This window comes from Rhinoraja longicauda, chromosome 22 (genome assembly GCF_053455715.1).
Source record: "Rhinoraja longicauda isolate Sanriku21f chromosome 22, sRhiLon1.1, whole genome shotgun sequence".
Lineage (NCBI taxonomy): Eukaryota > Metazoa > Chordata > Chondrichthyes > Rajiformes > Arhynchobatidae > Rhinoraja > Rhinoraja longicauda.
In genome coordinates, this window is record NC_135974.1 from 34,643,522 (window position 1) to 34,707,776 (window position 64,255).

At 45.1% G+C, this 64,255-nt stretch overlaps 1 protein-coding gene across 9 annotated transcripts; it reads left to right on the forward strand.

Moving 5' to 3' along the window:
- Nucleotides 1-9,491: 9,491 nt before the first annotated feature.
- On the forward strand, nucleotides 9,492-58,127 carry tpd52l2b (tpd52 like 2b). Of its 9 annotated transcripts, XM_078419118.1 has the most exons (10): nucleotides 9,510-9,610; nucleotides 14,424-14,560; nucleotides 23,954-24,102; nucleotides 31,219-31,278; nucleotides 37,402-37,503; nucleotides 44,064-44,090; nucleotides 46,924-46,965; nucleotides 47,276-47,324; nucleotides 49,890-49,944; nucleotides 57,840-58,127. In XM_078419118.1, exons 1-9 carry the CDS (start codon nucleotides 9,592-9,594, stop codon nucleotides 49,908-49,910), a joined length of 606 nt encoding a protein of 201 aa, XP_078275244.1. In that variant the 5' UTR covers nucleotides 9,510-9,591; the 3' UTR covers nucleotides 49,911-49,944; nucleotides 57,840-58,127. The 9 variants fall into 9 exon arrangements, with proteins under 9 accessions (XP_078275239.1, XP_078275244.1, XP_078275237.1 ...); XM_078419113.1 differs by lacking the exon at nucleotides 49,890-49,944 and having other exon boundaries at nucleotides 9,492-9,610; nucleotides 14,451-14,560; XM_078419111.1 differs by lacking the exon at nucleotides 49,890-49,944.
- Nucleotides 58,128-64,255: the final 6,128 nt, after the last annotated feature.

Sequence of the window (64,255 nt, forward strand, 5' to 3'; positions counted from 1 at the left end):
CCAGAGACCCGGGTTCGATCCTGACTACGGGTGCTGTCTGTGTGGAGTTTTTGTATGGAGTTTGTACGTTCTCCCCGTGACCTGCGTGGGTTTTCTCCTGGTGCTCCGCTTTCCTCCCACACTCCAAACATGTACAGGTTTATAGGTTAATTGGCTTGGGAAAAAATGCAAAACAATTGTCCCCAGTGTGTGTCGGGCAGTGTTAATGTTTGGGGATTGCGGGTCGGCGTGGACTCGGTTATTCTCTAAATTAATCTAAATCATACTCGGAGAAGTGGGTCTCTGCTTGACTCTCTGAATTAGATCATCCACTTCCTGAACGGTTGACCACAATCAGAATGAATTGACAATAACATTTCCTCCTTGATAACCATCATGGCAGGAGCACCTCACGGCTGTGTGCTCAGTCCCCTGCTCTACACTCTCCCTACGCCCGAGTCTCTTGCCCAGAGTAAGTGAATCGAGGACCAGAGGACACAGGTTTAAGGTGAAGGGGGAAAGAATTAATTGGAATCTGAGGGGTAACCTTTTCTCACAAAGGCTGTGGTGGGTGTATGGAACAAGTTGCCAGAGGAGGTAGTTGAGGCTGGGACAATCCCAACGTTTAAGAAACAGTTGGACAGGTACATGGATAGGACAGGTTTGAAAGGATATGGACCAAATGCGGGCATATGGGACTAGTGTAGCTGGGACATGTTGGCTGGTGTGGGCAAGTTGGGCCGAAGGGCCTGTTTCCACACTGTATCACTCTATGACGCTATGATTGTGTAGCCAAACACAGTGCCAACACAATCCTTCAATTCGGGTGATACTACCGTTGTTGGACGAATACGGGGTGGTTAGTCAGAGGACGGAGGGGGATCGATAATTGGAATGAATGGTGCCAGAACAACATTCTTACTCTCATTAGCAAGGGCCAAAGTCTGAAGTAGGGTCCCGACACGAAACGTCACCCATCCTTTTTCTCCAGAGATGCTGCCTGACACGCGGAGTTACTCCGTCACACTTTGTGTCTATCCACAATGTTGTGTCTATCCAGGGAGCTGCTTGTTGACTTCAGAAGGAGAAGGCCAGTGATCCATCGATGGGATGGCGGTGGAGAAGGTCAACAGCTTCAAGTTCCTGGGCTCAGCACATTGATGGAATCGCATTGAAAGCTCACCAACGCCTCTCATTCCTTGGGAAGACTGAGGAGATTGTCTCTGAATACTCTATAGAACCTCTAGAGAGAGGCAGCATAATGACTAGGGTCGCCAACTGTGCCGTATTAGCCGGGACATTCCGTATATTGGGTTAAATTGGTTTGTCCCGTACGGGACCACCTTTGTCCAGTATTAGGCCCGGGGGGGGGGGGGCGCTGTAGGCCTGGACACTGTAGGCCCGGACATTGTAGGCCTGGACACTGTAGGCCCGGAGGCTGCTGTAGGCCCGGACAGTGTAGGCCTGGAGTCTCAGGCGCCACCTAATGGAGGTTGCGTAGCAACCCGCCTCCTGGCCCAGGCGGCAGCCATTGGTGGAGCGGGACCACGTGGCCGCTGGCTGGGTGAGGTCACATGGGGTGCGGGTGGTGACATCACCTTGTCCCTTATTTAGGAGTGAGGAAGTTGGCAATCCGAATAATGACTGGGTGCATCACCGTCTAACCTACGATACGATACGATAGAACTTTATTTATCCCAGGAGGGAAATTGGGCTGCCAACAGTGATAAAACACAAGATACAAGAGGCTAGTCAAGAAGCACATCTGTGCCCTCCTTCCTCGCAACATGGACCCACTACAGTTCGCATACCGTCCGAACAGGTCCACGGATGATGCGGTCTCCCAGGTTCTGCACACCGCTCTCTCTCATCTGGACAGCCAGGGGGGCTATGTGAGGATGCTGTTCATTGACTTTAGTTCAGCATTCAACACAATAGTCCCCAGCAGACTGGTTGAGAAGCTGCTGGAACTGGGGCTTAGCACCCCTCTGTGTGCCTGGGTCCTGGACTTTCTCACTGCCAGGCCCCAAGTGGTCAGGATGGGGGAACACACATCATGCTCCCTCACCCTGAACATAGGATCCCCCCAGGGCTGCGTCTTTAGCCCCCTACTGTACTCCCTGTACACACATGACTGTAGGGCCAGGTTCAGCTCAAACTCCATCATCAAGTTTGCTGATGACACTGTGGTGGTGGGCCGGATCTCCAACAACGATGAGAAGGCCTACCGGGAGGAGGTGGCTGATCTGGCACTCTGGTGTCAGGACAATAGCCTCCTCTTGAATGTCACTAAAACAAAGGAGCTGATTGTGGACTTCAGAAGGGCTAAACATCCAAGGACGTACACGCCACTGGGGATAAATGGGTCTATTGTGGATAGGGTGAGCAGTTTCAAATACTTGGGAGTCCGCATCGCAGAGGATCTGACGTGGGCAACGCACATTGCCGCACTGGTGGGTAAGGCTAAGCAGCGCCTTTACCACCTTAGACAACTGAGGAAATTCAGAGTGTCGCTGAGGATCCTTCATTGCTTCTACTCTGGGGCTGTAGAGAGCATCCTGTCCGGCAACATTACAGTCTGGTTTGGGAACAGCTCTGCCCAGGACAGGATGGCCCTGCAGAGAGTAGTGCGTTCGGCAGAACGCACCATGGGAACTACACTCGTCCCCCTGCAGGACCTATACATCAGGAGGTGCAGATCCAGAGCAAGCAAGATCATGAGGGACCCCTGCCACCCCAGTAACGGACTGTTCCAGATGCTACGGTCAGGCAAACGCCTCCGCTGTCACGCTGTGAAAACGGAGAGGATGAGACGGAGCTTCTTCCCACAGGCCATCAGGACTGTCAACTTTGATAACCCCAGAGACTAAATTTTTGTCGACACTTTTTGTGCTATGTTTAGTAACTTATTAACTTTATTTATATGCTGTAACTGTAATTATTTTTGTGCACAACCCGCAGGCATTGCCACTTTCATTTCACTGCACATCGAGTATGTGTATGTGACAAATAAATTTGACTTGACTTGACTTGACATGAAACATGAAATTAAAGTGATGAGTGGAAAGTCCAGGATTGGGAATGTGCAAAGTTTTGGGGAGTTGGGCAGCGGTGGGGGGGGGGGGGGGGGGGTGGGGGTTGGGGAGGGGAGTCAGTCTACCCCTTTGACTTTGTTGAGCTGCAGGTGATTCAGCCCACACCGCTCAACAAAGTCATTGACTACATCTCTATATTCAGCTTCCCTAACTGGGAGTTGCACAGAACCCAGGTGTTGCATGCACTCCAGTCTTTGGTTTCAGTTTAGTTTATTGTTACGTGTACCGAGGTACATTGAAAAGCTTTCTGCAAGGATTTGCAGGGAGACTGAGATTTGCACATAATCCAGGCGTTGCATGCGTTCTATATTTTAAAAGAAGCTAGCTGCTATTTTGCTGCAAATATTTGCAGGGGGACAGGGGAATTGCACCTCACCGAGGTGTTACATGCACTAAATGCACAATTGTTCATCCCAGTTTGGCAAAAGAATAAATCAGAGAAGGTAGTGCATTCGTGGCTAACAAGGGAGATTAGGGATAGTATCAAAACAAAAGATGAAGCATACAGATTAGCAAGAAAAAGCAGCCTACCAGAGGACTGGGAGAAATTCAGAGACCAGCAGTGGAGGACAAAGGGCTTAATTAGGAAAGGGAAAATAGATTATGAAAGAAAACTGGCGGGGAACATAAAAACTGACTGCAAAAGCTTTTATAGATATGTGAAGAGAAAAAGATTAGTTAAAACAAATGTAGGTCCCTTGCAGTCAGAAACAGGTGAATTGATCATAGGGAACAAGGACATGGCAGACCAATTGAATAAGTACTTTGGTTCTGTCTTCACTAAGGAAGACATTGTAGCGACCATAGAGAATGGTCCAGGTCGTCGAACCCTCGGATTGGCCAGCGAGGTCACGTGGGAACGCGACCATGAGGATTGGTCCAGGAAACGACATCGCTGATTGGCCAGCGATGTCAGGTGCGCGTTTGGCGCCCGATTTAGCCAGTTCGGCGAAGTCTTCAAGGAAGACAGTAAGTTTATATTGGTTGTCCTGTAACTTGTTGTTTTGATTCTGTATTCGTGTATTGCGGCTGCAATAAACTTCGTCTACAACTAGCAAGTTTCGGACTCGCCATATTGGTGACCCCGAACGTGATCTGGACGATCACCAACTGAGCAGGAACCCGACGCCTCGTTGACGATGACCGAGCAGGGCACACCGGAGTCAAGCGCGGCAGGCGTTCATCTTCCGTTATTTTGGACGTACGCACCGCAAGCTTGGTTTATCCACGCCGAGGCTCAATTCCACATAAAGAAGGTGTCGGACGATTCCACGAAGTACTTCTACCTCGTCAGCGCTCTATCGCCGGACACAACCAAGCGCATGATGCGGTTTATCATAAATTCACCTGCGGAAGACAAATACGAAACCATGAAGAAGGCATTACTGCGAACCTTCGGGTTAAATAAGCATGGTGGTGCGGCAAAACTTCTGCACCTACCGGAGCATGGAGACCAACTGCCTTCCGTCCGCATGGCTGAAATGATGGTGCTAGCCGGTGAGCATACGGATTGCCCGATGTTTGAACAGGCATTCCGCGAGAAACTTCCCGAGGATGTCCGACTGCTGCTTACGGATTGTTCTTTTAAGGACCCCGAAGCATATGCAGCGAAAGCGGACGCGCTCATAGCGGGAAAAAACAAGGCAAGTGATTCCATCAACAAAGTCTCGACATCGGTGACCACGCCACAGCGACGGCAAGATGGCGCCACGTCTCCCGCCAATTCTCCGAAAGCCCGCCAAAAAGATCCGCACAAGCGCGGCTGGTGCTATTATCACCTACGATGGGGTAACGAATCCCGCAACTGTCGTTTGCCTTGTACCTTCGCGGGAAATGCCTCGGCCGATCGTACATAGGGGCAGTTACGATTGGCCAGAACCGGCGCCTCTATGTCCATGATCGATTCACGGACACAGAATTTTTGGTAGACACCGGAGCCATCGTCAGCATAGTGCCGCCGACCGACCTCGAAACCAGATCGGGTAAGACAGGTCCCACCCTCATCGCGGTTAATGGCAGCCCAATTCGCACTTTCGGCACACGGAAGATGTCCCTTGCGTTAGGCCTCCGCACGTATGAATGGCCATTCATCATAGCCGACGTCAAACAAGCGATCCTGGGCGCAGATTTTCTCTGGGCTTTTTCACTGGTTCCTGATGTCCGCGGTAACGACCTCCGACCCGCTGCTGAAGACGAGCACGTCGCTCCGGCAATCGCCTCCTCGCCCAGCCCTACTGTCCAGGCCGTCGTCGCGGCCCCCGACTCGTATGCTGCGATTCTGGCAGAGTTCCCAGAGCTGCTCGTCCAACGTTTTGACGCACCTTCAGCTAAGCACGGTGTGGTCCATCACATCCGCACCGAAGGCCCTCCCGTTTTCGCTCGGGCCAGGAGACTACCGCCAGACAAACTGGTGGTGGCACGGGCGGAGTTCAGGAAGATGGAGGAAATGGGAATTGTTCGTCAGTCTGACAGCCCGTGGGCCTCGCCGTTACACATGGTCTCCAAGGCATCTGGGGGGTGGAGGCCATGTGGCGATTATCGGCGTCTCAATGCTGTCACCACGGCTGATCGCTACCCCATACCGCACCTACAGGACTTTTCATCTGGACTGGAAGGAGCGGTGGTGTTTTCCAAAATCGATTTGGTGCGAGGATACCATCAGATTCCGGTGCGACCGGAGGACATACAAAAAACTGCAACTATTACTCCGTTCGGGTTGTTTGAATGGTTGCGTATGCCTTTCGGTTTAAAGAACGTGGCACAGGCTTTCCAGCGACTGATGGACCGCGTGGGCAGGGGTTTACCCTTTGTGTTTATTTATTTAGACGACATCCTGGTAGCCAGCCTCTCAGTGCAAGAACACCAGGCCCATTTGCGGACCGTGTTCCAGCGGCTCCAAGACCACGGGCTCATTATTCAACCCTCCAAATGTCAATTCGGCCTGCCTGCTCTCGATTTTCTAGGACACAGAATTACCCCTGCCGGCGCTGTCCCTTTGCCAGAGAAGGTGGAGGCTATCCGGGCTTTCCCCAGGCCTACCACTGTAAAAGGGCTGCAGGAGTTCGTAGGCATGGTTAATTTCTACCATAGATTCGTTCCGGCAGCGGCGCGAGTCCTGCGCCCACTTTTCCAATGCCTTGCAGGTAATCCGGTAGAGTTGTTGTGGTCCCCGACCGCAGAGTCGGCTTTTACGGCAGCTAAGGCAGCCTTGGCAGACGCCACCATGTTGGTCCATCCGAGCCCCTCCGCCCCCACGGCCCTGACGGTTGACGCCTCTGACGTGGCGGTGGGCGGGGTTCTGGAGCAGCAGGTTGGTGGCCGTTGGCAGCCTTTAGCGTTTTTCAGCCGGCAACTAAATTCGGCCGAGCTGAAATATAGCGCATTTGACCGAGAGCTTCTAGCTCTCCATTTAGCTGTCCGTCATTTCAGGTATTTCCTCGAGGGCCGCCCATTTGTGGCATTTACGGACCACAAGCCATTAACATTTGCTTTTTTGAAATTGTCTGACCCATGGTCGGCCCGCCAGCAGCGGCACCTGACTGCTATCTCAGAATTTACCACAGATGTCCGTCATATCGCGGGTAAGCTGAATGCCGTTGCTGACGCCCTGTCTAGACCTGCTTTTCCCCCTATTTCGGCGGTGGACTGCGAAGTGGATCCCCAGGAGCTCGCGGAGGCACAGCTCCTGGCGGATACCGTTTCGACGTACCAGTCCACCACTTCGGGATTGAAGTTGGCCCAGGTAGCTTGTGGGTCGGAGGGCACAAAAGTCTGGTGCGATGTTTCTCTTCCTCGCCCCAGGCCGGTAGTACCGCCCTCCCTTCAGCGCCGGGTTTTCGATGCCATTCATGGGCTGGCACACCCGTCCATCCGCTCCACCTCTGCCTTGGTGGCAGCGAGGTTTGTCTGGCATGGCCTGCGGAAACAGGTAGCGGGATGGGCACGTTCCTGCGTGCCCTGTCAGACCGCTAAGGTCCAGCGCCACGTCCAGCCCCCCGTACAGGATTTCGAAGTCCCGGCTTTTCGTTTTTTCCACATCCACGTGGATTTGGTCGGGCCTTTGCCTTCCTCCCGGGGCTACACCCACCTCCTCACAGTGGTGGATCGGTTCACCCGGTGGCCAGAGGCTTTCCCATTGTGTGATATCTCGTCAGCGTCTTGTGCTAGGACTTTGGCCCTTCATTGGGTAGCTCGTTTCGGGGTCCCGGCAGTTATTACAACTGACAGAGGACCACAGTTCACTTCGTCCCTCTGGGCCGCGCTGGCGGAACTGTACGGGTCCAAATTACAACCCACAACTGCATATCACCCCCAGGCAAATGGACTCGTAGAAAGGTTCCACCGCCAACTTAAGGCGTCCCTCTGTGCAAGGCTTGAAGGCCCAGACTGGGTAGACCAACTCCCTTGGGTTCTGTTGGGCATCCGGACGGCTCCTAAGCCAGATCTCGGTGCGTCGTCCGCAGAGCTGGTATATGGCTCGACCCTTCGAGTACCTGGAGATCTGTTTCCGGACACTTCAGCCCTGCTCCCTACAGTCCCATCAGCGTTAGCAGCTCTCCGGGAACGGGTGGGCTCCCTGGCTCCAGTGCCGACTTCACGTCATGGGTGTCCCATGGTACATGAACCGTCTTCCCTGAAGGACTGTGAGTTCGTTTTTTTGCGTAAAGATGCCCATCGCGCCCCGTTGCAGAGGGTCTATCAAGGGCCGTTTCGGGTTTTACGTAAGGGAACGGCTACTTTCACCTTAGACATGGGCGGCAAGAGTGAACTCGTCTCGGTGTCCCGGCTCAAACCTGCCCATTTGGACCCGGATCAACCAGTCCTGGTCGGTCAAACCCCTAGAAGAGGCCGACCTCCGTTAGTTCCGCCCAGTCCACAAACCCCCATTCCGACAGTTCCTCCGGGACCCCCAGTTTCGGCTGTTCCCTTAGGACCCCCCGTTTCGGCAGTTCCTCCAGGACCCCCCGTTCCGGTAGTTCCTCCAGAACCTCCCGTTCCGGCTGTTCCACCAAGTCCGGAACCTCCGGCTCCTGTGGTTCAGGCTGTCCCTTTCCGTACTCGTTATGGTCGCGAAATCCGGCTCCCTGCTAGGTTCCGCACCTCGGGTTCTGGGGGGGGTCATGTAGCGACCATAGAGAATGGTCCAGGTCGTCGAACCCTCGGATTGGCCAGCGAGGTCACGTGGGAACGCGACCATGAGGATTGGTCCAGGAAACGACATCGCTGATTGGCCAGCGATGTCAGGTGCGCGTTTGGCGCCCGATTTAGCCAGTTCGGCGAAGTCTTCAAGGAAGACAGTAAGTTTATATTGGTTGTCCTGTAACTTGTTGTTTTGATTCTGTATTCGTGTATTGCGGCTGCAATAAACTTCGTCTACAACTAGCAAGTTTCGGACTCGCCATAACATAAATAATCTGCCGTAAATAGCAGGGGACCGGGGGTCAAATGAGATGGAGGAACTGAGTTGGAGAATCTGAGGTTCACCAGATTAATTCCTGGGATGGTAGGACTTTCATATGAAGAAAGACTGGATAGACCCGGCTTGTACTCGCTGGAATTTAGAAGATTGAGGGAGGATCTTATAGAAACTTACAAAATTCGTAAGGGGTTGGACAGGCTAGATGCAGGAAGATTGTTCCCGATGTTGGGCAAGTCCAGAACAAGGGGTCACAGTTTAAGGATAAGGGGGAAGTCTTTTAGGACCGAGATGAGAAAGTTTTTTTTCACACCGACAGTGGTGAATCTGTGGAATTCTCTGCCACAGAAGGTAGTTGAGGCCAGTTCATTGGCTATATTTAAGAGGGAGTTAGATGTGGCCCTTGTGGCTAAAGGGATAGGGGGTATGGAGAGAAGGCAGGTACAGGATACTGAGTTGGATGATCAGCCATGATCATATTGAATGGCGGTGCAGGCTCGAAGGGCCGAATGGCCTGCTCCTACTCCTGCACCTATTTTCTATGTTTCTATGTTTCTAAATGCAGCAGCCCTAAAAAGGAACTCTGTTGTATTGCCACAGTTTTGTTGCAAGGATTTACAGGGAGACTGGAATTAGCAGAGCACCTAAATGTTGCATCGCTAAAAAGAAACTGTTTTGCTGCAAGTATTTTGCACCCAGGGATTGTACGTCAGTGCGGGGCAAGGCGGTGACGTAGCGGCGGGGTGATGTCAGTGCGGGGTAAGGCGGGCAGCGAGCTGACGTCAGTGCGGGGCAAGGCGGGCGGCGAGGTGACGTTAGTGCGGGGCAAGGCGGGCGGCGAGGGTGACGTGACGGCGGGGTGACGTCAGTGCGGGGCAAGGCGGGGTTGGCGATGGTGACGTCCCGGCGGGTGACGTCAGTGCGGGGCAAGGCGGGTTGGTGAGGGTGGCGTGGCGGCGGGCTGACGTCAGTGCGGGGCAAGGCGGGCGATGACGTGGCGGTGGGGTGACGTCAGTGCGGGGCAAGGCGGGCGTTGACGGTCAGTGTGTGTGAGTGAGTGAGCGAGGAGAGAGCGGGGCTGCTGCCGTCCTCCCTCCTGTCATGGACGCTCCCAGCCAAGGTACCGGCCCTTCCACCCCACCCCCCTTCCTTCTCCCACTCTGGCCTCCTGGTGCTACTTCTCGTGTTCTGGAGAGCGGGGCCAGCGCATCGGGGGGGGCCTGGGCGTGGGCGTGGGCGGGGGGCGAGGCTGCAGCCCGCAGCGCAGCGGCTCTTCAGCGGCTCAGGCCCCAGATCTAGGCCCCAGGCTCGGGTTGAGACCCCAGGCCAGGCAGGGCCAGCTCAGCCTCAGGCAACCAGTAAACGGGCTGCAACACACGCTCTGGAAGTTTACAAAGTTGGAATGTTCTTTAAAATCCTACCTGTGGTCGCTGGCGTTAGATAGATTGTGCACAGATTTATTCTGTCAGTGTACCTGACTGTCAGACTTGTTAGCGTGCATGATAGACGTATCTGCTCCTGGTAGATGTATTAGTGTACATCATAGACTTTATTAATGTGAATCTATGGAATTCTCTGCCACAGAAGGCAGTGGAGGACAATTCACTGGATGTTTTCAAGAGAGAGTTAGATTTAGCTCTTCGGGCTAAAGGAGTCAAGAGATACGGGGATACTGATTGTGGATGATCAGACATGAATGGCGGTGCTGGCTCGAAGGGCCGAATGGCCTACTCCTGCACGTTTCTATGTTACATGACAAACTTATTTTATTTGTAGATATACATGACATTTAATTAATTTGTTAGTGTGCAGGACACTTATTTTTGTTAGTGTACTTGGCACTTATTTGATTTGCTTGTGTACCTATTAGACTTATTTTGTACATGTACATGGCACTTATTTTATTAGTACATGTCACACTTTATTTGCCAGTGTACATGGTAGACTTATTTTTGTTAATTTACATGATAGAGTTATTTTATTTGTTTGTGTACATGAGACTTGGTGTACAGTACATATAATGTATGTAAACAACATGTGTGGAGATGGAATGTTTTTTAAAGCTGCTTGGGATTGCAGGTATTTATATGTTTGGCAGCTTGTTTACAGATATATTTGTTGTGTTTTTATACATTGCATGCAGACAAATAATCTATATGTGGAGTTGAAATATATTTTTTTAAAACCTCTGGGATTGGAACAATTATAGATGTGCGTTACTATACCTCCACTTGTTAGTGGTGCATGGCATAGACATTTATTTACACAAACAAATTGAACAAAATAGATATGAAGAGGTTGCGAAATATATAACAAGTCTGTAAGAAAATAACTGCAGATGCTGGTACAAATCGAAGGTATTTATTCACAAAATGCTGGAGTAATTCAGCAGGTCAGGCAGCATATCAGGAGAGAAGGAATGGGTCGAGACCCGAAACGTCACCCATTCCTTCTCCTGAGATGCTGCCTGACCTGCTGAGTTACATCAGCATTTTGTGAATATATAACAAGTTTGTGATTTGTTTCCAAGTTAGTCGTATTCATGTTGAATATTTGAATGTTGATTAACTGTTTACTTTTGTTTGAAGTTGAAAAAATATTGTACTGCTCAGAATGTTGGAGAAAATTTTGGAAAGGAGAATAAATTATTAGAAAAATATTTATTGTTGCAGCAGTGGGTGTGGCTGGTATTGTGTGGGAAGGAAATGCAGATGCTGGTTTAAACCGAAGACAGACACAGAAAGCTGGAGTGACTCAGCGGGTCAGGCAGCATCTCTGGAGAAAAGGAATAGGTGACGTTTCGGGTCGAGACCCTTCTTCAGACTGAGTGTCGGGAAAGGGAAACGAGAGATATAGACGGTGATATAGAGAGACATAGAACAAATGAGGGGATCACATTATAACTGGTAGGGAGTTAGATGATTTGGATCATGTAATAATCAAAGGACGAGTGATATTTTAAAGTTGGGATACCATTCAATATCTTCTTTTTCAAACTCCTTTACAGCATCTAAATGTGATAGCTTTATTAAAATGTTGTTTCGAGGCTTCAACAAATTATCTTCTCACAGTTTGGTTCTTCAGTTGTAGTAACATTCAAATAGTAGTGATTTTTTTATATTCCAGAAAAGCTGTGACAACACTGAATAATATTTGCACCTTCAGCTGTGAAATGGAAAATCCCTGACTGGAAGCATCATTTCATTTCCCAATGCTGCACACAGTTTATTCTAATTTGTATCAGTGTGTGGAAACACTGCTACAAACAAATGAAACTTTTGTACTTTGATTTATCCATGTCCGTTCTTGCTGTGATGACCTCTGCTGCAATTTATTGCACCAGTTGTCTTTCCAGTCTCTTGGTATGTACAAATGGAATTCTAGACATCCAAACATCCCACGTAAAATGACTTGAGGGCAAATCAGGCACTATTTATTATATCTTTCTTGTGTCCTTCGTAACTTCAGCAAGTGAAAGAAATCAACTTCCACGTGTATTTTGCCTGAAGTTTTTCTGTCTTTAAAGATGTTTCCAAAACTTTCACAAGGGGCAACAGCTAGAGATTAGGTGCGTCTTTCACACAACTGACAAATAATATGCACATTGATTGTAATGTATGACAAGTGCATGTAAACACTGTCCACTCCATGTCAGTTCCTCATGTAAGCAGTCTGGTTATAATGGGTTTCAGCCAAACTGAAAGCAACCTTTTTTGCATCCAAACACCTGTTTTTTTACCAGCATGGGTCACAAGACAGATTTAGGATGTGTAACCTTGTGACAGGCACAGGAAGTATGCTGTAGCCGTCCAACTACTTAATGTGTTCACTGTGAGCTCAGCTGTTCAGTCTTGGGGCGTTTGGCTTTTCAAGGCCGAGTGTCAGGCTGATTTATTTACTTGTAAATTCATTTTGAGATCCGCAAGTAAACTTTTTGAACAAAGTGTGATGCTTAATTTCTCCATAAAATCTGTGAAAAAATTGCGTGTTCTGTATGCTTATAAAAGTGGGTATTGCGTGCCATTTGTTCAGTTTCGACAGTTGTCCTTGGCATTGAGACCATTCGAAGGTCTACCTTTTCCCTGTCTTATGTATGGGTGGGGAAAAATCATGTCCAAACTCTTGATTATCATTGACAATGACGATTTTGCAGCAGGGTTATATTTTAAGCAATTGGATGTTCTTCAGTGTTTTAAAGCACAATACAGCAGGTAAAGGCCGCTCCCTCTCTCCCCCCGCCCCCTCTCTCCCCCCGCCCCCTCTCTCCCCCCGCCCCCTCTCTCCCCCCGCCCCCTCTCTTCCCCCGCCCCCTCTCTCCCCCCTCCCCCTCTCTCCCCCGCCCCCTCTCTCCCCCGCCCCCTCTCTCCCCCGCCCCCTCTCTCCCCGCCCCCTCTCTCCCCGCCCCCTCTCTCCCCGCCCCCAGTCTCCCCGCCCCCTGTCTCCCCGCCCCCTGTCTCCCCGCCCCCTGTCTCCCCGCCCCCTCTCTCCCCGCCCCCTCTCTCCCCCCGCCCCCTCTCTCCCCCGCCCCCACTCTCCCCCGCCCCCTCTCTCCCCCGCCCCCTCTCTCCCCGCCCCCTCTCTCCCCGCCCCCTCTCTCCCCCGCCCCCTCTCTCCCCCGCCCCCTCTCTCCCCCGCCCCCTCTCTCCCCCGCCCCCTCTCTCCCCCGCCCCCTCTCTCCCCCGCCCCCTCTCTCCCCCGCCCCCTCTCTCCCCGCCCCCTCTCTCCCCCGCCCCCTCTCTCCCCGCCCCCTCTCTCCCCGCCCCCTCTCTCCCCCGCCCCCTCTCTCCCCCGCCCCCTCTCTCCCCCGCCCCCTCTCTCCCCCGCCCCCTCTCTCCCCCGCCCCCTCTCTCCCCCGCCCCCTCTCTCCCCCGCCCCCTCTCTCCCCGTCCCCTCTCTCCCCGTCCCCTCTCTCCCCCGTCCCCTCTCTCCCCCGCCCCCTCTCTCCCCCGCCCTCTCTCTCCCCCGCCCCCTCTCTCCCCCCCTCTCTCCCCCCGCCCCCTCTCTCCCCCCGCCCCCTCTCTCCCCCCGCCCCCTCTCTCCCCCCCCTCTCTCCCCCCGCCCCCTCTCTCCCCCCGCCCCCTCTCTCCCTCCGTCCCCTCCTACCCCATCTCCCCCTCCTGTCCCCCCCTCTCGCTCCCCTCTCTCCCCGTCCCCTCTCTCCCCCTCCTCCCTCTCCCTCCACCCCTCCTGCCATTCATGCCTCAGCTGTTGTGTGCTGCTCAAAACAGACCAGAGTTTGTACTTACCAGATCTTTGTTACAAAAGGCTACCTATCTCCTTTTTAAATTCAAAACATAACACAATTCCTCAATCTCCTTTATGAATATCTCCAGTGATCTGGTCTTCACAATCTATGGGATAAAGAATTCCAGAGATTCACCACGGAGTGATTGAGTCCTACAGCATGGAAACAGGCCCGGTGGCCCCACTCACCCATGCCAACTAAGATGCTCCATTTATGCTAAATTGCCCACATTTTTCCTCTCCATGTACCTCTCCAAGTATCTTTTAAATGTTAATGTAGCTACATCAACTACTTCCACTGGCAGCTCATTTCATATACCTGCCACCCTCGTGACAAAACATTGACGTTCTCACTCGATTCTGCCTGACCCACTGATTTACTCCAGCATTTTGTCTATCTTTGGCATAAACCAGTATCTGCAGTTTCTTTATATTAAATATATACTAACATTAGAGTAGACTCCTATTTAGTGAGGTAATCCCCCCCTCTTTGCTCTCTTTCCATGTGTATAATTTGGTGCTCAGGAACCTGCTCTGTTGACATCATGGATGGAAGAATTTCTTGATGACCATCTTGCTCCCAGGTCGTCTGACCAAGTTGCCAGCCAGTTGTTGTGCTTGGGCTCACTGTTGCAGTTAGACTAGTTGCTGGCTGTTTACTCGTTTGTTTGTTTGATTACCTATGACAGATATCAACCTTAACTCTCCCAACAAAGGTCTGCCTGAACACATGATTGATGTGCCTGTGGATACCCCAGCCGGTGGTGATGGCGTGGGTGTGCTGTCTGAAGTGGAAACGGAGGAACTGAAGATTGAACTCATCAAGGTACAGCGTGAATGCTGGGGGATAACTCCATGCTGTGGTATAATTTAAGCTATAATTTCCAATGTCGAATTTTGGGCAGCTTTAATCTTAGATTTATAAAACTATTTTATAAATTACAGTAACGCAGCTAGTATATCTGCTGCCTCTTGGCGGCAGAAACTAGGTTCGACCCTGCCCTCAGGTACAATCTGTGTGGAGTTTGCCTTTCCTCTGGCTGTTCCGGATTCCTCCCACATCCCAAAGGTGCTCAGATTTGTAGGTTAATTGGCCCTCTGTTAAATTGTCCCTCGTGTGGGAAGTGGAGTGGAAAAGTGGAATCATGTTGAACTAGTGGGAACGGGTGATTGTGGACTCGGTGGGCCGAAGGGCCTGGTCCATGCTATATCTTTCAATCAATCTATTTATTGCAGTTCAGTACTTGAAAAGTAAAATGAAATTTTGCACAGAATGCTCATAATTTAACACTAAAGCTTTCAATAATATTTGTCGTGTTTTACTGTAGTTAATTAAGGAGCTCAGTTAATATGTATACCGTAGCTTAGAAACATAAAATGTTTACTGGAATATTCTGCAGAACAAAATATTTTATTGTTCCATTCCCATCAATTGAATGAAGAAATTTCCTTGGTATTGATGTAATTGTTTTAGTTAATTGGTCATATTGCAACAAGACCTATTGGTGTGGAATTTTAAATTGTGCAAAGTGCATTGTTGGTTAGACGTGTGGGCATAATATTTAATGGGTTCATTATATGTAAATATCTCCCCACCCCATTCAGTGGAATATCCTGATCTTGGAAGCCCAGCGGCTCATTTCCATTTGTAGACACAAAATGCTGGAGTAACTCAGCAGGACAGGCAGCATCTCTGGAGAGAAGGAATGGGTGACTTCAGTCTGAAGAAGGGTCTCGACCCGAAACGTCGTCAGTCTGAAGAAGGGTTCTGACCCGAAACGTCACCCATTCCTTCTCTCCAGAGACGCTGCCTGTCCCGCTGAGTTACTCCAGCATTTTGAGTCTATCTTCAGTTTAAACCAGCATCTCCTACTCATTTCCATTTGACTTCCTTAATGATTTGTTCTACGTAATAGTCAGATGATTTTGTTTTTTACACTTACTTGGTAATTGGCATTAGCATGTGTGACCGGTCTTTTTCTAACCAGCCAACATTTAAAAATTCAGGTTTTTTTCTTGTTTTAAAAAAAAAACTAAGAATGTGGTCCTGGGTATTTTTCACTTTAAGTGCAGCACCTCAATCACTTAGCATGAATGAGAGGAAATGTTTACAGCAGTTGTGTGTAACGTCACAGAATACTCTCAACACAGAAATTATTTGGAGTTTGAAGTTCAAAGAAACTTGTTTTATAATAGCAGAAAGTGTGTTCCATGCTTTTGCAAAGGAGAATTGAAGAAAATATTTAACATTTCGCACAGATGACTTTTGCGGTACTCATACGGGTAACAGAAATTTGCTTTAACAGAATTTGCAAATCGCCACTCAGAAATTTAAGACCTGGAATTCAATTAATTTTCGTGCAATTTATGTGTGGGGTAGTTAATGAACAGTTTTTTTCCAGCTCCCGTTTCTTGATGTGGTTTTGCGTTACAAAATTGCAATACGAACAGTTTTCTAGGATAGCAACCCGACTCTACACGTCATAATGTGGTGGCACCTGTACATCCTTTTGTACAGTATGTGTGCAGGTCTGTTTGTCAGACTATAGGTAGAAGGTGGTGGCTTTGGAGACGGCAAAAGAGATTTACCAAAACACTGCCTGGATTAGGGAGTATTATCTCTAAGGAGAAGTTGGACAATTTTCCAGTTTTCTCTGGAGTGTCAGAGGTTGATAGAAGTAATAAAATTATGAGAGTGATAGATAAGGGACACAGTCGGAACCCTTTTCCCAGGGTGGGAATGTCAAAGATTAGAGGGCATAGATTTTTCGGTGAGAGGGGCAATGAGTAAAGGAGATGTGCGGGCCAACTTTTGTTTCGAGTGGTGGGTGCCTGGCACACGCTCACGCTGCTGGGGGTGGTGGTGGAGGCAGATACAATAGTGACATTTCAGAGGCTTTTGGATAGGCACATGGATATACAGGAAATGGAGGGATGTGCATCACGTGCAGGCAGCGATTATCAATTTAACCTGGCACTGTGTTCGGCATGGATATTGTGGCCCGCAGGGTCTGTTCCTGTGCTGTATTGATCGATGTTCTATTGCAGAATATTTTAAGTGTTTCATTTCTTGCAACCTTCAAGTAGTGCACAGCTAAAATCACTTTTGGTCATAATGACCAAAGTGCAATTATGTTTTAAAGGAATAATGGATTTCGAGGAGATCAATTGATTAGCTTGTTTTCCTTAGGGGCAGTTATTTGCTGCTGTGGAAATGAAATTTGCAGGCGTTTTATTGCTGGCTGAGTGGACTGGGCTCCTAATAGTTTTTCAGTAGTGACAGCCTGCTTGGTAGCAAGGAAGGGAAGCTTGCTGTAAATCAACCTGACGCCAGTTCAAGCCTGTTTGAAAGAATTGTAGCATGGTAGAAATATTGTGACGGTTTGTTTTTCAGGATTACAAACGTATTTGAGAGATTATGTTGGCCTAGATCTCCCTGCATAATAACTTAATCTGTTTGTAAAAATGTAAAAATTGTCCCTAGTGGGTGTAGGATAGTGTTAATGTACGGGGATCACTGGGCGGCACGGACTTGGAGTGCCGAAAAGGCCTGTTTCCGGCTGTATATATATGATATGATATGATAGAAACATAGAAACATAGAAAATAGGTGCAGGAGTAGGCCATTCAGCCCTTCGAGCCTGCACCGCCATTCAATATGATCATGGCTGATCATTCAGCTCAGTAGCCTGTACCTGCCTTCTCTCCATACCCCCTGATCCCTTTAGCAAAAAGGGCCACATCTAACTCCCTCTTAAATATAGCCAATGAACTGGCCTCAACTACCTTCTGTGGCAGAGAATTCCACAGACTCACCACTCTCTGTGTGAAGAAATGTTTTCTCATCTCGGTCCTAAAAGACTTCCCCCTTATCCTTAAGCTGTGACCCCTGGTTCTGGACTCCCCCAACATCGGGAACAATCTTCCCGCATCTAGCCTCTCCAACCCCTTAAGAATTTTATATGTTTCTATAAGATCCCCCCTCAGTCTTCTAAATTCCAGCGAGTACAAGCCCAGTCTATCTAGTCTTTCCTCATATGTAAGTCCCGCCATCCCAGGGATCAATCTGGTGAACCTTCTCTGTACTCCCTCTAAGGCAAGAACGCCTTTCCTCAGGTTAGGAGACCAAAACTGCACACAATACTCCAGGTGCGGTCTCACCAAGGCCCTGTACAACTGCAGCAGAACCTCCCTGCTCCTAAACTCAAATCCTCTTGCTATGAATGCCAACATACCATTCGCTTTCTTCACTGCCTGCTGCACCTGCATGCTTGCTTTCAATGACTGGTGCACCATGACACCCAGGTCACGTTGCATCTCCCCTTCTCCCAATCGGTCACCATTCAGGTAATACTCTGCTTTCCTGTTCTTGCCGCCAAAGTGGATAACCTCACATTTATCCACATTATATTGCATCTGCCATGCATTTGCCCACTCGCCTAATCTATCCAAGTCACTCTGCAGCCTCCTAGCATCCTCCTCGCAGCTAACACTGCCACCCAGCTTCGTGTCATCCGCAAACTTAGAGATGTTGCATTCAATTCCCTCGTCCAAATCATTAATATACACTGTAAATAACTGGGGTCCCAGCGCTGAGCCTTGCGGTACCCCACTAGTCAATGCCTGCCATTCCGAAAAGGACCCGTTTATTCCTACTCTTTGCTTCCTGTCCGCCAACCAATTTTCTATCCACCTCAACACTGAACCCTCAATACCGTGTGCTTTAAGTTTGTACACCAATCTCCTATGTGGGACCTTGTGAAGGCCTTCTGAAAGTCCAGATATAACACATCGACTGGTTCTCCCTTATCCACTCTACTAGTTACATCCTCGAAAAATTCTATAAGATTCGTCAGACATGATTTGCCTTTGGTAAATCCATGCTGACTTTGTCCGATGATTTCTCCACTTTCCAAATGTAATGCTATCACATCTTTAATAACTGACTCTAGCATTTTCCCCACTACCGATGTTAGGCTAACTGGTCTATAATTCCCCGTTTTCTCTCTCCCTCACTTTTTAAAAAGTGGGATTACATTAGCTACCCTCCAGTCCTCAGGAACTACTCCAGAATCTAAAGAGTTTTGAAAAATTATCACTAATGCATCCACTATTTCTGAGGCTACTTCCTTAAGCACTCTGGGATGCAGCCTATCTGGCCCTGGGGATTTATCTGCCTTTAATCCATTTAATTTACCTAACACCACTTCCCGACTAGCCTGGATTTCCCTCAGTTCCTCCATCTCTTTAGACCCCCGGTCCCCCGCTATTTCCGGCAGACGGTTTATGTCTTCCTTAGTGAAGACAGAACCAAAGTATTTGTTCAATTGGTCTGCCATCTCCTTGTTCCCTATGATCAATTCACCTGTTTCCGACTGCAAGGGACCTACATTTGCCTTAACTAATCTTTTTCTCTTGACATATTTATAAAAGCTTTTGCAGTCTGTTTTTATGTTCCTTGCCAGTTTTCCCTCATAATCTATTTTCCCTTTCCTAATTAAGCCCTTTGTCCTCCTCTGCTGGACTCTGAATTTCTCCCAGTCCTCTGGTATGCTACTTTTTCTGGCTAATCTGTATGCTTCATCTTTTGTTTTAATACTATCCTTGATTTCCCTTGTTAGCCACGGATGCACTACCTTTCCTGGTTTGTTCTTTTGCCAAACTGGGATGAACACTTGTTGTAGTTCATCCATGCGACCTTTAAATGCCTTCCATTGCATGTCCACCGTCAACCCTTTCAGCATCAATCGCCAGTCTATCTTGGACAATTCACGCCTCATACCCTCAAAGTTACCTTTCTTTAAGTTCAGAACACTTGTTTCTGTATCGACTTTGTCACTCTCCATCCTAATGAAGAACTCTACCATATTATGATCACTCTTGCCCTAGGGGCCTCGCACAACAAGACTGCTAACTAACCCTTCCTCATTACTCAATACCCAGTCTAGAATGGCCTGTTCTCTCGTTGGTTCCTCGACATGTTGGTTTAGAAAACCATCTCTCAAACATTCCAAGAAATCCTCTTCCTCAGCACCCCTGCCAGTTTGGTTCACCCAATCTATATGTAGATTGAAGTCACCCATTATAACTGCTGCGCCTTTAGTGCATGCATTTCTAATTTCCTGCTTGATGCCATCCCCAACCTCCCTACTGCTGTTAGGTGGCCTGTACACAACTCCCACTAGCGTTTTCTGCCCCTTAGTGTTTCGTAGCTCTACCCATATCGATTCCACTTCCTCCAAGCTAATGTCCTTCCTTTCCACTGCTTTAATCTCCTCTCTAACCAGTAACGCTACCCCACCTCCTTTTCCTTTCTGTCTATCCCGCCTGAATATAGAATATCCCTGGATGTTGAGCTCCCAGCCTTGGTCACCCTGGAGCCATGTCTCCGTAATCCCAACTATATCATAATCATTAATAACTATCTCCACATTTAATTCATCCACCTTATTACGTATACTCCTTGCATTGAGACACAAAGCCTTCAGGCTTGTTTTTACAACTCTCTTACCCCTTGTACGATTATGTTGAAAAGTGGCCCTTTTTGTTTTTGCCCTGGATTTGTCTGCCTGCCACTTTTACTTTTCACCTTGCTACCTGTTGCTTCTACCCTCATTTTACACCCCTCTGTCTCTCTGCTCCAGCTCCCATCCCCCTGCCACATTAGTTTAAATCCTCCCCGACAGCACTAGCAAACACTCCCCCTAGGACATTGGTTCCATTCCAGCTCAGGTGCAGACCGTCCTGTTTGTACTGGTCCCACCTCTCCCAGAACTGGTTCCAATGTCCTAAAAAATTTTCTAGGCACCATTTTTCAAGCCACGTATTCATATGAAATATCCTCCTATTCCTACTCTGACTAGCACGTGGCACTGGTAGTAATCCAGAGATTATTACCTTTGAGGTCCTACTTTTTAGTTTATCTCCTAGCTCTCTAAATTCACCTTGTAGGACCTCATCCCGTTTTTTACCTAAATCGTTGGTGCCAACGTGCACCACGACAACTGGCTGCTCACCCTCCCCCTTCAGAATGTCCTGCAGCCGCTCAGAGATATCCCTGACCCTTGCACCAGGGAGGCAACATACCATCCTGGAGTCTCGTTTGCGGCCGCAGAAACGCCTATCTATTCCCCTTACAATTGAATCCCCTATCACTATAGCCCTTCCACTCTTTTTCCTCCCCTCTTTTGCCGCAGAGCCACCCACGGTGCCATGAACTTGGCTGCTGCTGCCTTCCCCTGATGAGGCATCTCCCCCAACAGTATCCAAAATGGCATATCTGTTTAGGAGGTAGATGACTGCAGGGGACTCCTGCATTACCTGCCTACTGCTACGCTGGCTAGTGGCCACCCGTTTCCTTTCTGTCCGCTTATCTTTTACTTGTGGTGTGGCCAACTCGCTATACGTGCTATCCACGACCTTCTCAGCCTCGTGGATGCTCCAGAATGAGTCCAACCTCAGCTCCAACCGTTCAATGCGGTTTGCCAGGAGCTGCAGCTGGACACACTTCCTGCACACGTAGTCATCAGGGACACCGACAATATCCCTGATCTCCCACATGTTGCAGGATGAGCAATCCACGGGGCCGATCTCATCTGACATGTCTTACCCCCAAATTAAATCAAATCCCTCTTAATCCTTTAAACTGTACCTTTACTAAAAAGCACTGAACCCTTAACTCGCTGAACCCTTAACTTCCTGAACCCTGAACTCACCGAACCCTTAACTAAAAGTACGAATAAAAAGCAGAATTACAACGCCCAATCAGCTGCTTCCTCTAGTCCGCTTCCACCAATCAGCGGCTTCCTCCAGAACACTTCTTTTAAAGTGTGTGGGAACGTTTTTATCGCCCGCTCCAACCGCTTCCAACCGCCTCCAACCGCCTCCAACCGCTTCTGGGCCTCGTATGATATGAAACCCAGTCAATGCATCACCTGCAGCATCACCCCATGGATGCCATGTTAGTTCACAAAAGGGCTGGGATCCATTGACTTTAATGATAATGGCGGTGCTTGCATTTGGATGACGAAGATCCTTTTAAAATTATTTGACTTGTGTCTTTGTGTGTTTAATATTTATTTTGAAATGTAATTGCATTACTGCTAGCTTTTAAATGTAAAGACCTCTAAAAACGATTTAAAAATCATGGTTTGGGCATTGGGCCTCTATGATTTCCATTTGATAATTGCCTCAGCGTCATGGCTCCAATGTAAGTTCAAAAAGCACACATTTAGTATTTTGTGTTCATTTAGTATCCATGAAAATCTATGATTTCTGTCAAAGAAATTGTCAGGTATATGAGGTACTGTGAAAAGCTTTGTTTTGCATGCTAGCCAAACAGATCCGATGCAGTATATATATACAATTGCAATCAAGTTAAACTCAAGTACAAAAGATTGAGCACGGGAGAAGATACAGAGCGCACAATATAATTCTCGGCCTTGTAGCGCACCAGTTCCAGAGACAATGTCCGCAATGGGGTGGAGCTGAATCGAACAGTACCCTAGCTTAGTGTGTTCATGCATTTTTAATGAAGTTTTCTGGGATTCATAAAACAACATGAATCCACAATTTTTGTACACTGGAATTGCCTTCTGCTCTATGTAATTTTAAATGAATTTTTCAAATTTCATCAGAACTACAGGAGGCATACTAATTTGTGCTTTCAGTGGTGGTTTAGTTATAATTCAAATCCTGTGTACAGTAACATTTCTCCTCCTCTTGATATCCTCTGTGTTGTCCTAATGTCAGTGAGGGTGATGTTTCCAATTATCTTGAACGTGCCCGAGCCTACAGAGAAGAAACAAAATATCCTAGATTTCAGTCCAGAATGTTACCCATTGATCACCGTCAATATAAAAATGCATGCAGGCATGTCTGGTGTGACCAGTGAAAGTATATTTGTTAACCATGAATCCTCCTACAACATAGAATCCTTTTCCATTTTCTGTTCAGGTCAGCACACGAAAGGAAGGAAATGCCTAGTTGTGAGTGCCTTGTGAATGTGATTCCAACATGCATCTCTGCTGTATGGGCGGAGACAGGAAGGTACATAGAGTGAGGAAACAGTTCCCTGGGCTAGTCACAGGATGGATTGGAGCAGCATTCACTATTTCCCCTTCTGCTTCAATCCCCTGGGTCATTCCATTAAATGATTGCAAAAAAAATCTGCTGTTAAGTTTTTTACTGGGGAGGTGGCTGAGCAGCATTTTGCTCCTAAATGTATCTATTCTAATGAGCTTTTCAGATTTAGTTTATCTCTTTTTTAAAACGGGATACAGTATTTCGGCCGACTTAAAGAAACTAAAAACTTTGATCTGAATGTTGAAAGTTTGTCGAGCCTTTGGATATATTCTGCACTCTGTACCTTGCCCTTTGTTCTATCTATTGTTCTTGAGTTTGACTTCATTGCATTTTTAGATGGTATATCTGATCCGTTTGGCTAGCATGCAAAACAAAGGTTTTCACTGTACAATAATGTGACAGTAATAAAATCAAAACCTAAAATATGGATTTGGGGTTATGACCATATCATCAATGATCTTATCAATTGGCACAACTGACTTGTGGAGCCAAGTGGCCTGAGATTAACTTTGTCACCTGTTTTGGCATGTTTGAATTATGCCAGTTCAATTTATTGAATATATTTACTTTTGCACAATTGAAAAATGCATTTGCAACAATTCACGTGTTGAGGAATGCACCAATAACTATTGAAATTCCCGGAATGGCGGGACTGTCATATGTTGAAAGACTGGAGCGACTAGGCTTGTATACACTGGCATTTAGAAGGATGAGAGGGGATCTTATCGAAACGTCTAAGATTATTAAGGGGTTGGACATGTTAGAGGCAGGAAACATGTTCCCAATGTTGGAGGAGTCCAGAACAAGGGGCCACAGTTTAAGAATAAGGGGTAGGCCATTTAGAACTGAGATGAGGAAAAACTTTTTCAGTCAGAGAGTTGTGAATCTGTGGAATTCTCTGCCTCAGAAGGCAGTGGAGGCCAATTCTCTGAATGCATTCAAGAGAGAGCTAGATAGAGCTCTTAAGGATAGCGGAGTCAGGGGGTATGGGGAGAAGGCAGGAACGGGGTACTGATTGAGAATGATTAGCCATGATCACATTGAATGGCGGTGCTGGCTCGAAGGGCTGAATGGCCTCCTCCTGCACCTATTGTCTATTGAAAGTTAGAATTTTTGTGTGTTTTTGTTTGTGCAGGTTGAAGACGAAATAGCAACACTTCGGCAGGTTCTTGCGGCCAAGGAAAAGCATGCTGCCGAGATCAAAAGGAAGTTGGGGTTAACTCCTTTTAATGAACTCAAGCAGAATCTCAGCAAAGGCTGGCAGGACGTGCAAGCATCCAATGCGTGAGTTCTCGGATCACCTGCATTTTTCCCCCTCCATTCTTTGCTCTCTACTTAAAATAATCTTGCTCGCGGTGTTACTTTGTCAATGCTCATTTTCCAGGATATATATAGAATTGCTTTCTGTCAACTGGTGGTTACCTTAAAAACGTTTAAATCTTGCACTTTTCCATCAGCCGCCATTCTGGTCTTCAGATTACAATGGTTAACCAAAGTGGACCGCTTATGATGATTAGAACACTTGACCTATTTATTACACACCAAATAATTTAAGATTTGAGAGAGTGGGCCAAGTGCAAAGAACTTTCTGTATAAGAAAATAACTGTAGATGCTGGTACAAATCGATTTATTCACAAAATGCTGGAGTAACTCAGCAGGTCAGGCAGCATCTCGGGAGAGAAGGAATGGGTGACGTTTCGGGTCGAGACCCTTCTTCAGGCTTTCAGACCCTACAAAGAACTTTCTGTTGTGTTCTGTCAATGTACTTTAACCCTAATATCTGTTGAATTTTGTAGCATACAGCTGTCGGCTCCTTTTTTCCATGGTATGATTTTAGATTTTAGATTTGAAATTAAAGGAAGATAATCACAAGGTTATCAGAGGCTGCTGATTAAAATGGAGGGAATGAGATAGTAGTTACTGGAATGTCTGTGCAGTGAAGAAGATGTGAATGATTTCCCTGCACTTGCATGGACAACTCTTATTGTATAATCTTCCCCAGCTTGTTCTTGGCATTGGCGAACTGATGAGGAGATAGTATTTACAAACCATTTTCATGATTTCTGTACAAAAGAGGTAAGGTTTGCCTGATGCATAACTAAGTTTTCAGTGGGCTGTGAAGGCGTTGTTACTAAACAACCGCTGGCTTTGGGACTGAACGGTAGGTAGGTTGTTGTACCTTTATTTTAAGGTTAGATGCTTTAAAAATCACTCTTGACCTTTGTTCCATTTTTTCCCTTATCACTATGTTTAGTTACTTTAGATATATCTAGTGTATTTTACAATGTTACTATGAGAGTTGTTCAACATGATTTGCAGCTTACTTGTATCATTACTGAAAATTAGGAATCTCAACGGCTGTAGTAGATATTGGAGAAACAAGTTTACTAGAGGTTTGTTTCTTTTGTCGCTGACCGCCACTGGTTTATTGGTGACAGTAACATACAAGCCTGTATAAGATTCCTTATCCATACGATGCTGGGCTCATAATGCTGGCAGTCACTACGGGTATCGGATTTGAAAGAATAATGAACAGATGTCTAATGAAATTGTGGCTGCAAACATATACAGTTACATTCAGATTAATGAATGGATTGCAGTTAATTTTTGAATTATTTGTCCAAACACAGTGTACATTTAAGGTGTCCATATCTACCCAGTAACTGTTAGTATAAGAAAATAACTGCAGATGCTAAGCTGACTTCTCCAACTTTAGATAGTTCCTCTGTCCCTCTCTTCCCCTCCCCCTTCCCAGATCTCCCTCTATCTTCCTGTCTCCACCTATATCCTTCCTTTGTCCCGACCCCCTGACATCAGTCTGAAGAAGGGTCTCGACCCGAAACGTCGCCCATTCCTTCTCTCCTGAGATGCTGCCTGACCTGCTGAGTTACTCCAGCATTTTGTGAATAAATACCCAGTAACTGTAGAATATTTGATTGAATTGCTCTTTTATGAATTGAAGTTTCTGTCGAAGTTGTGATCTTTTGGTGAATATGATGTAAACACGAATTGCCTTTTTTCAAACATTTGTGCTTTTCAAAAATGTGCTGTTCATTATTCTCAAATCAAAGTCATCGTGAAAGGATAAATGAATTTCAGCAACTCCATCATTCACTTCCTCTTATGTTTTTGCATTCCAGGAGTGTTCACATAAGATCTATTTTTTTCAAACTGTTTGATGCAAATTTCATTCTTAGAATAACCCCTTTTATATTTTAGAATTATAAAGTCGTATACACTATGACTTGTGCTCAATGACTCTTTTCTGTTTGAAATGCTGTGGAGAGAATTTGGTCAGTGTAAATGCCAAAGTGGTTAAATGAGGGTGAGACTTTGTATCCCTTGCTCAAAGGTCTATTCTGTTGGATTATCCAAGTGACTACCAAGATAGTGATGCTGTTAATTGACTAAAGAGTGGAACACCGGAACAGTTCTGAACACAAACCAAATGATACAAATCTTGCTTCAGCTGTTTATTTTAATATTAAACTACATTGAAATACTGAAGGGAGAATTTGTTAGGAACATGAGCTCTCTTCCTGCCATTCAGGATATATTGATCAAATTCTGTGGAAGCAGGATTCTGCAAGTATACTGCGTTCTTGAGCGAGCACTTGAATTTTTGGCAATATAGGTATAAATTTGGATTAATGTTCACAAAATAGCATTGGAATCTGTAGCCTAAGGTTAGAATTGGTATTCAGAACTGTGACTTTCAGGAGATGCATTAGTTTGACAGCTGCTTGGTTTCCAAGTTTGATTCTTGAAGTGCAATCTTACTGTGTTATTCCACAATATTTGCACAACTCAAGCTCACTGTAACTTCCCCAAAGAAACTGGGGTCAAAATATTATCTGCAACAGGCTTTTAGTTTACTGCATAGTGTTCTGATTTTCACAGAACAATGTAGAAGGTGTGCAAGGTATTCTAATCACAATTGCTTGACTTGCAAACAGTATTGCACCTGCCTTGGAAAAATACTCCCAAAACCTTCCTACATTCCCAGTAGATTTGGATAATTTCCACTGAAACCTGGGTGCACACGCAATTATCTCAAAGCATCAGATGTTCTCTGCTTTTATTGGCTTTGTCATCTATGCCCTTAATTATCGGCTGAGTCACTTGTTGCCATAACACTGTTCTAAATTTAGTTGCCTGAAATTGTGAAAGTATGCATTCATTTTTCTTTGTATTTTGTGTTTACAGTATTTGCATATTTTTCATCTCATGGTTTAATTTGGAGCTGGTTGGAGATCAATTATTGGTTAATATCTTATGTGTAACAATGTGAAAATTACTTTGCATGTGTGCGCATTTAGGCCAATAAATGAAATAACAGAACATTGGCCTTAAGCCAGAGACGTGTCATACAGAATCAGGCCCTTCAGCTCACCATGTCTAAATCAATCATTTTGCCCACTTGCCAGCATTCGATCTGTATCCTTCCAGGCCTTGTCCATTCAAGTGCCTGTTAAATGTCTCTTAAACCTAGCGATTATATTTAATTTCACCACTCCCAGCAGTGAGTTCCAGATAACATGCACTCCGGATTTTAAAATCAAATTCTCTTTAAAAATCCTTCCTCTCACTTTAAACCTATGATGTCTTGTTTTTGATACCATGAGTAAAAGATTCTGACTCCACCCTGTCTCTGCACCTCAATTTTATTTGCCTCTGCACATCACCTGCCTGTCTCCTTAACTCCAGGGGAAAACAACCCCAGCCTATTCAATCTCTCCCCATTACGAAAGACCACCACTCCAAGCAACATCCCGATGAATCTCCTCTGCATCCTCTCCAGTGTGACCACATTCTTCCTGCAGTCCAAGTGTGGTTTAAGCAGTGTTTGGTAAAGTTGCAACGTAACATCTTGATTCTCCATACTGGCCCCTGACCTATAAAGACAAGCAGGCTAAAAGCCACCTTGTGCATTCGATGTACCCACATTGCCACTTTCAAGGAACTATAGACTTGAACCACAAGGTCCTTTTGTTCATCAACATTCCTTGGTACCCTACTATTTATCGTTCGTCTTGCACTTATTTAACTTTGCAAAAAACATCACCTTGCACTTGTTGGGATTCAGTTCCACCCACTGTAGCTTTAGACAATTTTTCTTTGCCATCCACAACACCAACTTTTGTGTCACCTGCAAACCTCCTCGTCATTTTCTCCGACATTCACATCCAAGCCGCCAATATGTATCGCAAATTACAATGGTCATAACATCAGTCCTGAGGTGTATCACTGGTCACAGGCTTCCAATCAGAACGGTATCCTTCCACCACTACCCTCAGCCTCCTATCACCAAGCTATTTTGACTTCAGTTAGCCAGCTCCCCTTGGATCCCGTGTGCCTTAACCTTCTCGACCAGCCTACCATGTGGGATCTCGTCTCACAATCTCCTTTTTCTTTTCTTACTCTATACAATTTATTCCTCCATAAGGTCATAATGAATAGGAGGAGAATTAGGCCATTTGGCCCATCAAGTCTACTCTGTCATTCAATCATGGCTGAACACTGAAATCTATAGCTGTTCTATTTATTTTCTTTAGTAAATTTTTTTTTTCCCTCTGAAATTTTAATTGCAACTTTAACTATCTAACTCGAGGTACTGATGTATTTTGAAATAAAGATGGTTGTGAATTCCCAAGTAAGTATTTGAGTAGATGCAATAGAGGTACTGAAGAGGCAGGTTGTTGTCACATTAAGTCAGTTCTTGTGAAATGGTGTTCATTGCATTTGGTGAGTAACCTGCTGTGATGATGATTCTTACAAAAATGTAACTTGGTGAATTCCGTGGGAGGTAATTAGCAAAATAAAGGGAGGTGGTTGCATTTGTAACTCCTTTGTAGATGCAGACCATCTGATGTGTTTCACAACCACTGAATTATATTGGTAGTTCTATTCCAGATCCTATAAGGCCATATAGAAATCTGTCCCCACAGTCTGGTAGCAGGGACTATGAAATAAGTGACTCAGTCATTCGTTTTATTTAGGAAATATTGTAAGCGTGTGGAAATTAATCCATATTGGGAAGAACAAAATAATTAATTCTGGAATTTGAACAAGGAAAATTTGTGTGAGAAAGGCCATACGCGAGAAATGCCCTAGTTGTGCTCATAAAATGATGTTAATTCACATTTCAGTAACAATAAAGCTTGCATCTTATGCGACTTGAAGAGCATCTTGGAGACTAAGGCGTTGATCGCATAGGGAGGAGCTCATAGAAATGTGGCGAGATATCTTGAGGTGAAACATTACTCCCAAGTTTGTGAACAAGCTTCTTCAACCTCAGACAGTTGCCAAGTGGGAGCTGGAGACTGCTACTGGGGAGCAGTACCTAGTGGTGATTAAAGCGGTGGCTTTGAAAAAGTGCCTTAGTTAGTGAAGATCTTTGGTGTTTGCTACTGGATGTAGGACTAGCAGTTTCATGTTGAAGACAGCGGAGGTGGCAGAAGACATGATGACCTACAGTATTTCCAAATGGTACGGGTAAAAACTTGATGCCATGATCTTGGCATGATGCCATGTTCTCGCTTGGTAGTACCAGTACCTACCTAATCTGATCCGGCAATGAATACAGGCGGTTCTGGGTTCTCTTCGTAACGGCTGTCTGTAAACTGAAATTTTCACCTCGAGTCAGACATGTCCATTTTCCATCGCCAACCATATCATGTTCTCTAATTCTTTCATGTCATTGAATGATCAAGTTAGTACTACCCAAAATTAACCTAATGGGATGTATATACCATATCAAGTCATTGATGAATACCTAAACGTTGTATTTTAGTTCTCGTTACTAACATGAAATATGCATGGGAGAATTTGTGCAAAGTTAGATTTGCGCAAGTCTGTCGTTTGTAACTGGGAGACATGTAACTGAATTAGTTGTTAACTGTAACTGCTCAAGTCCTTTGGACTTGAAGTGTGATTACAGATCATCTTGTAGAACTGGAGCTGTGCCGGCTGAGAGGGAGTAATGGTATTAATGGGGACTAATGTATCAAAGCTGTTGATGTGGTTCAGCTGGTTCATGTTCTTAAATATGTTGTGGGAAAGGAAGACACAAAGAGCTAGACAGCTGAGAATATGAAAGTGCCGTTGTTAAGTGAAATAGAGAAATGCTGCTTGAGGTCGGGGAGAGGAAGAAGGGAATGGAAAATGGAGAAAGAGGAATGAAGGTGCTGAGTGATAACGGGAAGTGATCAGAGTCTGGTTTATTTGTTGTTGACATGATAACAGGTGTCAATTTTATGAGTTGGCAAGCTTTGAGGGAGAATTTGTTGGGTCTAGCACATCTTGAAGTTGAGCAATGGACTGGGATGTTTTATGGTGTTTGTGATGAATCCAACATTGTGACTATTTCTGAATAATATTTATGACATTGTACAGGAAGCTTCTCTTGGAAGGGTTTTAACAATCTATTTCTAGCCTCTAATTCTGTTTCAGTGTACTATTCCGAAATAACCTGTGAACGCATTGAGCATTGGTTGGTGGTGTAGTCCAACAGTACATGAACAGGTCCTTGGGCTACCACTTTTACTAATTCTGTTTTTTCCCCCATCACATTTACTGCTAATCTACACACTGGGGACAAGTTAGAGTGGCCAATTAAGCCGTCAATACACACATCTTTGGGAAACCGGAGCATTTGGGGAGCCCACACAATTACAAGAAGAATGTGCAAACTCCACGCCGGCAGCACTGATGGTCAGGATTGAACTCTGATCACTGGAGCTGTGAGGCAGCAAGTCTACACGCTGGCTAACTTACAGCTCAGTTCTTGAATGCCACTCATTTTCGACAGCATGTGACAATTTATGCCCGGGATGGAGGGATCTGGATCACGTGCAGGAGGAGCACATTAGTTTATCTTGGCATCATGTTCGGCAAAGATATTGAGGGCCATAGGGCCTGTTCCTGTGTTGGACCGTTCTAAGTTCTAAACCTTTGGCAAACTATTTTGAGTTGAAATTTTTTTAAGGATTTTTAGCCAAAATATATACTCAACTTTGTTGTATTTACAATGACACAGAAGATGGTCATGTCATTTACTGGGTCCACACACAGTTGGGGGGAGAACTATCACTGTACCTCACTTCTCTCCTAATCTTCTTCAGCTTATTTGCCAAATGTTGTCCTGAGAATGTTAGCGATCAATATAGGACCTTCTAAAAGTGCTTTCTGATCAATTTTTGTGAGGTTAAAATATTTAATTATTAAATGGTGGACCAGTAACAGTTTGTGGATGCTTACATTTGTTAGAGCTTAGTGGTGGCCGTTCAAGTATCGCAGATGTTTGCAGAATGTGTGTAGTCTCTAGCGGTACCATCTTGTTACTTACAGTATACCTATGTGTCTGTCATGATTACTGAATAAACTCTCTTTTCTTATAGCTATAAAGGCGCGTCTGTGAAAGTTGAAGATTTGAATAAGACAATCACTCAGTCTGAAGTGTGAGTGATCTTTCAATGGTTAAACATTTGGTGCAGTTAATCTGGGATATACTTTAATTTTGTGTTCGGAGAACCTTGTTTAGTTATTGCCATGCATTGGGTCCAGTATTGTATAAGATTTGCCTCGTGTTGTGGGTGGTGCAGTGAGTGGAACCGTTGCCTCCCAGTTCCAGTGTGCAGGTTCATTCCTGGCTTTCTGGATGAGGTTTCTGCATGTTCTCCCGTGACTGCATGGGTTTTGCCCACATGCTCCAGTTACCCCTCTCACCTCAAAGACATGTTGCCTGGTTAATTGGCTGCTATGCAAGATTTGACATTAATCTAAGCAGGTCATTTTAATTGATTATTTTAATCCACATGTAGTCTGGTCAAACTGTGGAAGATACATTTCTGCTGTGTGTATGGGTTGGTGTTTTGGTAGACCAATACTTTGAGGAGCCATCCAAGGATTAGATTAGCTGAGAATGGGTGCTGTCTGTTGAGAAAATGTTCATTGTTAATCTTGTCATGTAGAGACCTTCAGGGAAGAATGGCCAGGAAGCAGAGGGCGATGGAGGAAGGTTGTTTTTTAAACTGAAGGCTTGTGATAAGTGATGTACCGTAGGGATCAGTGCAGGGTGGTGCAGGTGGACAGGGTTGGGTCACACGGTGGTGAAGAAGTCTCTTGGCATTCTGGGCCTTCATCAGTCAGGGCATTGATGTCAGGAATTGAGATGTTACGTTGCAGTTGTACGAGATGGACAAGACATGTATTGAACCTTTTCTTTCGTATGTTTATTATGTTTGTGTTTGCAGTTCTGTTATGCTACTGCAAGTAAGAATTTCATTGTTCCGTTTTGGTGCAGAGGACAATTAAACACTCCTGATTCTTGAACTGTCTCGCGACAATACTGAAAACTCTATTCTGCACTCTGTATCTTATGCTTTGTTCTACTTTGTTCTACTCAAACGACTTGATTGTATTTATGTATAGTATCATCTGGTAGATTAACATGCAAAACAAAGATTTATACGGAACCACTCTACACATGACAATAATAAACCTAAACCTAGTCCTAGTCTGGCACTCTATCCCCTCCCCCTTCCCACTTCTCCCACTAGTCTTCCTGTCTCCGTCTACATCCTATCTTTGTCCCGGCCCCCCTCCCTTCTCTCCTGAGATGCTGCCTGACCCGCTGAGTTACTCCAGCATTTTGTGTCTGGCACTGTTGTTCTGCATGTGTGCAACAATATATCTACAATATATCTAGATGTCATTAACTTTAAAAATAGCTGTGATATTCTACAGGGATTATTATCCTGAACTATAGATGAAATCTAGACTTGGATGAAGGGATTAAAAGTACCATTAGCAAATTTGCAGATGATTCAGGATTCAGGATATCTTTATTTGCCATCCAAAAAGCAAGTTTTTTTGGACGAAATTTAGTCACCCACAGTCCAACAATAAAAGCAATAAAATAAGCAAATTACACAACCCCAACCAATACAAAACCCCCCAAAAAAGAAACATCCATCACAGTGAGTCTCCTCCAGTCCCCTCCTCACTGTGATGGAAGGCCAGAATGTCTTTTCTCTTCCCCTGCCGTCTTCTCCCGCGGTCAGGCTGTTGTCGTTGCCACGTTCCAGGCCGCGCCGGACGGTGAAATGTCCGCAGCGGCCCGACCCCAGCCCCGCGATCCGTTGCGGTCGAAGACGCTGCCGTTGCACGTCGGGGCGGTCATGGCTCCCGACATTGAAGCCCCCGCCGAGCAGAAAAAAACCCGCGGCCTATTTCCAGGCTGCGCCGGACGGTGAAATGTCCGCGGCGGGCCGACCCAAGCCCCGCGATCCGGGGCGGGCTAACACTGCCGCTGCTGGAGCTCCCGATGTCGGCATCCACACGGCCCGAGCAGAAGGCGAATCGCAGCCGCTCCCGCAGCCTCCGAGGATGGCCGGCTCCGCTGATGGTGAGTCCGGTCCGCGGGCTCTGCAAACCAGAGCCCTGGAGGCCGCCAGCTCCATGAGTTTGGCCGATGGTAGGCCGCAGCAGGAACGGAGACCCGACCCGTTCGGAAGGGACAAATTTACAATTTTACAGTTCCCCCCTCCCCCCCCCCCACACACACACATAGTACACAACCACAAAAACACGACATCACATCTACAATTAACACAAAGACAAAACGGACCGCAGGTAAGGCGCAGCTGCTAGGGCAGCGCCGCCATTTTGGTTCAAAGCTGGGTGGTAGTGTGAACTGTGAGGAAGATGCTATGAGGTTGCAGGGTGACTTGGACAGGTTGTATGAGTGGGCGGATGCATGGCAGATGCAGTTTAATGTGGATAAGTGTGAGGTTATCCACTTTGGTGGTAAGAATCGGAAGGCAGAGTATTATCTGAAAGGGGACGTACAACGAGATCTGGGTGTCCTAGTGCATCAGTCACTGAAAGGAAGCATGCAGGTACAGCAGGCAGTGAAGAATGCCAATGGAACGTTGGGCTTCATAACAAGAGGAGTTGAGTATAGGAGCAAAGAGGTCCTTCTGCAGTTCTACAGGGCCCGAGTGAGACCGCACCTGGAGTACTGTGTGCAATTTGAGGAAGGATATTCTTGCTATTGAGGGCGTGCAGCGTAGGTTTACTAGGTTAATTCCCGGAATGGCGGGACTGTCATATGTTGAAAGACTGGAGCGTCCAGAACAAGGGGCCATAGTTTAAGAATAAGGGGTAGGCCATTTAGATCTGAGATGAGGAAAAACTTTTTCAGTCAGAGAGTTGTGAATCTGTGGAATTCTCTGCCTCAGAAGGCAGTGGAGGCCAATTCTCTGAATGCATTCAAGAGAGAGCTAGATAGAGCTCTTAAGGATAGTGGAGTCAGGGAGTATGGGGAGAAGGCAGGAACAGGGTACTGATTGAGAATGATCAGCCATGATCACATTGAATGGCGGTGCTGGCTCGAAGGGCCGAATGGCCTCCTCCTGCACCTATTGTCTATTGAAATGCTTGGGAATTGTGTGATATTTTCAGGCTTTTCCTACTGTTACTCCCAATTTAATAGTAAAATGTTCTAAGGCACTTACCAAATGTTCTGGGATATTTCTTATGCTGTGAAGCATTTACCTGATTGCATCATTTCGTGTGAAAACCCAAATTGAAATTTTCTGTTGACAAGTTTTAATCCTTAGGTGTGGTCCTTAGTTCTGTTGTCAGCTGGTGCTTTGAGAATTGTTTGTTTGTCTGCTGGTGTCTCTGAGCAGGCATCAGCTGAACATTGCAGTGTTTAGATCAGTCTGAAGAAGGGTCTCGACCCAAAGCGTCACCCATTCTCTCCAGAGATGCTGCATGTCCGCTGAGTTACTCCAGCATTTTGTGTCTACCTTCGACTTAAACCAGCATCTGCAGTTCTTTCCTACACTTTGTAGTGTTTAGTTTAGAGATACAGCATGGAAACAGGCCCACTGAGTCCGCACTGACCAGCGATCCCCGCACATTAACACTATCCTACACACACTATGGACAATTTACACATTCACCAAGCCAATTAAACTACATTCCTGTACGTCTTTGGAGTGTAGGAGGAAACTGAGGATCTTGGAGAAAACCCACGAGACAGCACCGGTGGTTGGGATCGAACCTGGGTCTCCGGCGCTGTAAGGCAGCAACTCTACCGCTGCGCCACCGTGGCCGCCCACAGTGAAGCTCCATGAATCTTCATCTTTTAACTTTAGAAACCTTGACAAAATTGAAAGATTTGTTGAATTCCTCTTGAAATGAAGTAACTTGGACGGGCAAAACAACAGTTACTTTGCAAGCGGAAAAATCCAGCAAATCAACATTGGATTGTGTAATATTGGATAATTTGGAAAAAATATTTGGTATTACATCCAAGTGGCTTCCACCAGTTATTGCGCAATCAAAACTTACTGTAGCCCTGTGTAGATTACTGCACAAAGGCATCAGAAAATAAAACCACGATTCGGCTATTGATTTGGGGCAAAATTAAATAGCGAAATGTACACCAGTCACTGAAAGTAAGCATGAAGATACAGCAGGCAGTGAAGAAAGCTAATGCATGTTGGCCTTCATAACGAGAGGATTTGAGTACAAGAGCAAAGAGGTCCTTCTGCAGCTGTATAGGTCCCTGGTGAGACCACATATGGAGTATTGTGTGCAGTTTTGGTCTCCTAATTTGAGGAAGGACGTCCTTGTAATTTAAGCAGTGCAGCGTAGGTTCACTAGGTTAATCCCTGGGATGGCGGGGCTGTCATATGAGGAGAGATTGGAAAGAATGGGCTTGTATTCACTGGAATTTAGAAGGATGAGAGGGGATCTGAAAGAGATGTATAAAATTATAAAAGGACTGGACAAACTAGATGCAGGAAAAATGTTCCCAATGTTGGGGGAGTCCAGAACCAGGGGCCACAGTCTCAGAATAAAGGGGAGGCCATTTAAAACTGAGGTGAGAAGAATCTTTTTCACCCAGTGAGTTGTAAATTTGTGGAATTCTCTGCCACAGAAGGCAGTGGAGGCCAATTCACTGGATGAATTTAAAAGAAAGTTAGATAGAGCTCTAGGGGCTAGTGGAATCAAGGGATATGGGGAGAAGGCAGGCACAGGTTACTGATTGTTGATGATCAGCCATACTCACAATGAATGGTGGTGCTGGCTCGAAGGGCCAAATGGCCTGCTCCTGCACCTATTTTCTATGTTTCTATGTGTTTCTATGAAATAAATCTATTCTGTTACTTTGCCTGACCATTCTTGAATGTTTGTCTTATTTATTTAAGCTTCAGATTTTTCTATTTTGTCAGAGTATTCCCTGTTTTCACTTTTGTTTTACGGTGCTCTAGAGTTTGTGTCTTTGTCTATATTTCCTTGTGGCTAGGCCATGGTTTTTATTTGATAATGCTTGTGTGAATTGCCTTGATATGTTGCTACTTTTAACTGACACTGCAAAAGTAAGTTTTTGAATTATTACCTTTCACCTTGAAGCCGGGTTGAAATTTAGGTTTGGCGAGTGAATTGCCCGGCCCCTTGTGAGTGTTGGCTGTCATGGTGTTATGTGAGGTGTGGTAGGGCGGGATATGCCTGGTTCCTGGTGGAATGTGTGATTCTTCAATACTTCCTCAGTCAGTACAAATTGGTACTGTCCCAGCGTGTTCAGGTGCGGAGCTGGTGACATCTGGGGATGCGAAGGAAACCCTGAAATGGATAACAAAGAACGAGGTAAACAGCAGAGGAAATGAGGGTCCCGATCTGAAACATCACCCATCCATGTCCTCCTGAGATAGTGCCTGACCCGCTGAGTTACTCCAGCACTTTGTACCCATCCATGTCCTCCTGAGATGGTGCCTGACCCGCTGAGTTACTCCAGCACTTTGTACCCACCCATGTCCTCCTGAGATGGTGCTTGACCCGCAGAGTTACTCCAGCACTTTGTACCCATCCATGTCCTCCTGAGATGCTGCCTGACCCGCTGAGTTACTCCAGCACTTTGTACCCATCCATGTCCTGCTGAGATGCTGCCTGACCCACTGAGTTACTCCAGCACTTTGTACCCATCCATGTCCTCCTGAGGTGCTGTCTGACCCGCTGAGTTACTCCAACACTTAGTCTTACTTTTTTTTTCTTGAAATGGTGTGTTGATTGCTTGTTTAGAAATAGAATTCCAATTCTTTATGCTTCTATTCCTCTGCATGGTTTTCTCTGAGTCTGCTTGTTTGTAGGAGAGTTTGTGATTTTTTTTTCCATTTTTATAATTTCTAGCAATGGTGTTATGTATATAAGAGTTCCCACTTTTGGTTCGTCATTAATTTTATCCGAGAATGCAGGAGAATAATTTACAAAACCTTTTAATTCACCCAGGATTGAAAATGAACCAATGATTGTAATCTTTTTTTTTGCCTACATTCAGCTTGACAAATTGTCTCCATTTGTACAGAAATTTGTCATCCTGTCTAGTTATCTCATCATTTCTGCTATGTGTTGCAGCAGCATTAAAGTTTTTAATCCACTCTATTTTTACCTGGGCATTGGTAGGATTTATTTTGCGATTTCTTTGTATTCTGCTATGTTTAGCAAGTTTGACTTGATGTGAATAAACTAGATGTCAATAAACTAATCTTTATTTTTTTAAAACACAGTTACAAGAAGACTCAAGCAACACTTTCCACAGCTGGATCCAAGACTTCCAGCGCCATTTCTACAGTTGGATCAGTGCTGAGTAAGACGCTGGGAGACATTAAGTAAGTTTATTCTTGAAAGACCCTCTTGTACTTCAAAAATTTATGATGCAGGCATTAATTTCATGTAGTGGCTCTTTAACTTATATCTTTATCTAGTTACACGAGTAATGAATCTTTAATCATTTACAAATTTCATGTTATTTTGGTGTTTTCTCTTGAATTTTGTGAAACCTGGTAAAAATCCATCTTGCAGAAAAAAGTCTTCAATCATTTTGGCTCTCTTGCCCTGGAATAAATGATGCAATTGCAAAAATATTGGTAAAGAACCAATTTGCCATCACCTGACTTGCTTGTTCAATGCAATTATGCATCCAGTGTTTTAAATGAGCAGGGCAATGCAAAATGCCAATATTCTGATTGTTGACAGCTCTAATCTATTAGCTAAGTACACTTGAAATTAATTTTTAAATTGGTCTATTGATATTAGTGTTCTTTTTATCTGTTGCTGCTGAACTTTAGTGTAGAGTTTTTAATGTATAATGTTATTTTGTGGGAACTGTTAATATTCTTACCACATACACTGATCAACCAAAACATTATGACTTGATAAGCCAAAACATTATGACCACCTGCCTAATATGCTGTTTGTTCTCCGTGTGCAGCCACATACACAGCAAGGTACGATGCACTGCGTATTGTGACACATTCCTCCCGTGACCACCATTAAAATTTTCCGTGACGTGCCACAGTAGACCTTCTGACGGTTCGGACCAGACGAGCTAGCCTTCGTTGCCCTCGTGCATCGATGAGCCTTGGGCACCCAACACCCTGTCGCCGGTTTGTGGTTTGTCCCTCCTCGGACCACTGTCGGTAGGTACTCACCACTGTTGTCCGGGAGCACCCCACAAGCCTTGCCGTTTCAGAGATGCTCTGACCCAGTCGTCTGGCCATAACAATTTGGCCCTTGTCAAAGTCGCTCAGGACTTTACTCCTGCCCATTTCTCGTGTCAGTGGTCACAATGTTTTGGCTGATCGGTGTATATTCCTACTTTCATATATAGGAAAGAACTGCAGTTGCTGGTTTAAATCGAAGGCAGACACAAAATGCGGAGTTTGAAGCAGGGTCTCGACCCGAAACGTCACCCATTCCTTCTTTCCAGAGATGTTGCCTGTCCCGCTGAGTTACTCCAGCATTTTGTGTCTCCCTACTTTGATACTCTTAGTATTTGGGAACAATCTTGGCTGTGACTCCATGCTTTCATTATCCAAGTGTCTCTTTTAGAACTTGTACCTATATGGACAAAATTTTATTTAATGGTGATTGACTGGAACCCAGTATTGATGAAGGAATTGCAAGTTAATGTTTAATTTTGTCGCACTACATGCATATTTTCATCAAAGACGCAAAATCATCAAGACAATTAGTTGGCATTTACTTTTAACTCGTTGGGCTAGATGACTTCTTGAACTTTGAGTTTCAAAAACCAACATTTTAATTCTTTACTGTTTAGAGCTGTCAAATGTTGCATGTTGTGTCTAGGTTTCCTGAATTTTGTAATCTAACCATAGCTTCATTTTGCTATGAACTAGCTAATCAAACAAGTAATCTGCTGTGCAGACACGCGCTTTATTTGTATGAAACTAAACTGCTGGACTAAGGTACAGAATATTTTTCTGTGGTGAAATGTGAACCTTGTATTGATAGGTAAGTATAATTCTAGCCTCTCTTCACATCAGTTGCAGGATTAACAGCGACAACATCTGGTTTAATTGCAATCAGTCACAGTGAACTGAACCAGAAAGATAATTTGAGATTTCTTCATATTGGATACAGTGAATAACATAGCCCATTTAACCACAAGTTTTTTTTACATCTTTAATTTTAGAAGTGTTACGCAATGGGATACAGACATGCAAATGTTAGTGCAATATTAACAAGAGGCAATTTTTAATATCAATTAGGGTAATACTTAATGAAAACAGAGTGCTTTTTTTTGCTCACTGTTCTGCATAGTTCCCCATTTTCATAAGGTGCTGAATTGTCTTTTATAGCCCTTTTGACTGGGGTTTTCAGCATCCTTCAGATGGCGTGCCCAAGATTTTGTTCGCTCTCCCTCTCACACAGCAACTACTTTGGAAACCTGTTGTTTTTTTGTGCTTTTCATTGAAAAATAAGTGCAGGAGTAGGCCATTCGACCCTTCGAAATAGCACCATTCATGGCTGATCATCTAAAATCAGTACCCCGTTCCTGCTTTTTCCCCATATCCCTTGATTCCTTTAGCCCTAAGTGCTAAATCTAACTCTCTCATGAAAACATCCAGTGAATTGGCCTTTGTGGCTGAGAATTCCTCATCTCAGTCCTAAATGGCCTATTCTTAAACTGTGACCCCTGGTTCTGGACTCGCCTAACATCGGGGACATTTTTCCTGCATCTAGCCTGTCCAATCTTTTAAGAATTTTATGTTTCTATAAGATCCCCTCTCATCCTTCTAAACTCTAGTGAATACAAGCCCAGTCGACCCATTCTTTCACACATGATCACATTGAATGGCAGTGCTGGCTCGAAGGGCCGAATGGCCTCCTCCTGCACCTATTGTCTATTGTCTATGTCAGTCCTGCCATCCCGGGAATTAACCTGGTGAACCTACGCTGCACTCCCTCGATAGCAATAATGCCCTGTACAACTGCAGTAGGACCTCCTTGCTCCTAAACTCAAATCCTATTGCAATGAAGGCCAACATGCCATTAATTTTCTTCACTGCCTGCTGTACCTGCATGCTTAGTTTCAGTGACTGGTGTATAAGCACACTCGAGTCTCGTTGCACCTCCCCTTTTCCTAATCTGACATCATTCAGATAATAATCTGCCTTCCTATTCTTGCCACCAAAGTGGATAACCTCACATTTATCCACATTATACTGCATCTGCCATGCATCTGCCCACTCACACAACCTATCCAAGTCACCCTGCAGCCTCTTGGCATCCTCCTCGCAGCTCACACTGCCACCCAGCTTTGTGTCATCCGCAAACTTGGAGATGTCACATTTAATTCCCTCGTCTAAATCGTCAACGTATTTATAAATAACTGGGGTCCCAACACTGAGCCTTGCGGCACCCCACTAGTCACTGCCTGCCATTCTGAAAAGGACCTGTTAATTCCTACTCTTTGCTTCCTGTCTGCCAACCAGTTCTCTATCCATGTCAATACCCTACCCCCAATACCATGTGCTCTAATTTTGCCTACAGATATATTGTGTGGGACCTTGTCAAAGGCTTTTTGAAAGTCCAGATGCACCACATCCACCGGCTCTCCCTTGTCCATTCTACTTCTCACATCCTCTAAAAATTCCAGAAGTTTAATCAAGCGTGATTTCCTCCTCATAAATGCTGACTTTGACCGATCCTGTCACTGCTTTCCAAATGCGCAGCTATAACATCTTTAATAATCGACTCAAGCATCTTCCCCACTACTGATGTAAGGCTAACTGGTCTATAATTCCCCGTTTTCCCCCTCCCTCCTGTCTTACAAAGTGGAGTTACATTGGCTACCCTCCAGTCCACAGGAACTGATCCAGAGTCGAGAGAACATTGGAAAATGATCATTAATGCATCCACGATTTCTAGGGCCACCTCCTTGAGTACTCTGGGATGCAGACCATCAGGCCCTGGGGCTTTATTGGCCTTCAGTCCCACCATTTCCTCACCAATGTGGATTCCCTTCAGTTCCTCTCTCCCACTAGATCCTCGGTCCCCTAGTATTTCTGAGAGATTGTTTGTGTCTTCCTTAGTGAAGACAGAACCAAAGTACTCGTTTAACTGTTCTGCCATTTCCTTGTTTCCCATTATAAATTCACATCCCCCTGGCCTTCCACTACTAAACCCTAACATTGAAAGTTGAAAATCTGCTTGATTTATTTTTTTAAAAACATCTAATTTCATTATGAATCCCAAATAGAGACTTTATTTTTTAGAAATAGAAGATCCAATCATGTGAACAGAGTCTAGAGTGCTGTGGCTTCCAAACCCATCCTGCATGCTTCTTGTGGTGTGTGTGTAGGAAGGAACTGCAGATGCTGGTTTAAACCAAAGATAGGCATAAAATGCCGGAGTAACTCGGCAGGACAGGCAGCATCTCTGGAGAGAAGGATTGGGTGACGTTTCAGGTCAAGACCTGTCTGAAGAAATTTCTCTCCAGAAATCTCCAGAGATGCTGCCTGTCCCACTGAGTTACTCCAGCATTTTGTGCTTCTTGCAGTGTTGTGCTTATGCATGTTAAAAGTTGCATTTAGATTTTTGAATTTTGTTTGGAAATAAGTAGTTGCATGAATTTATATTAGTGCATTCTAGATGTGCTGATCTTGTAATTTTTGTTGTTAATTAATTTCCTTTTTAGGCACATCAAAAAAGGTTGTTCCTTTGTCTCAATGTTGAACATTTTCCAAACACAGGACCACAGTCATTTTTTTTAATTAAAAATATATATATTAAGGATTGAGGGAGATTTCTCAGAACCAGCTACGATATATTGCTGGACAAATATTGGGAAATCTGTAAAATATTAACTTGGCTCTTTGCATGCAATGTTGTATTGTTGTCGAGCTTGAATTTCAAGCTTTTATTACTAGATGTGAGAATAAATGGAAGGGAACTGGTTGAAACGAGTTTGGCAGCTTGGTACTCGGATGCTGTTTATCTCCAACATTGGATATGATAAGAGATGGGTGGAAATACATCAGTGTGAGGAGCAGAACCTCTTCAAACAGGACTTCCCGGACAGTGAATTAGTCACAGAATCATTCGGTGTGGAAACTGGCCCTGCGACCCAACTTGCCCACACTGACCAAAGTGTCCCATCTACACTAGTTCCAGTTGCCTGAGTTAGGCCCAGATCCCTCAAAACCTGTTGAACTGTAATTAAGCAGTAATTGAAAAGCGTGACAAGGACTTTTGCCCCTTGCCGTTGTGATACAGGTAAAGGGTTATTGATCTGCAGGGTTAAATGTCTTTCTTTGCAGATACACATTTCTGAATTTTCTCCTTATTTTCTTCAGAGGGAGGTGGTTGCTATTTCCAAGTTCTGTTAAAACACTTAAGCAAGACATTTCCTTTCTTTCTCTCAAGTTGGAAAAGTACCAGTCAGCCTTCACTTCAATAATTAATTCTCTTCCTTCAAAATTGATCATTTGCATCATCAATCTTACAAAATTATCAGAGGCCAATGAACCTTCAAACAGCATGTCTGGGATGTGGGAGGAAACTGGACCTCAGTCATTTCATCTCCTCCCTCCCTTCTGGCAGAAGGTACAGAAGCTTGAAACCAGACACCACCGGACTTAAGAACAGCTTCTTCCCCTCTGTTATCAGGCTTCTGCACTGTCTAACTCGCCTCTACCCCATTGTGGACATTGGACTTTGTCTATGGAACTGCTGCGTTGCAATGCTGAGAACTAATTGTGCTCTCTGCATTCTCCCCTTTGCTCCACCTGCTGTACTTGAATGTGACTTGATTGTAGTCATGTACGGTATATCTGATCTGTTTGGATAGCACGCAAAACAAAGCTTTCCTCTGTACTTCAGTACACCTAATATTAATAAATGTAGACATGGTCACAGGGAGACCATGCAAACTGCACACAGACAGGACCCAAGGTCAGGATCAAACCCAGGTCTCTGGGGCTGTGAAGCAACGGCTCGACCAGCTGTGTTGCCCTAGCTGAGCCACTGGACACTGTACTGAGCCACAATCTCTTGACTCCCTGGGAATCTCTAGCCCATGACCACTCCGAGCAAAGGACACACATTTTTGGAGGTATTGAGAACCTCGAATCCCTGCTTTGGGAGCAGCAGAAAGCGCAGATCAACTCTCAACCTACCCATCCACCTGCCCTGTCAAATATCTCTTGCTCAATCAGTGAAAGAGTCTGCGATTCTTCCATTGGTGTGGCTAGCTAAAACCAGAGTCTAAACAACTCTTCCGCAATCCCAAGAGTCTGCTTGAGAAGATTGCAAACAGCTGGATAGTTATTATCTGACTTTTCTGTTCCCGATTCATTATGTTTGCAAAGAATTTACAAATCCTTGTATTTTCGTCTTGACTCAGAAATACATTCTCTCATATTTGTCCATTGTGTTCAGTTAGTATTACATTTTTTCTTTTTATAGGGAGTTATATAATGATTCAGATATCTTTTAATATTTGGATATGTCTGTCGGTTTTATTGCTAGGGTTGCTTTGTGTCCATGTTCTGGAGTGTACTTCTAATCTATTTTTTGTTCCATTGTTTTTCAAATGAACTACTTGCGAAAGTACATTTGTATACTTGAGTGGGATTTTTGAATTCCAAAGGCGGACTGGGTAATTAGTTCACAGCCCAAGATCTTTTGCCTGAAAATGCTCAGTATGGCTTATTTATAGTTTTGGGTATTCTTTCCTGATGTCTAATTATTTTGAAGTAGCACTTTAGAATCATTTGCAAATACACTTTGACTATCAGTCATCATGTGAGTCACCGTATGGTTCTGTTGTTCTTCCATATAGCACGTTAGTGATGTTTTCTTGGCTTGGATTATCTCTGTTCTGGCTGACCTATCTTTCCTTTCTGTTATTGGCTTATTTCAGGTCTCACCCTTTTTCTCAGTCCTTTAGGTAAGATAAATGTGTCGCTTCCTCTCGGACATCGGTGAACATGTGATGGGGATTTCTGTGTTTGTGAAATTGCTTGATCACAGGCCATGATTTGTCAGATTAATTCCTGCTCAAAAGTGCATTCACACCATATTTGTGGCTGTTGTGTGAAGTGGCGTTGAGCAGCAAAGGTGTTGAAGGTCATAAATTCAGTCTAAATTTGATTCCACACTTGAGCGTAAAAATGCGAAGGGGTCATTCGTTCTTCAGTCTGGTTTTTCACAGCTGTGGCTATTCTGTTTCTGAACACACTTCCCCGTCTTTGATCTATGTCCCTTGTTAAACTGGATTTAAAAAAATAGTCATTCTTAGCCTTGAAATGACCATGGCATGTTTTTGGAAGAGTTTCACGTTTCCATTTCATGCATTATCTCACTCGTGAAAGGGCAAGCTGCGGCACTAATGGCTGCATGGTCCTCGACTCATTAGACTGCTGAGCATTCACCTTCCTCGGGATTCCTGCAGCCTTTGGTGGCGACATTGCTCCCAAGGCTGTCACAACTGTTCTTCTGCAGTGTGGAGCACACTGGAAACGGTATAATTGCCCTGAGTCACCCTAATCGCCTGCTGATGTGCACAAAGTCTTTTAACCGGGTGGAGTAGGGGAATCTAGAACCAGAGGACATAGGTTTATGATGAGCAGAGCAAGATTGAACAGGAACATGGCACGGGTGTTAGGGGTTATGGGGAGAAGGCAGGGGAATGGGGTTAGGAGGGAGAGATTGACCAGCCATGATTGAATGGCGGAGTAGATGTGATGGGCCGAATGGCCTAATTCTGCTCCTGTCACTTATGATGAAGGGCAACTTATTTCTCACATAGGGTGGTGGGTGTATAGAACAAACTGCCAGACGGGTTCTATAACAGCATTTAAAAGACATCGGCATAGGTACATAGACAGGAAAGGTTTAGGGGGATATGGGCCAGGTGGGGCTAGCATGGAGAGGGAATTTTGGTCGGCATGGATCAAAGGGCCTGTTTCTTTGCTATTTCTATAAAAGCTCTTGTTGGGAAGCAAATGTCTGGTCAGACATTTGGAAACAGTGAAATGCATTTGAACTGAATTTTTTCAGGTCATATATTTTATATTTTAGATGAGTTAATCGAAAAGGGGTACTTTTGATTAATGTTTAAAAAAAAATACTCGCCTTCCCTTTTTAATGAGGTTGGCGATAGCTTTCAGGTGAATAGAATACATCGAAATAAGTGGATTAATGAGACTGAGAATGTTCAGACAACTGGCAGAGATTTCATGAGCAGAATTTACCAAGAGCTTTACTAGATTCACCACTCCATAAGTGACACGAAGCAGAGGTGTCAGAAACAAAGCATATCCCGCTCTTTATCTGATTATTTTAAAACTGAGGTGAGATGAAAAAACTGTTTCACCCAGAGAGTTGTGAATTTGTGGAATTCTCTGCCACAGAGGGCAGTGGAGGCCGATTCACTGGATGAATTTAAAAGAGAGTTAGATAGAGCTCAAGGGATATGGGGAGAAGGCAGGCACAGGTTACTGATTGTGGATGATCAGCCATGATCACAATGAATGGCGGTGCTGGGTCGAAGGGTCGAATGGCCTCCTCCTGCACCTATTTTCTATTTTTCTATTAGCGATGTTTGGGTCCAGGGCAGAATGGAGGTTGAAGTGTATTAGTGCCTGACCTCCAGCCTTGTATGGAGGAAGGGACGCACGCCAGAGTGCACTGACATTGTGCACTTCAGCTGGCTGCTATTTCCCCACAGACTTGGCATGATTCAGCCCAGTTCTGTGCTCCCTTATTCTCTACTTCCCCAGCAGATAACGTTTTGTTTCCGCCCTGTTGAATTTTTACGTCACCTTTCAATCCTTTAAAAATTAAGTTCTGTAAGTTTATAGAGCCAATCAAAGAAACGGGAGATGATGCCCTGAAGGAGAAACTCTTCAGATATATTCAGATGGAGCCTGATGTTGAAGTTGGTGTTGGGTTTGGCCCCAGTGAAAAGTCAAAGTAGCACTGCTCAAGGTTGGCAATCCGGCTGTGTTAATGATTTCATCTCCCCGACCCAATTGCTGCCCCAGGAATCATAGCTGTGTATATTCAAAGGTGATTTTAAATACACCTATTTTAAGGCAGGTCCTCAGAGTGCGAGAACTGTTACACAATCCCAGTGTCGGTCTGGAGGCTCGGGAACAGTTCCACCACTGATCTTCCGGCAACTGATGGACAATCAGCACCTCCTTTAATCCGGACAAAATTATGCGAGCATTACGTATGGCTCACGCTCTTTTGGGACATGTGCCTCCGTCCTAAAGACTTAAATCTTTACTTTGATTGTTAACTCTTTACTCAAGTTTCTAGCAGTCCATGGAGCTCTGGAGATAGGGGAGGGGCATAATTAGTGGGTCAGAGGTGGATTGTTGAATTATTATCACATGACCTCTGTTGGTCTGGCAAAATGGATAATCCAGCAAGGCTCTGGAAGCAAGGGAGCTGAAAAATCAATGGTGGGCCTGTACTTGTGCAATGGGAATGGGACATGAGGAGAACTTGGTGTTTGTAAATCATTTACATTCATTCATTCATTCCCTGTATATTTGCACATAAATCAATTTAGTATTAAGTTGAAGATTGTAATAAATTTTAATTTTTTTTGTTGGTTGTAAGCTCTGGTTTACCTAGCTATTTAATTTGCTCTCTAATGGTTGATGTTGAAAAACTGATATTTTGCTCTGTGTGCCAATCTCTCATGCCCTTTGGGCCAACTCTACTTTTTAACTTGAGCTACTTTTCCCTTTCTTAATGCTTCCGAGTAGCAGTTACTCCATACGTCATTCAATAAGCATGCCTGCCATGAGGTAATGTATTATTACACTAATTTGGTCTCAAAACTAATTTTCCTTTGTGAAGTTACTACATTTCTGCTTGTTTCTCTTATCCAGGAGATGGCCATTTGATTTGCCTTGTGTACCTCTGAGTTTAGTGCTGCGTTTTCTGGTCTCATTGTTTTGGCGCAGTTGTATAGTTTCAAGATTTGTGTAAGATGTATTCTAGTATTTAGAGAGAGATACTTTTCCATATTCTGTGGCTCTGACCTGTTGAATCATCCGTAAATGTGCATGCTTAATTATGAAGCATTCAAACGTTTCCTCTTCTTTTTAATTTCAGGGAATCGCCTACCTTCAAATCATTTGAAGAAAGTGTTGGAAATCTAAAGGTATGCTAAGAAATCTCAAATCCCAGCCACATTGTTTTAAAAAACACCGCTCATTGGAAAGCAAAATCAGGTTTGAGAAATGGATTCACACTTAAAGCAGTTTGATTTTTTAGCACACTGCAGCAAAAAGCAATTCTCACCCAGAAAACTTAAGGGTGTAACCAAATTAACCAAATTGTGGATTCTAATTGAGCATGCGGCCCTTGATGATATTTAACAATGCTTTCCATGAAGTGTTGTGTGAGTTTTCAATTCATGTCCGATCCAGCAAAGCACCAATTGCAAAGTGGTCGTGTTAGTGCATTAAAAGGGGCAGCACGGTGGCACAGCGGTAGAGCTGCTGCTTACAGCACCAGAGGCCCAGGTTGATCCAGTCTGTATGGAGTTTGTACGTTCTCCCTGTGACCGTGTGGGTTTTCTCCGGCAGCTCCGGTTTCCTCCCACACTCAAAAGACGTGCCTGCCAATGGTTTGTAGGTTAATTAGCTTTTCTGAAATTGTAAATTGTTCCTAGTGTGCAGGATACGGTTTTATGTACGGGGTGATCGCTGGGCGGGGCGGACTCGGTGGGCCGAAGGGCCTGTTTCCACGCTGTATCTCTAAAGTATAAAAGGCAATTTCCAAATGATGGCCAATAATATTCTTAAAACACTTCATGGTCTGGGCCACAAATTAATAAAGCAAATTTGGGAATTTGAAGCAATATTTATATTCATTAATTCAAATTAGCATCGGGTATCAACCTTTTTTGAGTGATTTTTATCCAATATTTTAGTAACTAAATTCAGTGTTGAAGTGAAAGTTGCACAGAAATTGATTTTTTAGTGTTCCTCTGAGTCGCGATGCAATTTCTCGAACGGCCCTTGAAGGGGCCATTGGCAATGTATTTAAGGTGGGAATAGTCTAAGTAATATATTCAAGAGTCCTTTCTTGAAATGCTTACTGTGTACTGAGACTCTATCTTAATGTTAATTTTATATGTCGCATGTTGTAATGTTCGTTGTTCTACCCTTGGCTACAACCTCTACATCATGTCACTAACAGTCATCTCACAAGGATTTTTCGTAATGAAGGTTAACCTGTTATGCAATGATGCTTAACATGAACTGCTTGAACTGGCTAAACCATCGAATCCTCAAAATCCATACTTGCACCTACCTTATCATTAATGTATTTTGACTGCTTGGATTGCTAATTTGAGCTCACTAATACGTAGAATCTCCAGTTCATACTTGTATCTATACTTGTATCATAGGTATCTATATTATGAGGATGTTGCCAGGACTCGAGGGCCTGAGCTATAGGGAGAGGTTGAGCAGACTGGGACTTTATTCCTTGGAGCGCAGAGGGATGAGGGGTGATCTTATCGAGGTGTACAAAATAATGAAGGGAATAGATCAGGGGAATAGAGGAGAGTAGATACAGAGTCTCTTGGTTAAGGTGAGGGATGAAAAATTTAATAGGAATCTGAGGGGTAACTTTTTCACACAAGGGGTGGTGGGTATATGGAAGTAGCTGCCGGAGGAGGTAGATGAGGCAGGTACTATTGCGACTTTTAAGAAACATTTGGACAGATACGTGGTTGGGACAGGTTTAGAAGGATATGGGCCAAACACAGGCAAGTGGGACTAGTGTAGATGGGACATGTTGGCTGGTGTGGGCAAGTTGGGCCGAAGGGCCTGTTTCCACCTTGTGAGACTCTTATGACTCTAGTGCTGCCATAACACTCTGAGAGTTTTGCTTTGCCTGAACTCTGTGGAGTCCATAAATGAAATTTGTACCATGGTATTTCTACCACTATTACAATTATTTTTCTGACCAAACTTAAACAACTTAGAATTATTTGACTCAAAGGTTGAGTGGTTGAGCTGCTTCTGGCCGAAGAAAATATGGGATATGGGGAGAAAGCAGGAACGGGGCACTGATTTTGGACGATCAGTCATGATCATATTTAATGGCGGTGCTGGCTCGGAAGGGCCGAATGGCCCACTCCACCTATTTGCTATGTTTCTATGTAAGGAAGATGGTGTAAATTGGAGACACTTGCTCTGTGGCTAAGATTTAAAGCATGTTGGATGATTGAGAATTTAATGCACTTGCTCTGGATAAATGAGGAAAACCCAAAAGATAAATACAAGTGGAATTGTCTGGAATGTTTAACACTGCATTTTATGCTGCTTCTGGCTGGAAAACTATGTAGCTTTTCATGAGCATCAAGAGGAGAGTTGATGTACAACAGGCTTGAAAAGGAGAAGGATTGATTTTTAACTTGGTTTAATAAACATTATATTTGAAGAGTATTTCAAATTTCGCCGAGCTTAACGCGACCAGTAGTCTCTATTCCTGGAGAGACAGAAGCTGTTATTGAAACAAGACTTTAATCTTGAATTTCTAGTTTTTAAACTCTCTGTGAATAGTTTTGTTTAAAAGTTATTTCCGTTGCACACGTGATATGAATGATGGATTCTTCTGAATGGATTTTGAAATAGTTTTCATTCTTGGATGACATTGCCATGCCAATATTTGCTTCCTCAGTAGTAACAGTTGAGTTTTTCTGTGTTTCCAGTTATTTAACAGCAAAACTTAGCCAGTATTTTGAAGAAAAACAGAAAAATCAGAGGGTGAGTTAATTATTCATATTGGTTAGATATACAAGTAGCAGACACTGAGTGTTGGGTCCAGGCGCACAGAATATGATTAATTCTGAGCAAAGATCTGAGAGTTTACAGAATGTTATGTTTTTCGCTACTTTTAAAACCTCCATTTTTGGAACTCCTGCCAATTGAAATCTAAAACCATTTGGACAGAATTTCAGTCACACCCATTAGTTCTACAATGTTAACACACACTGTAGTCAATTAAGTCTCCATACTTTTCAAAACCCAAGCTTTAGTGTTTAAAGATTCTGTGTATTGCAGCTTCAGAAATCAGAGCAGACAATTGATTTTTTTTTTCCAGATCCAGCTACCAAATTATTTAATTGAATTTTGTAATCTTCAGCTTCTTTTATAAAGACATTTTTTTTTTTGGATTAAGTCTGCATGTTTCATCATATTGGCCTTCCTTGACCATGGAGAAAAGTCTGAATTGGAGAACTGGTGGGTTGCTGCAAATTACTGTGCATGGTGATATTTTAAACCTTCTACTTTTCCCCCATAAGCAACATTTTAAAATGTGTACACGATGGCAGCAGCAGAGATTCTCAGCTGAAGCAGCCACACAAAATGGCCTCCAGTCTTCAATAGCAAGTTAAAATACGGTAGTGATGAAGGCTCGCATGTATATCGCCATCTGCTGGGCAGTTTAAACTGTTAAAGGTTTTGAGAAAAGCTTGCAGGTTTTAAATACATTTGCATGATGATTATCATCCCTGTTTGGTGTTTTTCAGCCAGAAGTAGTTCATATTTGGATAGTTGTGTAATAAAGTCACACGTTTACAACCTCTCCAGTGAATCAACTAATTAAAGCAGTGAAGTGTTAAGTCAAAAGAAAAAAAATTACAAGGAGAAACTTATTGATGCAGATTAGAGGGAGATAATTGTCGGGATTCTGGTGTTTCTAACTCTTGGGGCACTGTGGTAAATGTGCACAGGCTACGCAGCGAAACAAACGGGTGCAATTATAATCTCCAAGTCTTCAGTCAGTCCATTAATTCGCCGCGCCGTAGAGCGCATTTTATTGGGACACATCACAGCACGGTTTGGGAACAGCTCCATCCAAGACCGCAAGAAATTGCAGCGAATTGTGGACGCAGCCCAGACCATCACACAAACCAACCTCCCTTCCATTGACTCCATTTATACCTCGCACTGCCTCGGCAAGGCCAGCAGCATAATCAAGGACCAGTCGCACCCTGGCCACTCCCTCTTCTCCCTTCTCCCATCAGGCAAAAGGTATAGAAGTGTGAGAATGCACACCTCCAGATTCAGGGACAGTGTCTTCCCACTGGTTATCAGGCAACTGAACCATGCCACCACAACTAGAGAACAGTCTTAAACCTCTGTCTACCTCATTGGTGACCCTCGGACTATCTTTGATCGGATCTTACTGGCTTTGTCTTGCACTAAACATTATTCCCTGATCATGTATCTGTACACTGTGAATGGCTTGATTGTAATGGGGTATTGTCTTTCCACTGACTGGTTGACACGCAACAAAAGCTTTTCACTGTATCTCGGTACACGTGACGATAAACTAAAACTGATAAACTAAAGCTAATTGTCTCTAATCTAATAGTACAGTTCTGGGAATGAAACCCTTACAGATCCCGGGAACTGCTCAAAGTCTTGTCCCTAACGCTCGTCTCAACCAAATCAAAAGAAGCTACAAAACTCTTCATCTTCACAGTTCTGTGTTAATATCATTAATCTGTTGGAGCGATGGAGGCCATAGATCTTAGATTTTTTAAATTTAACTTATTGTAGTTTTAAGATAATTTAAATTTTTGTTTAATGGAGGGGTGTGGAGGGGTTGGGTGGATTCCATCTAAAAAACAGTTACCGGGGCCGAATGCAAGACTCTGAAAGAGAGCTTTCTTCATTTTCTTTGTTACTGTGGACAGCTTTGTTAATCAATTAGAAGATAAAGCAAAGAGATGGTGATTTAGACAAAAGCGAAAAGTCCAACGAATGCCTAAATGCTAAAGTAAAAATGAAAAATGCGGGGAACAATTGGTCAAACGGCATTTGTGGAGATAGTGTTTAAAATTACTGGTGTGTGTCCTTTCATCAGAAGTGGCTGTTGAATGAACATTGACCTGAAATGACAATTTGTTTCTCTCCAACGTTGAATTTTAAGAAACATAAAACCCCCAATAGTTCAAGACCTCCAATAGAAGCTGAGTTTAAGTGAAGTGAGATGGAAAAATGGCACAAACATCGTGTTTCCCTCTTTAAATGTTTTGGAGCGACCATCTGAATTTGAGGATGATGTTCCTCCCCATGGTGCTGGTACTAAAGTTGCTTATTCACCTCAGATAAAGAAGTGTTTTGTGGGGAGGTCAGCTGGAGAGGAGACGGTAGAGATTGTACTGGAGAGGTTACAGGTTACTAGACAAAGTGGACCCGTTGGGCCCAAACCTCTCCTGCATTGGTGCACCCTGTCCTCCCCTCTCCCCTCTCTCCTCAACCCCCCCTCCCTTCTCCCCCACTCCCTCCTCCCCTCCTTTTAAACTTTAAAATGTGAATAACTTTAAATATATAACACCGATTTCAATAAAACTACTTGCATTATCAATAAAGTGACAATGGTGAGTAAGTTGGGCTTAAAATTGTCACGCTATCGTGTACCATTTTGGCTGAAGTTCAGTCACAAACAAGATAACAAACGAGAGTTTTAGTATATAGATTCACTGTGAATCCAAGTTCAGGGAACTGAAAGTTATTTTAGTTTTAATTTGGAGAAGCAGATACAGTTTTGTTCGTACTGCTGAAAGTCTAAATTCTTAAGTAGATACAAGGAACTGGAGATGCTGTTTTACAAAAAAAACAAGACAGCGCTGGAGTAACCCAGTGGGTCAGGCAGCATCTCTGGAGAACATGGAAAAGCGATGTTTCAGATCGGTACCCTTATATAAGGATGGAGGCCAGTGTCTAGTGGAGTACCCCAAGGATCTATGTTGGGTCCACTGTTGTTTGTCATTTATATTAATGATCTGGATGATGGTGTGGCAAATTGGATTAGTAAATATGCAGATGATACTAAGATAGGTGGTGTAGTTAATAATGAAGTAGAGTTTCAAAGTCTACAGAGAGACTTGGGCCTTTTGGAAGGGTGGGCTGAAAGATGGCAGAGGGAGTTTAATGCTGATAAGTGTGAGGTGCTGCATTTTGGTAGGACAAATCAAAATAGGACGTACAGGGTAAATGGTAGGGAATTGAGGAATGCAGTGGAACAGAGGGATCTGGGAATAACTGCATTGTTCCCTGAAGGTGGAATCTCATGTGGATAGGGTGGTGAAGAAGGCGTTTGGTATGCTTGCCTTTATAAATCAGAGCATCGAGTATAGAAGTTGGGATGTAATGTTAAAATTGTACAGGGCATTGGTGAGGCCGAATCTGGAGTATGGTGTGCAGTTCTGGTCGCCAAATTATAGGAAGGATGTCGACAAAATGGAGAGGGTACAGAGGAGATGTACAAGAATGTTGCCTGGGTTTCAGCACTTAAGCTACAGAGAGAGGTTGAACAGGTTGGGTCTTTATTCTTTGGAGCGTAGAAGGTTGAGGGGGGACTTGATAGAGGTTTTAAAAATTTTAAGAGGGACGGACAGAGTTGACGTGGGTAGGCTTTTCCCCTTGAGAGGGGAAGATTCCAACAAGGGGACATAACTTTAGAATTGAGGGACAAAAGTTTAGGGGTAACATGAGGGGTAATTTCTTTACTCAGAGGGTGGTGGCTGTATGGAATGGGCTTCCGGTGGAAGTGGTGGAGGCAGGCTCGATTTTATTATTTAAGAGTAAATTGGATAGGTATATGGATGAGAGGGGATTGGAGGGTTATGGTCTGAGAGCAGGTAGATGAGACTAGGTCAGAGAGAGTGGTCGGCGTGGACTGGTAGGGCCGAACGGGCCTGTTTCCGTGCTGTCGTTGTTATATGGTTATATGGTAGTGCTAAGAAGGGTCCCGACCTGAAACGTCATCTATCTATGTACTCCAGATATGTGGCCTGACCCACTGAGTAACTCCAGCACTTTGTGTCTTAAATTCTTACGTTTTTTGAATTCTTAGGTTTTCCATGTTTGGCCTGGTTAACACTGTATTGTATTTTCACATTTTTGGAAAAGTTTTGGCACGGTGTCTTTGAAATGCATTTATTCCTTATGTATTGCATTTGTGCTTTTTCTAAGAAAACCCAGTAATGGGTTACCTTATTCCCCCCCCCGCCCCCCCCCCCCCCCCCAGCAAGCCAGGAGATATTATTTTAAATCTCACAACCAGCTGCAGAGCTCGGTTTAAGAGCATCAAAAATGGAAAGTATCAGTGCTGAGATCTGCAAACGAAGAAAATTAACTTTAAAAAAATCTTAACTTTTCTCAACCTATGTTTTTGTGATGACTCTGTTCTTGAATTAGAAACATAACCTGCTGGCCTGGTGTCAACATTGTAAAGAATCTTCTGTTGGGCCCAAAATATACTTGCATTATATTGCCAAGTACGTATGATAATGGGTTAATTAGTTTTTTTTATCCTACTATTCTTAAATATGTTAAACACTAACTACGTGTCCCCATAGCTCTATTGGAAGTACAAGCCCCAATCTACAGTGCTAAGCACTGCCTAATTGGATCTGGTGTTTGTCTGTTTGCATGCAAATGAAACTTCTTGAGAGATGCTTGAAGAACGTTCGGTAGCACTTCTCAAGATAATCAGAGATGTTGTCAGCCACCCAGCCAACTTCCATCCTTCTGCTTATCCATCCATCCATCTAGAATCACCAAATGAACTCACCATTCTGGCACCCACCTGCTCTGCACATTCTATAATTTTCTTTTTCACAGCCCATACTCTTTGAAATCACTAGGAAAAAAACTGCAGATGCTGGTTTAAATCAAAGGTAGACACAAAATCCTGGAATAACTCAGCGGGTCAGACAGCATCTCGGGAGAGAAGGAATGGGTGACGTTTCTGGTCGAGACCCTTCTTCAGACTGAAGTCTGACCCGCTGAGTTACTCCAGCATTTTGTGTCTACCTTCTTTGAAATCTCTGTTAGCTAGCATTTTGAAAATTTCAGGTGATCAATGTTAAATTTACCAGTTGTAGTTGTGTTCTCTTGCCCCGCAAAGTTTAAGATCATTGAGATTTCTGTTCTCGATGGTGATATTATTGCCACATGGACCAAAGGTACAGCGGCCGGCACGGCCCTGCGAGAGCTCCTGCCGCCTGGCCCCGTGTCAGTCGTTGCTGGTGTCTCGGGGATGAGCAGGGCTGGGGTTCTGCTGGCCCCTCGACGGGCCGCGGCCCCCTAGTCTCGCACCATCCAGCCACGCTGGTTCTCAAACATCTCGTGCATTTTCCAAAATCTGGTTATCTCCTTTAATGTGTGGGATGCACCTGTAATAGGAGGAAGCCTCTGCAGCTTTAGAAACATGGAAAATTGGTGCAGGAGGAGGCCATTTAGCCCTTTAAGCCAGCACCGCCATTCATTGTGATCATCCGCAATCAGTAACCTGTGCCTGCCTTCTCCCCATACCCCTTGATTCCACTAGCCCCTAGAGCTCTGTCTAACTCTCCTTTAAATTCATCCAGTGAATTGGCCTCTTCTGCCTTCTGCGGCAGAGAATTCCACAAATTCACAACTCTCTGGGTGAAAAAGGTTTTTCTTTATACGAGTTCTTCTGATATTATATTAAGGCGTTTGTTTCTCTTTTCTCTTCAATTATCCCACAAAGGTTTTCCTTCCCCCTGTTGGATCTCAGAAATGTTTTCCCTTCTAATTTTTGCTTCTGGGTTAATTGTTAACTGAGTTTCAATGACTGGTTTTATTCAGACAATGAGACTATTTGAGTAGTCTGAAGAAGGGTCTCGACCCGAAACGTCACCCATTCCTTCTCTCCAGAGATGCTGCCTGACCTGCTGAGTTACTCCAGCTTTTTGTATCTATCAATGAGACTTTTCTATGTGATCTGGTTAACTTTATTTTTCCCTCTGCGTACATCTCCCTTGGATAGTTTGTTATCACAGAATAATGCCGTTCAGCAATGACTTCTGTAACTTCTATCATGATGCTAATTGTGATTGCTAGCTTTGTCATTGTGAGCTTTTCTGAGGACACGTTCTCAACGCTGCTGCAGTTTGGATGTTCCATTTGTTTATCTGGATGCGAGACCCTTCATGCTGCTACTTGCAGAGCCAATTGCTCTCAGTTTCGCTCAAATAATTAGAGGTGACCACAGCTTGTTTGAAACAGATCCAGTTGTCGCTGCTCCCTGAACTTTCTGACCTCTCAATTAAGAAAGATTTTTATCATTAAAAGGTTTTATGGGGTTGGAGCAGCATTTGCCCACACAATCTAAAGTGTATGGAGAGTATGATAATGAGTTTAGAATGCAGCCCTTCTGGCCACCAGTGTTGAGAGTTATTGTGAAGCTTGTTTTGTCATCTGACCTTGCTGATGTGCAGTCCATGGGTCAGAAATGCAAGGATCCAGCGGCAGGAGGGATCCGCCCGGGTGTGGCGTTGGGATATTATTGCTGAAGGTGAATCTAAACTCAATGAAGTAGACTACGCTCAGTCTGCCTTGGCCCACGTGATCTCCCAGTTGCCAAGCATCCTGATTCCCATTCCCAGACTGACCTTTCTGTCCTGGGTCGTCTCTACTGTCAGAGTGAGACCACATGCAAACCTGAGGAACAGCGTATTTCATATTGCTCTTGGACAGCTTACAACCCAGTGTATGAATATTGATTTCTTTAATTTCAATTAACTTGCATTCCTCCCTCTCTCTGTCCCTCCCCCACCCCAGTTGTCCACTCGAGTTCCACCGATCGTGCCCCTTCATTATCACCTCGTCTACAGCCAACAATGGACCATTGTGGGCTCCTCCTTTCCCGAGTCATCGGTGCCGGTTCTGAATTGTTCTGTATCCATTAATACCTCTACTTTCCCTCTCCCATGACTTCCAGTCTGAAGAAGGGTCTGGACCCAAAACGTCATCTGTTCCTTTTCTCCAGAGATGCTGCCTGACTCGCTGAGTTACTCCAGCTTCTTGTGTTTATCTCCAATGAAGTGGAGTCTGAAGTAGGTGTCCCCGCTGTCCAGATGTTCCAGGGATGTGCAGGGCCAGGCTAATGGAATCTGGCGTGAGTGGACATGTTGCAGAGGTAGGCAGATTGCAGAGGATCAAATCTGTCCAGGAGTCTGCACCTGAAGTGCGTCATGATCAACCCCTCCAAGCACTTGATGGTGGATGTCAGAGTCACTGAATGATGGACTTTAAGGCCAGCTACCTTGTACTACTTTGACACTGGGATGATAGTGAGAAAACAGATTATTCCAAGGACGAGGGATTTCAGCTATTTAGTTTCTTTGGATAAGCCGGAGGTGTTCTCTGGGAGCAAGGAAGGCTGAGAAGAGACTGAATAAAGTATCCGACCCAAAACCTCGCCTATCCATGTTCTCCAGGGATGCTGAAGTTAGACACAAAATGCTGGAGTAACTCAGTGGACATGCAACATCTCTGAAGAGAAGGAATGGGTGACGTTTCGAGTCGAGATCCTTCTTCGGTCTGAGGAAGGGTCTCGACCTGAAACGTCACCCATTCCTTCTCTCCAGAGATGCTGCCTGTCCCACTGAGTTACTCCAGCATTTTGTGTCTGGTTTAAACCAGCATCTGCAGTTCCTTCCTGCACATTCTCCAGAGACGCTGCCTGACCACCTGAGCTACCCCAGCACTTTTTGCCCATTTCTAACCTACAGGACGGCCTCAGCCGAAACAATTCTCTGATTCCATGCCAAGGTTCTGCCTGCCGTGTTGACACCATATTGGCGTTGCTGTCTAACGTTGTGCTTTTGTTTCAGGCTAAGGTTGTTGGAAGTGAGAACCATGCCAAAGACGACTATCAATCTCCCACTGCTACAAGTCCCACTGCCGAAGAAAAGCTACCCCAGAACAGTGCACCCTTCTGAACAAGAGATGCCCTTTTCAATACCTGAGACTCCGCGCATTTCCAAATGTCGAATTTCTTGCAAACATCACATAAATGTACATATGGTTATTGGAATTTGGAGAAGCGTATTACTGCTGTTCTAGAAATCTGATCACCATTTTGCAATATGTAAAACCGGTGGGGGCGGGGGGGGGGGGGGGGGGGGAGGGGGGTAAATATAGACCTTTTCAATTCTGTCAAGTTTCAAAGCTTCACCTTCTACTTTACAAAGCTCTTTTTTGTCACCAATAAAATTTAGCTTTGAGTACCTTTTTGAAAACCTGATTTTTGACAGAGTTTCAAGCACACTAACTTTGACGATGATTCATATCATACCTGCCTTATTCTGTGCTTAAATTACACTTTTATAATTCTGGGACAGAAGTGGGTTGAATTTCTAGCACCTGTGTAATGACTGTCATTGAGGAGTGTTTAATTGGCCATGGATTTCTTCAGCTTTTATTGTACCTCCAGCATCTTTAAATATGTTTATTACATTTGCGTTAGTGATCGAAGCATGCAGACTTTTCCTTTTGGGAAGAAAGAACAGCCAAAAAATACCAGCTGGATACATGTTATGGTTTGTATACAGCGGGCTATAAGGGACATTAAATATAAAATCTAGTTGGGTTTAATGGAACGGAACAGAATTTAGTTTAGAATGTTTTGAGGCATAATGGGCCATTCTTTTGACCATTCTTGTTTTCAAACAAAAACGGGAGTTGGGTCTAATGTTACGTGTATACCAGGGTTTAATTGTATATTTCCCTTTATATCACTAGAATGCTCACAATAAAAAAATTAATTGGTTATTAAAGGAATATCAAAGAGCAAGTGTTTTTCTTCTATAAACTGCATTGGAACTGCAGGTGCTGGAATCTTGAGCAAAACAAATCAAGATCTACGGGTGCTGCACTGTAAGGAGTTTGCACGTTCTCCCCGTGACCTGCGTGGGTTTTCTCCGAGATCTTCGGTTTCCTCCCACACTCCAAAGACGTACAGGTATGTAGGTTAATTGGCTGGGTAAATGTAAAAATTGTCCCTAGTGGGTGTAGGATAGTGTTAATGTACGGGGATCGCTGGGCGGCACGGACTTATAATAATAATAATAATAATGCATTTTATTTATATAGCGCTTTTCATATACTCAAAGACGCTTTACAGAGATTTTGAGAACATAGGGAAATGAATAAATAGATAAATAAGTAAATAAATAAATGAACAGAGAAAGGAGACAGAAGGTGAGGTGACCTTCAGTGGTTGAAGGCAGTACTGAACAGGTGGGCCGAAAAGGCCTGTTTCCGGCTGTGTATATATATGATATGATATGATATCTCCACTCTGGAATTACTGCCATTGTTTTCATCAATATCTTCTGTTGAAGGTCGATCATTGAATGCTCTCTTCCTCTTTAATCAAGTCCCTCCCTTCCTCCTCAACACCCCTCCCCACGATCAAAATAAGTCTAATCATGCCATTTACCTGCAGCTTAACATGTTCAGCAAAAATAAGTTCTGGTTTTAGTCTGATTCAATGAAACTTTTTTTGGTACATGCACCTCGGTACGCTGAAATGTATTGCACACGACCTGGTAAAATCATACAGCAGAGCTCACCAATGCTGAGAGTTGTCAACTGTCCCCTATTAGCCGGGACATCCCATATTTTGGGCTAAATTAGTTTAGATTTTTTAAATTTAGAGATACAGCGCAGAAACAGGCCCTTCGGCCCACCGCCCAGCGAGTCCCGCACACTAACACTATCCTACACCCACTAGGGACAATTTTTACATTTGCCCAGCCAATTAACCTACATACCTGCACGTCTTTGGAGTGTGGGAGGAAACCGAAGATATCGGAGAAAACCCACGCTGGTCATGGGGAGAACGTACAAACTCCGTACAGACGGCGCCCGTAGTCAGGATCGAACCTTGAGTCTCCGGCGCTGCGCTCGCTGTAAGGCAGCAACTCTACCGCTGCGCCACCGTGCCGCACGTTTCTCCCATTACGGGACCGCCCTTGTCCCGTATTAGTGGGGTTGCCAACTTCCTCACTCCCAAATAAGGGACAAAGGGTGACGCCCGCGCCCCACGTGACCTCACCCAGCCAGCGGCCACGTGCTCCCGCTCCACCAATGGCAGCAGCACGTGGCCGCTGGCTGGGTGAGGTCACGTGGGGCGCGGGCCGGCGACGTCACCTTGTCCCTTATTTGGGAGTGAGGAAGTTGGCAACCCTACCAAGGCAGTACACAAGTGTTGCCACATTTCCGGCGTCGACAAAGTTACAACAGTCCACCAAACGGTCCTATCCTCTTCCAAAATGAGATCGCCATATCTTTTAGTATCAATGGTTTGAATAGTTACAAACTTTGAACATGGGGGCCACCTCAGATACGGGTCTCGATAGTCTGTGAGCTCGATAGTCTGTGAGACAGAGGTTCACCTGCACCTCCTCCAACCTCATCTATTGCATCCGCTGCTCTAGATGTCAACTTATCTATATCGGCGAAACCAAGCGCAGGCTCGGCGATCGCTTCGCTGAACACCTGCGCTCGGTCCGCATTAACGCAACTGATCTCCCGGTGGCCCAGCACTTTAACTCCCCCTCCCATTCCCAGTCTGACCTCTCTGTCATGGGCCTCCTCCAGTGCCATAGTGAGGCCCGCCGGAAATTGGAGGAGCAGCACCTCATATTTCGCCTGGGCAGTTTGCGGCCCGGTGGTATGAACGTCGACTTCTCCAACTTCAGATAGCTCCTCTGTCCCTCCGTTCCCCTCCTCCTTCCCAGATCTCCCTCTATCTTCCTGTCTCCACCTATATCCTTCCTTTGTCCCACCCCCCTGACATCAGTCTGAAGAAGGGTCTCGACCCGAAACGTCACCCATTCCTTCTCTCCCGAGATGCTGCCTGACCTGCTGAGTTACTCCAGCATTTTGTGAATAAATCGATTTGTACCAGCATCTGCAGTTATTTTCTTATTCCTTTTAGCCCCTGTATTCCTTTGTAGGTGACGAGCCACCACCTGATGGAACCGTGGCAGAAGCTGAACGCTGTGATGTGGAGGGATGTTGAGACTTCCTTGCCATTTGGAATCGCAGGATAGGCTCTCTAAAGCGAAGCTGGGTCAGTGAAATGCGGGAGATGTACAAGAGCAGAAGCACGTTGGTCGGTCTCTCTTTCACATTGTGTGAGAACTATTGAGAAACTCCTTTCTTTGAACTTCATTGAAGAGCGTGGTAGCTGGCACAAGTTGTGAATTTAGATTAACCCTGCTCACGTTGTGTTCCAAACCAAGGAAGATCAGAATCGGTACAAGTAACTTAGAAACATAGAAAATAGGTGGAGTAGGCCATTCGGTCCTTCAAGTCAGCACCACCTCGGCGATCACTTCGCTCAACATCTGCGCTCGGTCCGCGTTGGCCAATCTGATCTCCCGGTGGCTGAGCACTTCAACTCCCCCTCCCATTCCCTGTCTGACCTTTCTGTCATGGGCCTCCTCCAGTGCCATAGTGAGGCCCACTGGAAATTGGAGGAACAGCACCTTGGGCAGGTTGCAGCCCAGCGGTATGAACATCGACTTCTCCAACTTTAGATAGTTCCTCTGTCCCTAACTTCCCCTCCCCCTTCCCAGATCCCCCTCTATCTTCCTGTCTCCACCTATATCCTTCCTTTGTCCTGCCCCCCTGACATCAGTCTGAAGAAGGGTCTCGACTCGAAATGTCACCGATTCCCTCTCTCCCGAGATGCTGCGTGACTTGCTGAGTTACTCCAGCATTTTGTGAATAAATACCTTCGATTCCCACCATTCAATTTGATCATGGCTGATCATCCAAAATTAGTACCCCGTTCCTGCTTTCTCCCCTTATCCCTTGATTCCATTAGCCTTAAGAGCTATATCTAATTCTCTCTTGAATACATTCAGTGAATTGGCCTCCACTGCCTTCTGTGGCAGAGAATTCCACAGATTCACAACGCTCTGGGTGAAAAGGTTTTTCCTCATCTCAGTCCTGAATGGCCTACCCCTTATTCTTAAACAGTGCGACCCCTGGTTCTGGACTGCCCCCAAACATGGGGAACATTTTTCCTGAATCTAGCCTGTCCAATCCCTTAAGAATTCTAAATTCAAATAACTTAACAAGAAAAAAGCTTCTGATAATTCCTACTAGTTATTTAGATTTACTTTTTTTTCCTTTGAGGTTTTGTTCCTGTTGGCAATGTCTGCTACTCTAAGGTGAGTAACGTGCAACCATTTCCATTCCCCCATCCATCTACATCCTTTCCTCTGGCTTCACAATTCTGCAGCACGGTGGCGCACTGGTAGCGCTGCTGCCTCACGACGCCAGAGACCCTGGTTCGATCCTGATCTTGGGTGCTGTCCGTGTTGAGTTTGCATGTTTTCTCTGTGACCGCGTGGGTTTCCTCTAGGTGCCCTGGTTTCCTCCCACTTGTGTGGGTTTGTCCGTTTCTTCCTCCCACCCCCCCCTCCCAATTACAGTCCGTCTAAAGAAGGGCCCCAAACTGAGATGTCATCTCTCCACAGATGCTGCCTGACCCGCTGTGTTCCTCCAACACTTTGTGCCATTTTTAGTTGTAAGCCAGCATCTGCAGTTCCTTGTCTCCATGATCCCCACAATGGCATCCTCCTCCTGTGGCCACGGTGCATTTCCAGTGCAGGAGCTGCTACCTCATCACCAGAAACCCGGTTCGATCCTGACCTTGGGTGCTGTCTGTGCGGAGCTTGCATGTTCTCACTTGGACCGCGTGGGTGTTCCAGTTTCACCCCACGGACGTGTGGGTTTGCAGGTTAATTGGCCCTCTGCAAACTGCCCCTCGTGTATAGAGAGTGGATGAGAAAGCGGGATAACATAGAACTAGTGTGAAAGGGTTATCGATGGTCAGAGTGGACTCGGTGGGCCGAAGGGCCTGTTTCGGTGCTGTGTCTATTTAAACTAAACTAAAGAAGAAGCTAGACACAAAATGCTGGAGCGGGTCAGGCAGCATCACTGGAAAGGACCTGCTGAGTTGCTCCAGTATTTCGTGTCAATCCTCGGTCTAAACCAGGATCTGCAGTTCCTTCCTACACATAAGACACAGAAGCCGCCCTTATGTGTCTCCAGTCGTCTCTCACGGTTTGGCATCTCTTGCGGGGAGTGTAGAGACTTAAATGCGCGCAGGCTGCACGCTGCAATCATTGAGATGAACAAGCAGCAGGAAGCTGGCATGCTGCCTCCCCTGAAAATAAAAGCAGCAGCTTCACTCAGCGTTACAATCCACAAGGGAGACACAACATGCTGGAGTAACTCAGCGGGACAGGCAGCATCTCTGGAGAGAAGGAATGGGTGCCGTTTCGGGTCGCGACCCTTCCTCAGACTGATGTCAGGGGAGTGGGTGGTACAGAGATAAAATGTAGTCAGAGACAGTAAGACTGGTAGGAGAACTGGGAAGGGGGAGGGGATGGAGGGAGAGGGAAAGCAAGGGCTACTTGAAATTAGAGAAGTCACTGGTTTATGCCGCTGAAGTGTGAGCTACCCAAGCGAAATGTGAGGTGGTGTTCCTCAATTTGCTCTGGGCCTCACTCTGACAATGGAGAAGGCCCAGGACAGAGAGTTCGACAACAGGTGCAGGAGTAGGCCATTCGGCCCTTCGAGCCAGCACCGCCATTCAATGTGATCATGGCTGATCATTCTCAATCAGTACCCCGTTCCTGCCTTCTCCCCATACCCCCTGACTCCGCTGTCCTTAAGAGCTCTATTTAGCTCTCTCTTGAATGCAATCAGAGAATTGGCCTCCACTGCCTTCTGAGGCAGAGAATTCCACAGATTGAAAGTTGCTGCAGCTTTGTTTTGGACATACAGCGTGAAAACAGACCCTTCGGCCCACCATGACCACGCTGACCATCGATCACCCGTACACTGGTTCTATCCTACACACTGGTGGGGATGATTTACAGAAGCCAATTAACCTACAAACCTGCATGTCCTCGGAGCGTGGGAGGAATCCGGAGCACCCGGAGAAAACCCACGTGGTCACTGGGAGAACATGCAAACTCTATACCGACAGCACCCGTAGTTAGGATCAGACCTGCGTCTCTGGTGCTGTAAGGCAGCAACTCTACCGCTGCGCCACCGTGCCGCCCCTTCCTGATCTTTATAATATATTCCTTTATTCGTCCCACACCGGGGAAACTTACAAATTAACCTTTTGATTCAAGGCTGATTACACGTGAAGGACATTTCAACTGAGAAGGTATTTATTTCACAAAATGCTGGAGTAACTCAGCAGGTCAGGCAG

What these genes read in the sequence shown, in the direction of transcription:
- tpd52l2b (XM_078419111.1), top strand. An exon ending in GACGTGCAAGCATCCAATGC is followed by an intron (nt 24,103 to 31,218) that starts GTGAGTTCTCGG and finishes CTTTTCTTATAG; the next exon opens with CTATAAAGGCGCGTCTGTGA. An exon ending in ATAAGCATGCCTGCCATGAG is followed by an intron (nt 46,966 to 47,275) that starts GTAATGTATTAT and finishes TTTTAATTTCAG; the next exon opens with GGAATCGCCTACCTTCAAAT.